General features: G+C 35.7%; 1 protein-coding gene across 3 annotated transcripts; it reads left to right on the plus strand.

Moving 5' to 3' along the window:
- The first annotated feature begins 5,292 nt into the window (after positions 1-5,292).
- LOC123548656 (serine/threonine-protein phosphatase 4 regulatory subunit 1-like) lies at positions 5,293-55,112 on the plus strand. 3 transcript variants are annotated; one of them, XM_045336126.2, is made up of 21 exons: positions 5,293-5,315; positions 5,396-5,440; positions 19,787-19,898; positions 22,022-22,128; positions 22,435-22,577; positions 23,101-23,161; positions 23,575-23,660; positions 25,735-25,839; positions 27,710-27,775; positions 29,982-30,140; positions 30,496-30,620; positions 31,264-32,201; positions 34,857-35,026; positions 36,775-36,960; positions 39,187-39,348; positions 42,599-42,699; positions 44,493-44,613; positions 45,468-45,583; positions 46,823-46,983; positions 48,401-48,567; positions 49,972-55,112. In XM_045336126.2, the coding sequence occupies exons 1-21, from the start codon at positions 5,309-5,311 to the stop codon at positions 49,978-49,980; spliced, it is 3,147 nt and encodes a 1,048-aa protein (XP_045192061.2). In that variant the 5' UTR covers positions 5,293-5,308; the 3' UTR covers positions 49,981-55,112. The 3 variants fall into 3 exon arrangements, with proteins under 3 accessions (XP_045192061.2, XP_045192062.2, XP_053402246.1); XM_045336127.2 differs by having other exon boundaries at positions 34,914-35,026; XM_053546271.1 differs by lacking the exons at positions 5,293-5,315; positions 5,396-5,440 and adding an exon at positions 10,810-10,879.
- Positions 55,113-72,089: the final 16,977 nt, after the last annotated feature.

Raw genomic sequence — 72,089 nt, forward strand, 5'->3', positions numbered from 1 at the left:
TTATATGAAATTATGTTCAGATGCGTACGCGGAGCCATCTTTTTAGCTATCGCGAGCTGCTTACTATCTGACGCTGGCAAAAAAAAAAAAGGGGACAGAAACATAGGCAGATGAAGCTTGGGTAATTTTTTTCCTGTATGTTCTATACTGATTGGACTTGCTGTATGAGGTACATCTGTCTATGGGTAAAAAATCTGGAGTTTTTAGCACATGGGCTTTTTTTACAACTTGCTTTTTTTCGCTAGAATCCACTCTTTCAATTTTTAATAAACAACCAATATTATTTTCTTAGACAAATGGTAAAGAAAACAACTTTGAATCTGTGTTTGATCATACTATGCCTATAAGAAACAATGAAAATTATTTCATCTAAATTTCCTTTATGATTTTAATTTAACATCTTTGAGACATAGGTCTACGTAAAAGTTGCTTTCAAATGGCATCATGCGTGCGCATGTTTTTGTTAATGTCTGCATAAAGCTGGAGATGTTTGTGGGTGCCGAAACTTAAAGTCTTGCATTTTTTAAAAAAGAAACTAAAGCTAAGGTTTTTATACATCTACATGCGATGTTTGTAACGTTGAAGAATATTTCATGACCGGCTTGTGGTAAGGCCTATGTAACAAAATATTGCATATTTTTCAATATACTATTATACAGAAAACATTTTTGAATACTGAATATCGAAATGTCACAAAATTGGAATGAACTCCAAATTTGACGTTACATCCTTGCATGCATTTTTTTTTTCAATCGCCGCGATCCTCACCCCCACCCCCACATCACCACCTCCATGCTCCATTTCCATAGCGCTGACACACATTTGACAGTCCTGAGCGGAACTTTTAACTAACCTACACTCATGTACACTGGTTACATATATATATTTTACACGTCGCTGTGAGTAGCTCGCCTCGATCAACCCTCACCACCACAAAAAATACACATTTGAAAGTGGTACGTGGGGCACCACTGAAGTATCAAAAACAAGTACGTATTAGGCTAGATTCGTAGCCTATATTTATAAACCGCTAGACCCAGACGTCATTAAAAAAATATTTTTTTGCTTTTCTATTTTTTGCTTTTTCCTACTATCATTTTCGCAACCGAAAACTTTTATATTGAACAGAACCGAAAATCACGTGCATCCTTGTGCACGCATATATATTTCTAGTATGTTTTTATGTGAATATGCCTACAATTTGTAACTTTTGACCAGGGGCGCTTCCAAGATTTCGATTTAGGGGTGGGTCGAGAAATTTCTTGGGAGTATGTTCCAGGGCTTGGGAAAATGTTGGCTAGTTTTACCTCAAATGGTGCCATATGACATCAGTGTGAACATGAATATCTGACACAATATACAGCAATTTGTACGACAGAATTAACATGTCGTCTTAGAAGATAACAAGTAGTGCTACGACAAATTTCAGTGGAGTATAAAATATATGTAACACCGCCTTGGATCCGCCTTTACTGTACGTTGAAAGATGACTATCAAAAACTGCCTTAGAATGTTCACTGTAGGCTAAATTCTGACGAGTCTCGAAAATAACTGAGACACGCGCAAGAGACAATCATGCTTTTTAGTGTTTCGTTTTAAATTAAAGTAGGCCTATACTTTTTCAAATAGCATAGACACAGATCTATTTATTTCGGGAGAGTACCACTCACCACTCGCTCCCTCACACTGGATACCCTAAACCCTTTCAACTGCAAGCTAAAGCCCTCCAAAAGACAATATAGAGCACCAGATCATACCAAAGTTGCCAAGATTATAGACAAATTTAATAGTAAAAAAGCTACTGGTGCTGATAAAATCTCTGTAAAGCTGTTAAAATTTGGCAAAGAAGCTCTTGTTGAGCCTATCACAAACTTGGTGAATTTTTCTATTTCCACTAGTTCCTTCCCAGACAAATTAAGACAGGCCCAGGTCACTCCTTTATTTAAGAAAAATGATGCTTTACTCAAAACTAACTATAGACCAGTAAGTATTTTACCCATTCCATCAAAGATATTTGAAAAAGTTTTATCTGAACAGCTCACTGTCTATTTTGATCATATTTTTGATAATTTCCTTTGTGCTTTCAGAAAAGGATATGGTTGCCAAACAACTCTTTTAAGACTGTTGGAGGATTGGAGACAGGCTCTTGATAATAACGAATACGTTGCAGCAATTTTAATGGATCTTTCAAAAGCTGTCGACTGTTTGCCCCATTATATTTTATTGTCAAAATTAACTGAATATGGATTATCAGAGCCGGCTTCAAACCTTCTTCAGTCTTACCTGTCAAATCGTAAACAGCAAATTAAAATTGGTAATATTGTTAGTTCTTTGGCAAGTATAAGCAAAGGGGTACCGCAAGGCTTCATCCTTGGTCCGCTTCTATTTAATGTTTTTATAAATGACATCTTTTATTTTATCCATAACAGCACTCTTTATAATTATGCTGATGACAATACTCTGTCGTTAAATTCTCCAAATTTCAGTGAAGTTATTCAGGTCCTTCAAAATGAAAGTAATGTCCTTATTGACTGGTTTAGAGTGAACAAAATGCAAGCAAATCCAGACAAATTCCAAGCTATAGCAGTTGGCAAGAAATCCTTTCTTAAAAATCCTGTTTTCCAAATTGGCAATAGCAGCATAACCTGTGAAGATACCGTAAAACTCCTAGGTATAGATATCGACTATAAACTAAATTTTGAGATACACATTGGTAACATTTGCAAGAAAGCTGGTAAACAATTGAATATCCTTAAAAGAATAGGCAAAAATTTAAACAAGCTCAACAAATTGACCATTTTCCACACTTTTATCTTATCAAATTTTAATTTTTGTCCAATGGCTTGGCATTTTTGTTCTGAAAACAGTACCAAGAAAATGGAAAAACTGCAAGAAAGGGCACTGAGATTTGTTTACGATGACTTTTCATCATCCTACTCTGATCTATTACATAAAGTTAAAATGCCTTCCTTACATATAAGAAGAATGCGTACAATGGCCATTGAAACATTCAAAATCCTAAATGGTCTTGCCCCTGTGGTTCTCTCTGATTTAGTTGTAAAAAGAAATTCTTCCATTAACTTTAGATATTCTAATATTTTACAGGTACCTAGAGTTAACTCTACAACTTATGGTAAGCACTCCTACAGATATGCTGCTCCTGTGTTGTGGAACTCTCTCCCAGATGATTTTAGATCTTGTTCTAATTTTAGCCAATTTAAAACCCTTATTCAGTCTTGGAATGGCACAGTATGTAAATGTACCTCCTGCTCTAGTGGGGTTTCATAACACAGACCAAAGAAGTATAAAATACACAGAATGGCAACTGGCTGTAATCTCGCGTGAGCTCGTGTCAGAGCGTGATTCGGCGTTATCTTACTAAAAACAATCATCGGCGAGCATGGAGTTACAATTTGTACCTTTAAAACTACATTTAGAATACATGTTTGCTTCTAAAAAAAAATTAGTTTAATGAGAAATGGTCTTAAGACACGAAGTACAGGGGGTTTTTTGCCATCGAAAGAAGCGTGGTCATACGGTGATAATTATTTTACCGATGAATAATTGCTTTCGCATACAAAATGGCGCGTGGAGAAAGCGCCACTTCCGGTAACGAGATCTCGTTTTTTTTTTGTCACGGGAGGTTGGCGAGATTTGCTCTATATGCCTTTCAAGTTGCCAATCTATTTATTTTTATAGCTCTTTGCACAGACTCAGCATAAAGTTAAGTGCATGCTTGGCTAAATGTATTGCTTTTGTTCCTTTTATTTTTGCCTTTTCGTTTTGCCGCTTTATATATATTTTTGTTCAAGCTTTGAGTTTCATTTTTGCCTTTGTAGTCTGCTTACTGCTATTGTGTCTACTGTAGATATGTGTAGTGTGATTTTTGTCTTCCTGAATTGTGCTGTAGCTAAATGTTTGTTTTGTATGTAATTGAGACCTGCTTGTGTTTGTTTCTCAAATGTTGTATTTCTGCTTTAGTTCATGTTATATTCATTTTGTGTTTATTGTAATTACATCACTTTGATAGAACTAAAATAACATGTCTGTGTACCTATTAACTGTGAAGTACCTTGTTGCTTGCAACCCTGCCTGTCTATTGGAAAACCTAATGATAGAGTTTATATGTCATGTCTGTATGCAAATTCTTAATTAAACAAAGTAAATTTTTTAACCATAATACAATCTATATTCCTATGTTATTTAATCATGTTCATTTTAATGATTATTGATTTACCCGATGAAAAAGATGCTAATCAGGTCACTTTTAAATCTGATTTGAGTGATATTCTGATTTTTTAAGATATTTCTTAACTATGGCACCTTTGCCCCATATTTTTGGTCAACTTGTAACTAATTTCATCTTTTTAAGCATTTTTAAACCAAATTTGGTAAGATTAGCATGTTTCTCATAGATTTTATGTTGTAAATTATCCTTCTTACTTGTAGCTTATTTACTTTTGTTAACATACACTTGTTATATAGTCGGTTAAAAAAGCTGTTCAGATCTTATGTTATTTGTAAATGTCTTGCCGACTCAAAATAAATCTTATCTTACCAGAAAACGTGTTTCTTTAAATAGTGTATCAGATGATTTTAGTCTATAACCGCAAATGTTAGTAATTAGTAAGTAAAGTTTGGGGAGCGTGGTCTCGTATCCACAATCCTACACAGTTTTTTTTTTTTTTTTTTGCTAGATATCTAATATTTATTTACACCCTCTGTGCATTTGCTACGCCCCTGAATCCATACCGTTGACTCGAACTTACGACATCAAGTATGTTAGCTGGACTGCATTATTTAAAGTTTACTATGTACTCGTTGTTTTGAGCCCAACATTATCATATTATATAGATTCACAATTTATCTTAATCAAGTCATTTTTATTTATCGATTGGTTTATTTCTTGCGGGTAAGAATATCAATTTCGACCTAGTTACCGCCAGAAAGGCACGCTATGACAAATACGTCTCACAGTCCAGTAAACCGCGTTGATTTCAACAATATACGTACAGTCCCCATTGTAGTCTTATCCAGAAAATGCACGTAAAGGTATTTTAAACAAATACAGCATGAAGCTGTAAACATTTAACAAGGAAGTTTTATGCCATCCTCGTTAAATTATAAAACTAGGTCAATTTATTGCGGAATAATCTGTGAAAGGCGTGAATAATTGAATTATCGGCAAACTCCGTAACATTCCGTCTTTTACCGAGAGGAAAAAACGCGGTCGTCCAATCAAATCAAAGCAATTTATCGATGTCGACCAATGAAATTCTTCTTTTTATACCACGAGGCCTTTTCCAATATGGCGGGTGAGTCCACCTCACATTATTTATTTTCGTCGATTTTTGTCGTATTTAGTGCCGAAACTGATATTTAATTTCCATTTCAGATATTGACCTATATCAAGACGATGGCGATGAAAATGCAGACGATGGTAAGTTCGCTTAAATTCATATAATTTGACCCTGTGTCACCCTCGAAGATGCTGCGAAGTAAAAACTGTGTCACCGTTCGGAACAGTAATCTTTATCGCCCTTTCTACGCCAAATTTATGCATGAATTAGTATCACTTTGTGTCCAAATGCTTTAAATTGATATTTAGCTACTTTTAGCGTATTTTTTTGAACATGATTCTGTAGTATCTCTTGTAAACCACGTGTAGTTAAACGTAATTTCAAACATGACGCCAAGGTTGAGCCAAAAAGTCGATAACCATGATATGCGAAAATGATCACGTGATCAATGGGGTTTCTCTCACGACTGAATAAAGTAGGGACTCCCGCTTTGTACATTAGGGGTTTTGGCGCCTTTGCTGAATACTTACTTGTTATTTGTGTTATTACTCAACATTAATTCTCATTGATCTAGATGATTAATTAATTGAGTCACTTCTGAGTAACATAAGTCATCAACAAAGCAAATTGGGTTACGTCTTGGAAAGTAGGTCATGTTGTTGTTAATTTTTTTGTTGTGCTGTTGCACTCGGTGGATGGTTCACATTTTTCTGTGGTTTATGTTTTCATTTGTTTATTTTTAGAAGTATTATTGTTAAACATTGGTAAAATTTCTATTTGCATTTGTTAAGTAATTGGAAAAAATGTAGTTTACTTGGGAACAGACAAAGGCTTTTGTCTAATGGCTGTGTATTTTTGTTTGTTTGTTTCTGTCTTGCAACACACTTGCCAACTGGCTTTATTGTTGTATTTAACATAATGCAGTGTATTTTTACATGAGTTGGGGTTTGTTTAAAGGTGACAGGACACGCCTGTGCTTATTATAGTTTGAAGATGGTTTAACATGGAAATGAAAGCGGTTAACATATGCACACAGTTCTTAGGTAATTGGTGCGGGGTAAAGTGATGGGAGTACTAGTAACAGGGGTGATAAAATACAGATGGGGAAGTACCATTAAGATAAATCATAGAATCCTCTGCTTGAACAGAATGTCAATTTTCTTCGATCCTTTAGTTATATTTTTCATATAAGACTTCGTGTTTTGCGACATTTTGAAGCCATCAGCGGGCAGTGTGCGAAATTACCGGTAGCCCGATCGCCAATGGCTACGAAAAATCGGCTCGGGCAACAGAAAATCTGCTGACCGTAGCCTGTCGGGCTATGAAAAATTCTGAGGAATAAATTTATCTAAAAGATCATTGCAAACTTGGGAGCGAAATAGTTGCTTTGAAGCTTCAAATTTAATCAATTTGCACCATGTCATAAGCAGGGATATAAATTAAGACACGCCCAGTGCGACCAGATTTGAAGCTGGTCGAGTCAATTTTCGAAAATAGTCTCCCAGCTGGCGAATGGCTTTGGATTCTCCTATTAATGTCAGTATTTTGGGTTTTTCCGAGACTGTCGTATTAATATGCACTACGTCACTTAAATTGACCAATCAAAATTACCTATATATACTACGACCAATCGGAATACGCGGATCATTTACTCTGTCACTAACAATGGCTGCGCCCATAGAAATACAGCACTAGAAAGTAGAGGTTTATTGAAGGTTGTTAAAGAGCTTAGAACGGCCGGTCGCGGCGACAAAAGGAAATATTATCAGGATTATTTAAAGACCTAAAGGCCAATGAGGACTTTTAATGAAAAATGGGCTGTTAACAGACCGCGGCTGCATAGAACACCGACCGCAACATGGTTTGTACTTTTTGTACAGGTAATAATTTCGTAATTGCGAGTGACCTGTAACTCGACAATGTAACAAAATACTAGAATTCAGATGTCCATAAGCGTGCAGCCTCTATCAAAATGCCCATAAACAACCCAAATCCTCTAGTGCTGCAAAAATCATTCAAACTTTAAAGGTGCAAAATAAAGACAAATGAATAGACATAAATCTTAAAAAAAGACTACACATTTTGAAATATAGTACTAAACATTACGATAGCCGCGCAATATTCCCTTGAAATCAACACATGTACAGAGAAACAAATGATTGTTTCTATATTTTCTTAGACTGACATGGGGGGTCATTTTGTCCTACTTCCCTGTTTATCGCTTTTACGTAATCGGTCGGAAATTCTTCGGGATCACGTGATTTTAAAATTGTTTGAAACGAATATCCATTTAAGACGCGCAACAAAATAACTGTATTTCCATGATGGTAATTATGCACGACTTGCACGAAAATTATGAGTTGTACAAAATTTAAATTTGAAATTGACAGTGACATATATTAGGCCAAGACAATGTGATTAATGTCTAAAATCCTATTAAATTAATGTAGCCATGTGTACATAAATAAGTGTATTTAGGTAAATTTCAATCATACTTTGTTTCTGCAGTGTAAGACAGTTACTCATTTATATTCTTAAAATTATACTGAAAAGAGATTAACTGGAAAAGTTTACAACAAACGAAGTTGTAAAAACACTTTTATTCGGGAAGGGCCTGAATTGTCCTTATATAAATGAAAACTTGTAGTATAGCTGTATATTACCTGTATTATAAGAATGATTTTCATGAAGTTTTTGTGAGTTACAAAATTGTTGAATTCCATGTGCTAAGTTTGTAAAAATCACGTTATCGTTTGGGCATATGATATATTTTGCATCTATTTATAAAAACAGCCTGGTTTCGGAGGATTCTTCCAAAAAAGTCCGAAAATGCTCGACGGGTTTGTAAGCAGTCGGAAAGCATACTTTTGGTTTGACATAGGCAACAGTTTTTGTTTATTTGTTAGTTATTCTTTAACATATTCATGACTATTTGGTCAGAACCGAAGCAGTGGGCCATATTTTCAGTAAATAGGAAGTCTCAGCTATAAACTCTGGTTTTCATATAATACTCGTTCGGGTTTTAGTAATGGACCTTTAACTGTTAAATGTTTTCGCAGCTTAAAAAAACTTTTACAGTGATTTTTTTTGGAAAAAATAAAGGTGCCTGTGCCTGCTGAATTGGGAAAATAAGCGCGATAATTCCCCAAATTGGGAAAAATAGAAATATGTTTAATTTCCATACTAAGTGATATAAATCTGTACATTTCCTTACTGAATGTTGTTTGAAGAGTTTATATTTTTTCAAAACCACTTTTGGATTTAAAATCGTGAAATTTTTGATTGATAAAATAAATTAAGACACCAATACAACTTGTAATAATTTTATTTATCAATTTTCACTTCATGCCCTTGAAATTTGATAACGTCCGAAATTTTGACTATCCGGAAATCGGTACAATCGCAATTTTGATCTCCAATTTTTCAAAAACTAGGAGAGATATTGTCACTTTTCATTACCATAAATGATTAAATGACATAATGGAACATATTTAAACCGACTAAAGTGAATATTTCTCTTGAAAATCGGCAATATTTTGTTTGTCACGTGTTTTCGCGACGGTAACCTTGATGCAATTTTGATCTTAAAAAGGACGTTTTTGATGCCATTTCTGCCAATTTCATGTTAGATATCACTGATGTCACGCCCGAATATAAACTGTTACATTTTGGAAATAAAATCTTATAGTTTGAGGGGGAAAACATCTCTTTTTTAGGGGAAAAATTGACGATTTTTTGGGGAAAAATGGCCTATTTTGGCGAGGGGAAAGTGCCGATATTCGGCAGTAAAAATACGCAAAAAAAATCACTGTTTTAATATGACTCTTCCAGTTTGTAACAAAGTCCGAGTCTTCCGAAGTGACCGAACAGTGTTTAACCAATTACAAGCATTACAATTGGTCAAATAAGAGAAGAGCAGTCGGTTTTCAGGGTTCAAGCTAGCCCACAAAAATTGTGAGAAGTGACTTCTCCCTCCAGTGAAAATAGGGAGAGGTGAGGCTGCGGGTCAAAGTAGTTATACACCCTTAATATATTACCGTTTTGATGGTACATTACAAAGGATTAACATTCCAAAACAGCACATATTTTATTTATAAGTACAAAATGCATTAAAACTGTATCAAATTTTGCCAGTCTACATACAACACAGTGCCATTTTACCAGACTCATCTTTCTATTAACTATTTTGGTTCACTTCTTTTGAAAACTTTTTCTTTGGCGTACCAGACTCAGCAGCATTATACGCTTTGTGTTTATAGTCGGGCTTAGGGCCAGTATTGCTTAGCCAGGAATCTAACAACATGATCTCTATTAATGCTTAAAGCAGAATGACTGAATTTCTCCTTGAGAAAAGCAAGACAGTTATCACCTTTATGCGATCATCGGGGTTCCCACCAGATTTTTATCGTGTTTTTTTATATATACCTCCTGGGTCATCAAACTGGGGTGGAACTTCAATAGTAGGGGATTTGACATTTCAAACTTAATTTTTACTTGCTTTGATAATATCAGCTATACGGGGACGAACTGTGAAAATGAGAATGAGTTGACTGGGGACTAATGAATAATTTTTTTTAGACCTTCATCATGTTCGTCTGCTTAAAAGGCACTGACCTCCAGATTTGGCCATATTATGAACATTAAAATACTTTGAAGTTTGGTCATATTATGTAGGGATAATACACGTTTTTTTTTTTTTGTGTATTAACGTCTGCAGAAGCCCGCAGGAAGGTCTCGGTCACAAACCTATCCCAAGGGCTTCTGCAGATGTTAATACACAAAACACACATGTACTGTCACTATTCTTGAATAAAAAACATTACCCGACGACTAAATGACAATAAAGACATTTTCCTGTCGTCGTAACCAATATCAACTATTTGGGGACAAACTCAAAATGAGAACGAGATGACTGGGGACAAATCAATAATTTTTTTAGACCTTCATCCACTTAAAGAGGCACTGACCTCCAGATTTGGCCATATTATGAACATTAGAATACATTGAAGTTTGGTCATTATATGAACATTAGAATATGAGGCCATATCAAATTGATTAATAGTTCTTCGGAAAATTTTCAAAAAAAATGGGAGCGAGCGAGCGAAATATTTTTTTTTCTCAATTTTGATTTTTTCAGAGGCGGGTAGCTTTTACATGGAGCGAGCGGGTATTTTTTTTTTTTTTTTTTTTTTTTTTGCAGTAACTATGATTATACATGAAGTTAACATTCCTTTAAGAAGAACACAGAACTTAAACATTTACAGTGTGACTAAGACAGTAGATAGCTTTTCTGTATGTTTTAAAGACTACATGAATGGTTTTGCAAATAAATTCTTGCCAAAAATCACTGAATCACTTTGTTTTTATTTTGTATTTATAATTACTGAGGGATGAGTGTCTTATTTTTAATTTTGATTGTTCTACATTAATCTGAAGGCGTGCCCATTTAACGGCAGAGGATGAGGAATATTTAAGACAAAACAGGCACCCAAGTGGAATAACATATCTTCTGAAACCCAGTGAGATGGCTTCGACACATAAGCAACTTTGTGCCCCTAGTGAAACTCCAAACGGTAGAGGTGAGGGGAAAGTAATAAATCACTTGACCAATGAGACCAAACGGAGTTGGGCATACAAATGCTTCGACATTGCTCGAATCCATTGGAATAATTTCTTAACAGATAAGCTTAGCTTAAGTTTTTGTGGTAGAGGTTCATTCCAGTCAAAAATGATAACAGACGAACAAAAAATGATCCCAATATGGCCACTCTTTAAAAGTGTTATTTGTTGTGCTTTGATTGACCAAGAAATTTTGAGTTGGGAAGGTCTGCTTTTTTCAGATTCTTTCTTGCAATCAATTCACAGCCAATTAATATACAAACAGGGAAAATTGGGGTTACAATACGACAGAAATTATTTTTTATATCTACACAACTTATTTGAAAAGCTATACATTTTTTAAAAATGAATATATGCATTTTGATAGAATATCTGACTGCCGTACTAAAGAAGTTACGTTCAAAATGATTTGGGCCCGAGACAATTAATGTGATGGATCAGTCAGGATCTGTGAACAAACTTTTTTTTCAAGAAAGCACCGTCTTTGGCTCTAGATCTAAAATATTTAACTAAACACACTGATAATAAATGGTTTGAAAACTTTATCTGAACAATATTTCTATGTTTAATCCAAATATTTTCAATCTGAATCCCCGTGGCTGTGCACGTCTTACAAGTCAGGCTTTGTTCTTTTCACTGTATAATTTGAACAATCGTAGAACATGCTTACTTCATCACCTACCGGCACATCGAAGGCCATGTGTGGCACTAGCACAGACACTCCAGATTTAAAACAAATGATGAACAACACCATAATTCCTGACTTTTTGAGTTTGTGTCATCAGCTACATGTATTACGAACGCATGGATTCCGATCAATATCACTTTGACGCATTAAAACAGCGATAAAACCTGTTTACCGTTATCATTCCGGACCGCGTAATCAGAAAAAAAAAATTCGGCGATTTTTATGTACTTGCGGGCGGGTGAATTTTTTTTCTTTTTCTCAAGGATGAAATCATTGATGCGGTAGTTCTGACGAACGACAAATCAATTTGGTATGGCCTGAGTATTTGTTTCTAAATTATTTTGAAAATTCCAAATCAAGAAAAAAAAGATGACCACGTCTGGAATCGAACCCCAGACCGCCGCAACAATAAAGACATTTTCCTGTTGTCATAACCAATAGCGCTCTAGCGGAATTAGTGAAATATGATTTCAGAATATAGATATATATAATTGAGACAGTTTACCTCGAGTAAAGCGTTACAAACGAACGCTTTTCGATTTTCATACTAAGTAAAAAGTAGTAAAAAGACTCTTGTGTTTCTATAACATACAGTTTGTCAGTAATTAAGTTTTAAGGCCTTCTTAAGTAATATAGCATTTATTTCAAGATACCTAAAAAAAATTGTTGTAGTAGAACAAACTGGAGGCCAGTCCCTTTAACATTTAAAAACAATGAAGAACAGTATAAAAACTATTCATAATTTTAACATGTCCAAACATTGAGGAATGATACTAATTTCACTTGGGTAATGATTACATTTTACTTAGACTTTATCATAGACTCCCTGTGTAAAGTCTCAAACTTTAAACTAAAATAAAGGTATTAATTCCATATAATATTTCAGTGAAACTTCAAAGTTTTGTTGTTTGTAGCATCATCTGAGCATGTGCAATGAAAAATCTTACTAAAATAGTGATGTATTTATTTCTAAAGTCACTATATGTTCATTGAGAATATACTTCGTTATACCCAAGATGAAGTGGATACCGGCAGGTACTGGAAAATGCAGCTCTCTGATTGGTCAGTTAGAACCCCTAATTGTCATGATAAAGTTATGAACAGGGCTCTGCAAATCTGCCAGTTTGTCTGTTTTGGACCGATTTTTTACTTTTCAGACCGATTCGTGAAGTGGAAAAACGGGGAAAAAATTGGTTTTGTAAAAATGGAGAAAAGTATAAATTTCAGTCTGAAATCTCAATACACAGCCATCTGCCAAGCAGGAAATTGTTGGTCGCACCCTCAGATTAACAATAAACGTGTCAAACGGTCTGATTGTCACCTTGGTAATAGGTCCGTGATTTGCATGTGACACAACAGTGCTCGCATGGCACATCCTTTAATGTTTGCAGGCAGCTGACTGCAATGTATTAAACATTTTTGACTGGTTTCTAAATGATTCTGACTAGATCCAGATGTTTTTGACAGGAACCCACTTCTTTCATTAAGAATCCTATGGATTGTTTTGTTTCAAAAGGCTATGTTTGAAGACTGGTAAAAGAAACAAATGCATTTAATGAGACCGATATAAATAATTTTTATAATTACTCGATTTCTAATAATTACATTAATCATTTGGGACTCCGGTTGAAACAAGTACAGAAAATCACCTTTGCAACCCAGCAAAAAAAAAAAATGGACTGGCAAACCTGAATGATAAAGAAAACCAGAGTGGTGCTATTATTAATTCAGTCTTTAAAAAAGGTCTCAAAATGAAATTTTGTGTACATCAGAAGAGAAGATATAACTTTATAAAATGTAGTTGCTTATTGAAGTACAATGCCAGTGAAATGAAATATCTGCTGCCAACCCACATTACATGCTACTAGACACACGGGAAATTCGATCTCAGCGTTCACATAACGTACGCATTTGGTCCATGGCAGAGTATTCTAAAAATACTAAGGATGTTTGGCAGAGACTGTTAGTCGAGTAAATCACTTTGACGCATTGTATTTTATAAAATTCTGTCAAATAATGAGGAAACATTACAAAGTTTCTACCGTGTATATGGTACTGAAGTCACATGCGTTGACTTTTAGACTAGTTTATAGGTACACGGTGTCAAGAAAACAATGCCTCAGCAATTTTATCCTTGCAAGTATTTTCTCAGAAAAACATGGAAATTTAAACAAAGTAACGAACACATATAACTCTGAAAAACTGTTTTCATTGTATGGTAACTCGCGGTGACCGGTAAATCATTGTTAATGCATGATATACTTATTTCTTCACTCTATCACGTTTTAAAAAATATAGTATATTGGTAATACGTACGGTTTGACACCAGTTCTCAGTATCGGTACAATACAGAATAATCTCTTCGAAAAGTACCAGTATATACAGTTACGTAAAAGAACTGGTTCCGATTTCGGTATTATCAGGAAAGTAAAAACAAAATTCTTATCAAATCTGCGTCAAAATAAAGCAGAAATTAAAGCAAATAACGCGATCGACTGTTTACTGTGACATCGCTCCACGTAACCTCCCTTGAATTAACATGGAGAGCTAACCTTACGAATAGTTTCGTATGATAAAATATTACTTAAAAAACTTCTTTTCCCGTCATTTTAAATATGTAAACCAATACTGAATTCCAGAATATACGACACTATTTTTCTTTGTCATATTCTATTAAAACAAATGAAAAAAAATGATTTAAATAAAATGTTACGAGACTTAAGCTGTAACCTACATAAACAAGTAATCGGTTTTCGCGAACCATTAGAGATTTGTTATTGGAATGTTGTTTTGAAGGTTATTGTTCGTAGTCAACTCGGTCAGGGGTGTGGAAATCCTAATATTTTTCACTTGTCCACGGACAGATGAGACTTAAAAATCTACTTGTCCGCAGTCAAAACTTACTTGCCCGGATTTTCAAAATTTTAGCATGCAAATAATTCTTTATTTTGGACAATAATCTACAAGTAGTAACAAAAGCGAACATAACAAAGTGTAATACTGTAGCTGTTTCAAAAAATATGCTTTTGACACTTTAGCTTGTGTTCGTCCGCGAGGCCGTCGAACATTCAATAATACCTAAAGACTGCTTATCATGCCAAGTGAACCCATGTGAGAAAGCGTGGCACTCTCTGACTGTTAGAAAAACAAACATGAAACTTCCTGACTCGTACTACTTTAGTGAGCTCTTTGTGCTTTGACTAATTACTTCAATTTTTGTTGGCAGACGAAGTTTTTACCGTTGGACAAATTTGTCCAAACGTGATAATTGTTTACGTTTCCGGTTTCTATTCGACAACTTACTGTGCAAAAATCACGCGAGATCATGATAGGGAACCAATCAGAACGCAGAGAAAGAGCTGCTAAATTTAGACACAGTATGGTTTTCCCAAAACTGGAGAAATCGAGAGGCCCTTGGCGGGTGAAACATTCGTTTCGTACATCAAATTATTTTATAAACTCAATAAAGTTGAAGTACTGTTCAGCGTTCCTAAATTATTCTTTCCTTTTTTCATTTCAAACCAGAAAATTTCTGCTTGTCCGTGGACAAACGGAATGCGAAAACTCACTTGTCCGCAGTCAAAAAGTCCAGAGTCGGACAAGTCGGACATAGAAATTCCACACCCCTGCCGGTCGAAGATTATCATGAGTGACAATGAGTCTGAATTGTTAGGGGGTAATTTGAAACTCTAGTTTGTAAGATATGTTTATTTTATTTTTTTACACTTTCATACCATAGATACTCATGTATAATGCGCAGTTTTTTGACCCCGGGACCACCCCCGAACCATGGGTGCACATAATACACAGGTATAGACAATTTTCCAACTACAAAACAAGTTTGTTACCGATGTTTGCCATTTTGGTAAAGGGAAACTACTCCCCGCATTAACTGTCACCGGGGGCCTCCGTGGCCGAGTGGTTAGAGTCGTTGACTTCAAACCATTTGCCCCTCATCGATGTGGGTTCGAAACCTCATTTGGGGCGTAGAATTCTTCACGTGAGGAAGCCATCCAGCTGGCTTACGGAAGGTCGGTGGTTCTACCCAGGTGCCCGCTCGTGATGAAATAGTGCACGGAGGGGCACCTTGGGTCTTCCTCCACCATTAAAGCTGGAAAGTCGCCATATGACCTAAAATTGTGTCGGTGCGACGTTAAACCCAACAAAATAAATAAATAAATTAACTGTCACCACTAAAATCTAAGATTGCCGTTACGTTCCATAAAAGATCGAACGGTTCATTTTTCTTTCAAACAAAATTAATTTCATATAAATTTTAAAGTATTTTGATGAAAGAAATGTTAATAAATCACAAAAATTATGATACTAATTAAAGATCGAGAATAATCTTTAACCGAGATCAAACTGTGAACAACATAATTGACACGAGGTGACACGTTAATTGCAAGTAATTACTGGCTATTTGATTGTGACAAAAAGACTAACCCGCCTTTTGTTATTGGTTTGAATTGAGAAGCTCATATCATTTTGAAAGATACCATTTCGAAATATTGAATCAGCTGCTGTTTATTTATTCAAAATAGTTAATTAAAAAGGTAAAACAACAAAACAATATTTTACTGGTTTTATTTTCGAGAAAACAAAAATCGATAGTACCGCGAGACCGATGCTGCTCTCCGCTGTGGAAATAAAATCAATTACCGGTGTCGATGTAAACTCTACTTTCTTTTCCATCCACCTCAAAATTGACCAAAAATGTTTTTTTTCCCAGGATTTTGGGCCAAAATTCGGTGGGGGGGGGGTAGGGGCGCACTATACATGGGTATCTACGGTAATCTAATACAACATTCCATTAACAGACTTAAAATGTTTAATTATCACAGCAAATTTTCCTGTATAATATTTAATACTAACCAAATCATTGCTTATGTGATGTACTACAAAGCATGGTATTGGTATCGTTAAAAGTACCGTATCGTTTCGTCAGTATCGGTATCGAACCGCTTCATCCTTAAGGATATCCAACCCTAGTAATACGGTGGGTGGGGTAGCGTCATTGTCGTGTTTTCATTTCGGACTGATTGAGTTCTCAAAATTTCCGGAGCCCTGTTTATGAATACCATTTAAATGATTTAAATGAAACAGCATTTGTAACTGTCTGTACTTCTTTAAAAACAAACCCTAGATTTTGCGAGAAAATGCAAACTCTCTGTTGCCTATCACACAGCCGCCACCGTGTTTGTTTGCCAATATCCCCTCAACCAATCAGGCTACACTGGTGGTTACCTTTTGTACTTTTTCGAAGTTCGCAGGGAACCAGTCAGTTAATGCCCGACACAACTGAAAACAGACACTTTGGAATTCTTCAACAGTTATTTTGGGATTGATTGCATTGTATGTTCGCAGTTATTTTGATTTAGAACAATTTAGCAACTTCCTGGTCAGCAATTAGGTTGCGTGAAAATACGTTCAGGAGCAATTTTCTGTACATTTCAGATCGAAATTTATACGTGGAAAACATAAACTTACATGAATGGGGACCCTGTGACCATTTCAAAAAGTCAAGAGCAGCAGCCGCAATTAAAATCATACATTACGAACAACTGGTTAAATTTAGAACCATAATTATTCAGAGCTTTCGTTTGTCATTCACATCAAACGGCTTAGTTTGCGAGGGCTATCCTTACTTACCCAGGGCTTGAGCTAGGGGGAGAATTGAGCGAAATAGTCAATTTGGAGCTCCCACTTTGTTCTAATCTAACATCAAAGCCAAATTTAAGTCGCCTCTATCGGCCTGTTGACACTATTCGAATACACAATGGCATAATTTTAGTTCTGCCTACTTCAGATACCGAGAAGTGCGAATTGTAAACTGATTGTTGATTTAAACTAAGCAGTACAGATTTAAATTGCATTAAAAATTAGCTTATAAATACATTCTGTTTTGACCTTTTATAGTATCTTACCTTGAGTAATTTCCTTAAATCTACTTAATTTTACTCGTATTTTTCAAAGCCCAGACGAGACATATTGTTCATTGGTCTAGCTAGCAGGGTTTCCACTGGCCCAAAATTTTTCCTGTCACAAAATGTCGAAGTCAGTAACGCATTGGGGTTGGGGGTGTATTCTCCAAACACTGTGCATGTTACAACAATTTGTCATTTTTATAGTTTATTTCATTATTTAAAGGTCCAATACTAAGGAAAGTGAACATTTTAATTTCTTTTAAAAAGCACAGAAACTATTTTATTTTATTGGAAAATGAAAGTTGGTATGTAGAAATTCGAAATAAATTGCATTATATGTACAATTATTTTTCTATGAAGTATGAAGAAAGTTTAAAAGACCTGGGGGGTCATTCTGTCGATTCATTGAAATTTCAACATAATACTCATACATTTGTTTGAGTTCCAAAGACCTTCTGTAAATTTTGACCTGCCAATCTTCATTATTTAGTGTCTTGCTGAAGTCTATGCACTGGCTATGAAAAAAATTGCCAACTCAATTTCCCTTAGTAATGGACCTTTAATTGTTAAAACTGTTATTGGGGGATCAGGGGGCTCTCCCCCTGCAATGTTTTGAAATACAGGCATGAAATGGCGGCCTCTGGTGCATTTTTAGGCCTAAAATTTTGAGGTAATGGAGGGGTTAGTACCTTCTTTATGGGGGGTAGGGTCAGGAGCCTTTCCCCCTGGAAAATTATGAAATACAGGTACGGAATATTGGCCTCTGGTGTGTTTCTTGGTCTAAGTTTTGAGAAAATATTATTATTATTCCTTTGCCAAAATAGTAGTGTATTTCTCAGCAAACTTCAGGGTGGGGGAGTGGGGTTGGGGGGGGGGGGGCTGGAGCCCCTGAAGCAGGGCCTGGAATTATATTTCAAATAAAAGGGCTTTTTAAATCGAACAAACAGTCTGATGCAAGATTAGAATCTAATAGAGATATACATGTTGTTGTATTTTGCATCTGACAATTTGATTTTAAATTGAAATTACATTTGCGTTGGTAGGTCTTCTCTGAATTGGGGTCGCAAAAATGTGTGACAAACGAAAAAAAGGCAATCAAGACCAGCATTATTTATAAAATTAAAATTTATAAAGTATTTTCTATGACCAGAGTTAATTTTTACCATTAAAACCCTGCTGCTGTATTAATTTAGCTTTTATGTGAGGAAACAGATACATTAATTTCTTTTAGCTCATCTGATTTTCTGAGACAAAAAAAGATGAGTTATTGTCATCACTTGATGGGCATCGCATTGGCATTGCCTGGTTAAGTTTTATGTTTAGGTCAGCTTTTCTCCTAAACTAACAAAGCTGTTGCTTTGGAACTTGCAACACTTGTTCACCATCAGTCGTTGACCCTGTACAGCAAGAAAGATGACTCTATCCTGCTTTTTGCAAGAATTATGGCCCTGAAAATCAGATTTCTTGGTTAACTTTTGCACTTAGGTTAACTTTTGTCCTTAACGGTCAAAGCTATTATTTTAAAACGCAGAGCAGTTATTCGCCATCAAAAGCTGACTCTGCACAACAAATAGCGTAACTCTGCATTGCTTTTGCAAGAATTATGGCCCTTTTGGACTTGGAAAATCATGGGTAGGACAATATTTCTATTATACAGAGACAAAATAATCAGTTGTGTCTGCACCCGCAAGGTGGTGCTCTTGTTTAAACATGTATTTGGTATTTATGTTCATAGCAAAAAAAGTGACAGCCGTGGTACAGACAAAGGCATATTTAATAAATGAACCTTAAACTTTCAGAGCAGTCTACTTTTTTTGCATAGTATAGCCCGGTTAACTATATACACGGTCCCTGAAGTGTATCAAGTAAGAATTTGGTAGCAGCTGGTTTGGTTGTACTGACGCAAGAACAAGTGCTTGCTTAACTAGACTGGATATGATATGATACTTATGATCTTACCAAATTTCTGGTGACTTACATTCATATCACCAGAAATTTGGTAATAAGTTCATAAAATTTCTGTCACAATGAAGCATTAAGGGTTATTTTCAGGGTTTATTTAAAGGGAATGAATTGTTAAAATGAAAAGAAAAAATTGTGCATAAAGGAGAGTCCTGTGACACTGATTGCTGAACTGTTAATTATATACCTTAGTAATTCCTTGTGTTAAGAAAATGGTGCTCAGCCAAATATTTTGTTATGATTGATTTTATTTTGAAATAAACTGTTATAATATGAAAATATGTTTTCAGGGTACGGTTTGGATGACGGCCTTGACTGTGATGAACCATTTGGTGCTGATGATAATTTGTCGCCATTGCAGAAACTAGAAAAATACATTGAAAGTGATAATGTTTATACAAGGTAAGCGATTTGTTCGTTCCATGTAAATTGTTTACTTAATAATAAACAGTTATAAATGTTTCTTGGTTATTTATCTTTTTTAATTGAATGATGTACAAGGTGAAGCTGCTACATAATTCATTTCTTTTGTCACCTACAAGAATTCAGTATCCCCATGGTTCGCACAGGTCCTTGAAAGTCCTTGAATTTGATCCTAAGTCCTTGAAAAGTCCTTGATTTTTTTCTTCCAAAAATCCCCTGAAAAAGTACTTGAATTTTGAAAAAAAGGTAGAAAAGTCCTTAAATTCTGCTAAAAACGGGTGCAATCGTATGGTAGGGGAAAAATACAAAAAATAAATAAATAAGTCAAAACGAGCGAAAAAACGGTGTAAAATAAAAATACATGCACACCCACGGAGGGAACGCTAGTTGAACACCGTTTCGGTACGGAAGTTAGATACGGAATAGCGATTTTCACAACGTTAAAATATTAGAGTCAGTGTACCCGGTTTCGCACTGTACGCGGTTTCGCACACCCAGTAAATTCATGTACTTTGTGAGAATAAAGCAGAAAATTCAACAATTCTTTGTTATTATTTCAAGAAAGTGGGTTATTCCCTACATAATTTGACACAAGGGGTCCTTCCCCACTGGAGCCTCGTTCTGGTAAGTGCAGACGAAAACAATAACAATATCAATGGAGACCAGTAGGTCAGCTGAAAAATATTAAGTTTCATGAAAATAATGACTATGCAAACAACAACAAGGTGCAAAATAAATTGAAAAATCACTATTCCATCATACAGGTAAGTATTTACCTACTACTTTACCTAAATGAAAACTATTTCAACAGTTATTGAAGTTCTCCCAACCTGCAAAATGCCTTCAACTTGATTGTTTGCTTTACGTTTTTATTAAAACAGAGAACTTAATCGAATAATTAGACTTGTGGGGGTCTTTTGTGATTCAACAGCTTCTATTGTTTTATTTTTGTTTCATGTATTCAGTTGTTTTAGCCTTTTCTGCTTTTAGAAGTAAAAATATGGTTTGGTACATAGCTTTCACTTTCATAACTGCTTTTAAATTTCAGTTTCTGATGTTTTATTGGAAAATACATGTTTAAATTGAATTATATAAATGGTTAAAAAGTTAATTAATATTTTTCTTTTGAGTAACTGCATTGTTATCACTGAGTTCTATAAATATCAGGGTGTGCGAAACCGTGTACACTTAAATGCAACAACTGGTCAAAATATGTTATCCGAATCAAGTACACTAAGAGGTATGACGTCATTGTAGTGGGAAGTGAAAGTAGCGCGTTTCAAACCGAAATAAGTAATTTTATTAAAACATATAGAGGTAAATTCAAATTTAATCATTTTAGCTAGATAGGAAGGTATTCTTAGGAAATGTGTGCGAAACCGGGTACACTGACTCTATGCGCAAGGTCATTGTAGCGTGACTTATCAACAACAACAATGAGTGGCCCAAAAAATAAATGTAGTTTCGCCTATAAATGGCTTACACAGGATGATTATTCATCGTGGTTAAAGGAGTTTAAGTCAGACAAGCATAAGTGTATGTGATAAACTCATTGATGTCGGAACTATGGGAGAAAGTGCGTTGAAAATCACACGCGAAAACAAGAAGTGAAGTCCCTTGAGGACAAATTGAAAACTAGTCTTGAGAGCTTGAAAGACTTATAAGAAACATGTACTAAGTATGTATACAGGCAAATACAGCTCATAAAAGGTAATCCCATTGAAGATCTCATATAGGTTAAGATATGCTGTTGTAGCTTATGGAAAATAAAACTGTTCTGTAACTTTTTTTCTGTCATAATGCCTTATGAAGAGCCTAAATGGTTTTGTAATTTAAGATTTAAAGCGATTAAAATAGTCCCTGAAAATCCATAAAAAGTCCTTGAAAAGTCCTTGAATTTTTTTTGCCAAGTCCTGTATGAACCATGATCCCTGTAAAGACAAAAAGACAGGAGCATTTTCTAGTATAACGAATTCTGCTTTACCATAATTTGCTGTTAAAATTGTTTAATGACCTATTTTTAAAGTCTATGAAAGCAAGTGAGATGTTGATAAATTTTTTATTGAAGCAAAACTTACAAAAATTTTCTTTTATGTCCATAGACAAATGGTTGCAAGAGGATTACTTGACACATTGCGAGCTGTTGGTGATTCTGAGGAGCAGACAACAGCAGTACTCACTGCTATGGTCAAGTTGTCTGAGGATTCAGGTAAATGTCCACTTTGTTAACAAGGAAAATCTTTGTGTACTAAATCTTCCGTTCAGTGTATAAAGAAATAAGATTTGTTTATTTGATGTGTCAGATTTCTTTGTTACTTGTTTGACTTATTTCTTCTTATGTCCAAACAAAAGCAGTTGTCACTGAACGAATGGGTTTGCTGCCAGTCATGCCAGCTGTGATTCGCAGACATTTACTGATGAAGAAAAGAAATTAATGAATTCATGGGAAATACTTAAATATAGTAGATATGTCCTGAAATTAATGGTCAAATGAACGTTTTTCTTTCTTTTGTAGATCCGATTGTTAGGTCTGAGTTAATGGAACAGATTCCACACATTGCTATATACTGCCATGATAATGCAGACATCTTTCACAATGCCATTCCTATGTACATACTACCAATGGTAGTCAGATACCTTGATGATGCCAATAATCAGGTAATTTCTGTAATTATACTTCAAATAATTGCTATAGATCTAGTATAAAAATGTTTTATTCAGCCAGATCTTTTATGGCAAGTACTGTTACACTATTGAATGTGTGTTAGGATGCAGTGATCTTTTAGTGTCAGAATGCAACCTTTTCATTTGACAGTTACTAGATAGTACTTAAAAACAGTCAATTTGTCAAAGGTCTCAAACCTTTCTTTTGACTTATTTTCAAGAATTTTTAAAGCAAGCTTCATAGATGCATGTTTCATCCAAAATGCTAGCCTTCTTTCTTTGATTCGTCGTTGTGGTGTTCTTTCCACAGTTCGATTTGATTTCATTTAGTGTTATTTCTGTGATTGGATCTAGTGTTCTTTCTATGGTTTCTATTTGTTGTAGTGCTCTTTCTATGATTTGCAGTGATTCAATGTAGCATTCTTTGTATAATTCAATATAATAGCATTCTTTGTGTAATTCAGTGTAGTGTTTTTAAATTGTGTATCAGATTATTTAATTCATTGCTAACTTGCAGGTGAGAAAGACTAGTCAGGCAGCACTACTGGTAATACTCGAACAAGAACTGGTCAACAGAGGTTTGTGTACTTTATAGTTCATACAGTTCATTATATTTATCAGATGAATTTAAACATATAAGGTATATACTTCATATCAGAATTTATTAATAAACTGAGTTGAACAGATTTTCAAATTTTTATCTTGTCCATTGTCCTGTCGAAAACCTCACTTGGGATGTAGAATTCCTTCATGTTATAAAAGAAGCTGGGTAGTTCTACCAGTATGCCTTGCACTCAGTCACTCATTCCGGAAATTGTCTTAGTGCACCTGTAATAGTATTAAAACAAACTGGAAAATTGATGTGTAGGGCTTGTTTGAATTGATCTTCACCATTAAATCTAATCACAGTTTATGATGTGAACTACTTTGTGTCATTACTGGATATTTGAAGCAGTGTTAAATATGAGTCTTTGACATTTCTCATTACCAGAACAAATAGAAGATCAGGTTGTAAATGTTATACTGGAGTTGTCATCACCAGAATGTCTAGACGAATACAGAACAGAAGCTGTTGCCGTAAGTCTAACAAGAATTCTAAATTTTTAAATGAAAGAAATACATGGTATTCCAGTTACAAACCTTATATAGTAGCCTGGTCAGAACACTGGTTCTTTCTTTGTATGTGCACAGTGGACTTTTTCTTTTTGGACGAATTTTGAAATATGCAGGCACTGTTCATGGAGAAGCAGCAGTATAAAGAAATCAGCTTAGCTTCTTGTCTTCCAAAATAACTGGAGTAACCATCAGCTTTTGCATGAGATCCTTACGTATGCTGTGAAAGACATGGGTAGTGAGATGTATTTCCAGCTTCACCTTGCTACTCTGTCTTTTGCAGTATTGTAGGGACAGCATCTGTCAGCTTGAATATTGCGTTGGCAAAACAGTTCAGCCAATTTGAATCTACAGCAGAAATGAAAAAAATTCGGATTCTATTAGCAACACAGGTGGAGAGTGGATTAGGATTGATTTGGAATTGGTTTACAACACTGGTGAAAGGTGGAATAAAAGGAACTTTGGACAAGTGCAGAGGAATAAGAATGTTTTTATGGCTAACATTATTGGTTGTATCTGATTGGGATGCAAAGAAATTTTACGAAGATGTGAAAAAATCTCACTGACATGATGAGACATAGCTGGAACTAAAGTTTCTGGAGATCTATATGAAGAAAATAGAGATATGAATGAAGAAGCATACTGGAGACAAATATTGGAAAAATGTTGAAAGTGACAAGGATTTTAGTAACATACAAAAAGTTCTTGCTACTGGCCAAGTGGTTGTTATATACTGAAACATGTCTATATCACAGCCTGCTTGGATCAGTACTAGGAATGTACTTTCCGTCAAGATAGTTCCAACAAATTGCCCAAAGACAGCTTGGCTTACTACTGGAGGTTCAACTCTGTTCTCAAACCTGTTGAAAACATGGATTAATGGATAGCTGCTTCCAGATCAGGCTTAACTCTAAATCATGGGAAAAAGATGCTTAGTGGATAGACTATTGAAGCCATCAATGTGACTGTGATGTGTTGAAATTATGTCATATCACAGCCAGCTTTGATGAGCTTTTGTAGTCTCCATACACAACTTTACTTGGAGAAAATGATATAAATTCACACCATACCACTGGAAATTTACCGACCTTCGTGGGAAAGAAGAAGAAAATTCCAGATTTTGAAATACTGATTCAGAAGATTTGAGAGAAGCATGGAATCTGGACTCCCAGAGTGGCTGTGACATGATGATTTGAGTACATATCACAGCCAGCTTTGATGAGCCCGGAACCATGTACTGTCACTGTAAATCTGCTCTTCAGTTTCACACAAAAAGGGAAGGATATTCTTTATGAACTAAGGAAAGTTAGTGACTTCTAATAAAGGACATTGTATCCAAGGCATCTAAGTGGCTTTGATGTGTCGTGATAGTCTCGTATCACAGCCAGCTTTGATGAGCTTGGGGCAATCTGTGAGACCGCACATACATCTGGTTGGAGTCATTGATGTATATCTGATTGGAATCATTGACATATGGATTTGACTTCAAGGAATAGAGATTAAACAAGAATTGGATTGTTTCATTCATTGAGATTTAAAATATTGGAGCAAAATATCTTGAAAGTGAAAATCCACTGTGTAAGCAGAACAGGTTAATGTTATCTCAACTTAGATTTTTTGTTCGATACAAAAATCAGAAATGTGCAGGAATATGGAAAACCTACCTATGTAACTCTGACAGTTATGAACAATGCCATTGTCAATGTTGAAAGGTTACAGTGGTGGGGACACAGAGGCAGGTGCTGGCGTCAAAGTGGTTGTGAAATGTTTGATTTTATCATATCACAGCCAGCTTTGATGACAACACTGTTCTTGACTTCTACATGAGGATCAGTCTTCCATAAGAATTCATCTGGGCATCTGCTGCAGAATAAATGTATGATTATGATTAATGATGGTGCTCTTAAAAGCAAATATTTCAAAAATGATTCGTGGTTTACACAGAACATGTATAAAATTTATTAATCAATGATTGTGATGATTTATAACTACAGAAAAAAGGGCAAAATATTAATCTGAATGATATTTTGTGATTCAGCTGATGAGCAAGATGGCACCATTACTGGGGAAGGAGATGACAGACCGAGTGTTTCTAAACCGGTTTTGTGAAATGTGTACAGATCCTTTGTTTCATGTTAGAAAGGTAAGGCTGCAATCTTTTTAGCTCACCAGAACACAAAGTGCTCAAGGTGAGCTATTGTGACCAGTCATTGTCCAGCGTCAGTCGTGCGTCAACATTTGCCTTGTGAAGACTAGAGGCCACATTTGTGACCCAATCTTTATGAAACTTGGTCAGAATGTTAGTCTTGATGATCTCTAGGTCAAGTTTGAAACTGGGTCATGTGGGGTCAAAAACTAGGCCAGTAAGTCAGATCAAAGGAACAGCTTCTGAACACTCTAGAGACCACATTTGTGCCCCAATCTTTATGAAACTTGATCAGAATGTTAGTATTGATGCTTTCTAGTTCAAGTTTGAATTTGGGTCATGTTGGGTCAAAAACTAGGTCAGTAGGTCATATTAATAGAAAAGCTTGTGAACACTCTAGAGACCATATTTGTGACCCAATCTTTATGAAACTTTGTCAGAATGTTAGTCTTGATGATCTCTAGGCCAAGTTCGAAACTGGGTCATGTTGGATTAAAAACTAGGTCACCTGGTCAAATCAAAGGAAAAGCTTGTGAACACTCTAGAGGCCACAGTTCTGACCCAATATTTATGAAACTTAGAAAGTTTGGCTTGATGACTTCTAGGTCAAATTTGAATCTGGGTCAGGTGGGGTCTAAAACTAGGTCACCTGGTCAAATCAAAGGAAAAACTTGTGAACACTTTAGAGGCCACATTTGTGACTCAATCTTTATGAAACTGGGTCAGAATGTCTTAATCATTTCTAGGTGAAGTTTGAATCCGGTCATGTGGGGTCAAAAACTAGGTCACTAGGCCAGATCAAAAGAAAATCTTTTCAACACTAGAGACCATAATTTAAGTTTGAAACTTGTGAGAATTAGTCAGAATGTTTGTTTTGATAATCTATAGGTCAAGTTCGAATCTGGGTCATGTGGGGTCAAAAACTAGGCCACAGTTGTAACCAAATCTTTATGAAATTTAGTCAGAATGTTTGTCTTGATGATCTTTAGGTCATGTTCAACTCTTGGTCATGTGGGGTCAAAAATTAGGTCAGTAGGCCAGATCAACCCTGGTGAGCGATATATAGGGCCATCATGGCCCTCTTGTTTCATTCCAAATGTTGCAGATAATATAGAAATCTGAGAAAGCAGCCCTGTTGGCCTGCTGAAGGCTGGTGTTTCTACCTGTTCTAGGTGCCTGCTGAAGGCTTAGATTATGCCAGTTTTTGGCAAAATTTTATTGGTCTTCCTCCACCATTAAAGAATTAGAGTTGGAAAGTAGTTGTTTGACTGACTTGAACCCCAGCAGAAACCATTCCACATCTTGACACATTCTGCAGTCTTGACATGTTCTTCATGGGAAACGAGATACACAGAGTTTGACTGATGTTAAAAGTTAATGAAAATGACAACCTGAAAAAGTACATGCATTTTGAAGAAGCTGCTTGAAATTTACCCTTTTTGAAGGGGAGGAAACACTTTCAGCAACCAAAAAGAAAAATTTAAAGCAGAAAAAAAAATTTAAAGAAGTAATACGTTGTCACAAGTGAGTCCAGTATGCATCAGTTACAACCACTAGTGACAGTCTAGACAACAATGTAAAATTTCCGCTATAACACCGGTTTTGCAAATAGATGACAAAAGTTGTTCGGAAAAGGAGTTTATATCAGCAAAAAGTCAAAAAGGAAGGAAAGTAATTTAGATAGTAGTTGAATTTTTCCCTTGCATGTTATGTAAGAACTAAGGATGTAGATTAAGTAGCAAATAGTGGGACAAATTGAAATTACCATTGAGCATTACATTTTTGGAAAAACAGATGTTACTGGTTTTATTCTCCATATTTTTTTACCTACTATTTCTCTAGTGAATAATACTGTAATTTTTTTCAGGTGTGTGCTGCAAACTTTGGTGATTTTTGTGCAGTTGTCAGTCAGACCAGTGCAGAACAAAAACTGGTAAAATACCACTTTGTCTTAAAAATATATATTTAGGAAAATGGGTGTGCTGGATAACTAAAGGAATGCCTCTGCTACAATGTGTCAGAACAGCTACACGATTCCTGAATGCTGTGCTTACATAAGATTTAGAAGCATTATTGAATAAAATACAATAAATATGTAAAGGTAGCATATGCTTCTGTGACAATTCAATTTAAATTAATAAGAGGTTAAGATTTGAATAAATGGGTACACTTACATTTAGTTACAATAATGAGCATCTGCCAAAAAAAAAAAAGTTTCAGGGCCTGAAACTTCTGGAATTTTCAGGTCTTGCAAATACTTCCTGAACAATAGATTCATGTAAAATACCACACTCTACTGAATTTAGATATCACAGTTCTACTCATAAAAAAAAGTGAAGTTATGTACATAAATAAACTAAGAAATTTGAATAGTATGAGAATCTTTTCTTTAAGGCGCTATTTTGTTACAGTAGCGTATGAATTTACGCATTCATTCATAAATTGTAGGATGTGTAAGATGAATTTTTCTAGCACCGGAAGAGCATGGGAAAATCCTGTCAGGCATGCAAAAATAAGTTGTTTTTCAGACTCGTACTTTGTAATCTATGATTCCCAGAGAAATGCTGCGAGTCCAAACTCAATGAAGAAAATTCCTCACATAAAAACACTACAACACTGAACAGTGCATAAAGCTTGGAAGATATTGAAACAACAGGGCAGTTGCTTTGTTAAAACACATACATTCTATGGTGTAGTTTTCACAGCTTCTGATATGTTGAAATTTGCAAATTATGTCTGATGCTGTTTTTAAATCAGCTGCCTCTGCTTGTAGTGTGCTGTTTTCAGACAGCCAGAATTTCATTTTAAGTTGGAAAATCTCTTACAAGCAGCTGTATGAATACATGTAGCTATTTTGGTACAGATTTTTAGGTGAACATTGTAGATGGCATTTGCAGTCGGCAAAATAGAAAACAATACACTTGAAGCTGAGCCCTAATCAGAACAACAGTGGCAATTTCTTTTGCTTAAGTAATAGCTTTGATGAACTGAATGCATCAAGGGGGGTATTTCGTGTTTGACGAGCTCTTGACTTAGAAATTTTGACAACCAGCGCGCTTCATTTTTAGCTCATCCGATTTTTTGAGAGGAAAAAGATGAGTTATTGTCATCACTTGATTAGCTTTGGCATTGCCTGGTTAAGTTTTATGTTTAGGTCAGCTTTTCTCCTAAACTATCAAAGCTATTGCTTTGAAACTTGCAACACTTGCTCACCATCAGTCGTTGACCCTGTACAGCAAGAAACATAACTCCATCCTGCTTTTTGCAAGAGTTATGGCCCCTTTTATACTTAGAAAATATCAGATTTCTTGTTTAAGTTTTATGTTTACCTGAACTTTTCTCCTAAACTATCAGAGCTATTGCTTTGAAACTTGCAACACTTGTTAACCATTGTAAACTGACCCTGTACAGAAAAAAGCATAACTCCATCTTGCTTTTTGCAAGAATTGTGGCCCCTTTTGGACTTAAAAAATATCAGATTTCTTGGTTAAGTTTTATGTTTTGGTAAACTTTTCTCCTAAACTGTCAAAGCTATTGCTTTGAAACTTGCAACACTTGTTCACCATCATAAGCTGACTCTGTACAGCAAGAAACCTAACTCCATCCTGCTTCTTGCAAGAATTATGGCCCCTTTTGAACTTAGAAAATCAGATTTCTTGGTTAAGTTTTGCATTTAGGTCAACTTTTCTCCTTAACAGTTAAAGCTATTGTTTTAAAACTCAAAGCAGTTATTTGCCATTAAAAGCTGACTCTGCACAACAAGTACCATAACTCTGCATTGCTTTTTGAAAGAATTATGGCCCTTTTTGGACTTAGAAAATCATGGGTAGGATAATATTTCTACTATACAAAGACAAAAGACCCTGATGAGCATCTGCACCCACAAGGGGGTGCTCTTGTTATCGATTTATAATGCTCAATTTTATCTATGAATTTTATCTACGATGATGTGTTCTCTTGGACACTCCTTGTTTAAGTGTCTCGGAGGTGTTGCGTGTGGAAAAGGTGCATGATGCAGTACTAAATAACTGCATATAAGTTCACCTTGTCAAGTATGGATGCTAACTTATTCAAGTATGGTTATCTAACTATTATACTTGTTATAGTAAATCATATATTCAAAATATAAATGTTTGTAGTTGCCAAAGTTCTACTTCCTGTGTGAGGATGGTGTATGGGGTGTACGGAAAGCGTGTGCAGAGTGTTTCATGGCCGTTTCCTGTACATGTTCACCTGAAGTTCGGAAGGCAGAATTGGCGGCACTGTTTGTTAATCTTCTCTGTGATCAGTCAAGATGGGTAAGTAAGAAATGCCTCTACAAAGTGTTTTGATAATTCTGATAATAATAATGAAGAACTGATGCACTCTCAAAACAGCAGTGTTACAGTGGCTTCTGATTTATGTACATAGCGAAGTTGCCACAAAAACACTGAAATATCTGATGTTCAGCATTTATAGTTTGACCAATCGATTGTAAAGTTATGATCATTTGAGATAATTTAAAATATAAAAATAATTTCTTTTAAAGTTATTTCAGCTTTTAAGTTATTTAGTTGGGTTTGTGAAACTTTGAAAGGAATTTGCTAAAACTGATCAAATATTTCTGTATTAAACCAGTGAATATTTCTGAAGAATGGTTTAAATGTTATATAGGTACGTATGGCAGCTTTCCAGCAGCTTGGCCCATTTATATCAACGTTTGCTGACGCCGACTGTACTGGCATGTATGTAGATCAAGATGGAATGTTAGTTTTTAAACCGGAAGAGTTTAAAGAAAGGTATGTGTATGGAAAAGTATTTTTGCTAGGGTCTTGGTGACTTGTTTTAAAATTTAGTATTAAATTTGCCATAATGATGTGGGTAGACTGCCATATCATGGGGAAAAAATGCGTGTTTATGCTGCTTGCTTTTAGATTTGTGACATACATATTCTTTACTGAAAACTTGAAAGTATGATGGATCTAGATACCAGTCTGAATATCTAGCGATGTACATGCCGGTAAAATCCTGTATTGAGTATTATATCTTTGAATAAAGTACCTTCAGATAATTTAAGAATTTAGGAGACTTGCAGTTTCTTTTTGTGATTGGTAGTAGCTAAAGTAGGCAGCAGGCTTGAAGACATGGGTGAGAAATTTCAGTAAGGGAGACAATTTTAGAGGTGATTTGTTTGATTCCTGTTAGGAACTGAGAAAAATTCATCTTGATTGATCATTCTTATGGTGGACAAGTTAGTACTGGTAAAATATTTAGGAATACTTTCAGGGTCAAGATTAAATGTCCATCAGTGCAAGTTAATACTACTGATATCAGATCTAGGACTCTGGCTAAATGGAAGCTTAAATGGTTGCTGTTACATAACTGCACTGTTTAAATGTAATTTTAAACCGCTTATTTGAAACGTACAATTACAATTATTAGGCAGCGTAAGAAGGAACAAGAGGAAGGTGATACTGTGGTTTCTGAGATCATTGACTGTGATAATAAGACATTGCCAGATGTTATACCTGCAAATGTTTCAAACATCTCGTCTCAACCCAACCAGAACTGTGATATAACCGCCAATCTTCTACCTGTCGATATGGACACAACTGAAGATAGCGAAAAGAGAGTTTCCCAAAATACTGACAACATGGAAATGGCAGAAGATAGTGGTACAGGTCCAGCAGAAAACTCTGATGATCAAATGGTTCATAAAGATTTGAGCAAATCTGTTGAAGAAAAACGGGCAGAATTTTACTCTGAAGTAGGCATTGAAAGCACTTTAGAGTCCGACAACGAAAAGCAAAATGAAAGTGATAGGACAACGAGAGACAATAAGTCGCAAGAGAATGTTAATCATAATAATGCTACTGAAAGTAATCATAATATAAGTGAGGGTAAAGATGAAAGTAGTGTAGAAAAACCAAAAGTAGATGAAATTAGAATTCCATGTGAAAGTAGTGAAGATACAGATAATGATATTGTAATAAGTTCAGTTGAGTCTGAATCAGGCGGCACCACTACAGAGCATGTTCATATACATTTAGATAGTTCTAGTGACTTTGATTCTTTTCAATATTGGCGAACTCCTCTACCTCATGTTGAAGTAGATTTAGTTGAGTTAGCAGAGCCTAAACAAGTCGGTGCAGATTCAAAATTAGACAGCTGTGTAACAGCTGACACAGTGAGCTCAAGCGATAGTACGAGTGGTTTGACATTAGGTTTGTCCGATAGTCTGAATGATTTAACTGTCTGTGATAATCAGTCCGCACCTGTGACGTTGGGAACTTCAGTAGCTGTGGAGCATGACTCTCAGGGTGCAGGTCAGGGAATGTCTGGGGAAACAACTATGACTGTGATAGATGGAGTTGTACAAGGTATGAAACCATGAGTTATTAGTAAAATCTGTTTTGATATTTTCATTTTACATACTACTAAAAAAAAATATTATTATTTGTAAGTTTTTAATTTGTACATTTATAAAGTACATAGACATACCAGATACCTAAAATGGTACCTTATGACTGAAATGATATTTACTTTACAAACTATTGTGATGAAATACTTTGTTCTGTAAATGTTTTAATTTCATTCCTTGCAGCTGTGTTTATGCTGATCATAAAGGAAACGAAAGTTTAGTGCCAGTTTCCTCAAGAGCTGCTCTTGAAGTAAAACCTTCAAAAGAAATTTAGAATTTTTTTTTTTTATTTTTTTGTTGCAACAGAAATGTTGACATTAATGTGCTGTTATTAGTAATACGTTTGGCATAAGTGTGTACACTATATACAAGTGTAGAAGCATTTTGATGTATATATCTTTGTACATTTTCATAGTTGTTGAATTTTATGTAAATGAAAGTTAGAATTTTTTTTTTTACTCTGTAATGATAATATTTCTACAGGGCTTTCGTTTGCTTTTTGGGACTGGGGCCAGGGTCCATGCAAGGGGGGAATTTCACATGATTTTTCAAAAAATTTCGTTTGAGGGGAATATCAAACGCGAAAAGAAATGCAAACAAATATAAACGTTCTTTTCAATGTAACTGACCCAAACTGGAATTCTGTTAATTATAAACTCTGCTGTATGAATTTTGCCAATTATAAACAACCTTATTCAAGCATCACACTTTGTATTTCTTTCTCTGAGACACTGAATTTTCGGAAACAATAAAATTTTAAGGTCAACAAGTCAACTGCAAAGTGCTTAGCACTAATGTTCTTGGACTCAAGGGGGGAACTTTTTTGAAATGGGTGGGGGGGTGAGGGAAACTATTTTGAGGGGGGAATGGGGCCGATATTCGGCCCCAAATTTTGCCAAACGAGGGCCCTGTTCTATGTATCTACATCATGGAACTAAAAGAAAAAAATATCAGATGTGTGAATACTAACATGTAGCCAGAACTCCTGTGACAAAACAGAGACACTTGATTCAGTTAGAAAATGGGTAATTATGTATACATGATTGAAGACTTAGTTCTAAGCTATGTTGTATATATAATATACTGTATAGTTAAATATAATAAAATCTGTCTGTAAAAACATTTTTTAGGAAAAAGTGATCTATGTTGACATGTGGTCTTACAGTGGGATAAATAGGTAGTATAATTGTGGCCTCTTTTTCAGAATTTCACAAACTGAAAACTGAAAGGTTTAAAACGTCAGATTTAGGAAAGTAGTGACTCTGTTGTGTCTCTTGTTTCTGGTTTATTTTGTGTTCTTGGTGTTGTGAAGGTTTCAAGATCTCAGCTGAACTCTTGGGGGCAAATTTTACCTTCCAAAGTGTCTGCTGGGAACTTGAGATGTGTGAAATAAGTCTTGCACTATATAGCGATTTCAACATTTTGGCTGTGGTTTACAGCACCAGTGACAGAAAACTTGGAACATTAAAAAGATTCTAGAGAAAGGTCCTAAATTGAATTTTGAAAAGTAAAACTATGTGAAGAATAATGACTTGAGGAAATAGAAAGTGGTAAAGTACCTTTTTGGGAAGGAAGGTTCAGGGATTGTGTCAACCAAGCCATGTTTAAAAAAGAAAAGAGACATCATTAACATTATACATAAGTTTTCCATCATATGTTTTTAGTGAACTTATGTATAGCCATATGTTTTCTAAAATAACAAATATTATTATTAATAATTGTTGGATGTATTAAATTAAATGTTCCTCTATGAGGTTCATCATTGCACAGTATTTTTAACATCCTCAGTGCAGTGTATAATATATTGTAGATGCTAACAATGTAGATTTATGATACTTACCGTGCAATATTTACATCTACTTAAGCTTGCCATTTAAATTATTCTTACATCTTCCTCCTTACCTCATATAGCCAGACCTTGTCTTTCTTGGGTAATAATCACAGGAATGCTTTAGTTTGTCTTCGGTACCAGTACATGAAATAGCTATGTAAAGGAAATGGTTGAAATCGCTACTCTCCTGCTCTTCTAATACTGCACTTTTGGTGTGAAACAGAGATGTTAGTTCATAAAACAATAAAAGTATTTCAATTTTCACAAAATACTTCCTCTAGAGGCAAATGTTTAAGTTTTTGTCAGTTGAATGTTTTCAGAACTTTTCATTTTCAAAATTGTAGCATATTTTTCAACAAGGGTGCTTCTTTTATACTTTGCATGATAATTATAATTGATTTGTACAAATTGAATCGGAATTGCTGTAGCGGAAAGACCTAGTATGGAAAGAATGCCTGTGGAAAATTACCCCACCTAGGCTAGAGTAAACTTAAGATGGTAACATTTAAAAGTACAGAAAACTGAAGTACCAGTTACCAACATTTAAGTAGGAATGAGATTAAATTGCAAAGACAGTCATCAAGAACATAAATGTCTATTGATACAAGTAAAGAGTCAAACATTCCTGTATTTTTAAGCTTTCTTGAAGACGTGTCTTCAAAAGAAAAGAGTCTCAAGCATGCAAGTGGTTGTGATTTTCTTCTACAACTAACATCTCTGGTTTAGTCTTCACACCTGAGTGGTGTACATACTAACCATTCGTCCCTGGTTTGTTCATTGCAGATTTTAACCTAGGCCAAATAGACAGTAATCTTCTGCTGTCGTTATTGCCTCTTGCAGATCTAAGCGGGGCTGGCCCCATTTCCTACATGGACAGTGATTTCTCATCCATGTCCCCAACAGGTTTCAGGGACTCACTGATGCTTGATGATGCAACACTCGCTCAACAGCAGGTTTGTATTGAAGCATGTTTTACAAATAGGCTTTAAAAAAGTTGTTTGTTTAGGGTAACTCAAAACAACCTACCTAAAAGCCCTACCTTAGCAGACTTCCGGAAAGTCTTCAGTCCGACGGACATGAACGCATAATTTTGAAGCAGTCCACCGTTCTTTAACCCAGATGCGGTCCGACTGACCGGCATTTATCGTATCCCTAGAACCGCAACTTCTCGGACAAAATGGCGTCAGTAGAGAAATAACAGTGCAGAATCCAGAAAATAATGAAAATACACGAACGTACAGAAAGCTAAAATAAGTACGAAATGAAGAGGTTCTATCTTATATATCTATCTTAATATAAATGATAAATGGTGAAAATTTGTGTATAGCTTGTAAAACGGTGTGTTAAACTAGTAGTTTACAGAGGCTTTTTAGGTTTGCAAAATTTTACAAGTTCATTTTTGTTCCGGTGGATTGTTTTTTGGTCCGGCAGATTTTTAGACATTGCCAGACTGAATGTCCGGCCATTTTTCCCAACTCTTCGGAAGTCTGCCCTTGGGGGTTTTTTTTTTACGGTTTTGTAGCATGTTTTTCAAAAGTTAGCTAAAATTAAGTTTTAGATGGGAATAAGTGCAGAGGATACTTGAACGGTCAATACAATCTCAGTTTTCTATTTGCTAAATATACCACAATGATAGTGTCTGGCCTAGTAAGAAATAGACCTACCAACCTACCAGCAAAATTTTAGAGACATGATTCTTAACAACAAATCTTTAGGCCATTTTGCTATTGCAAGATTTAAGACTGACTGCAGTTGAACCTGCTTTAGTAGTCACTGGTATTAAGCAGCCAGTAACAACACTTGCCAACTAAACGTTTTCAACTTTCTATTGTCTTGAGCAGTCAGTTGTGTTGGTCCCTTCGCTGGTTGCTTAATACAGTTTTGACTGTACATACAGATTAAGGAATGCATAATGGTGTAGATGTTAACATAGTTTTCTTTTCAGCTATATTCGTTATGGATATGTGTAAGTGTGGTTTTCATGAGTTGTTTAAAACACAGTGAATGTACCGTACCTGGTTTAAAAAACATATATAAACTGCAGATCATTTCTGGTTTTGACAATTCCTTGGAAGTTTTGATTTTGTCTTTTGCGTCCCTGAAACAATAAATCTGTATAAAGGAGGATTGTTTTCACAGTTGGCAGAACATTAACTTTTCACTTGAACATACATTTCCTTCAAAATTCAATGCAGTTGCCTTTAGTGAAGTTGATACGTGAATTGTGACAGGTCAAGTGCTTTGACCATTGCCTTTGAGGGCGTTTTAGTGAAGTAGAATTTGAATTACACTTAAGTGTTTCACCGTCACCTCAGATTCCCATTCTTTTAATATCTTCCTACCTAGCTGATTTTGGACCATGTATTACAAGGTGACTCCAGAACTTGTCAGAAAAGGTTCTCTTAATTAATGCAGAAACATACATTTATATTTGGAATATTGCTTTTAGAGTATTCAGTAAGACTGCTGAAGTTCAGAAAGAAAATGGTATAAATAATTAGTTGACAGACAGAAATTCAACTACTATAGGTGTGCTGCTATAATCTCTCTTATAAAAAGTAACACATACGTCAAGTGTTTCTGAATTATGATGTAGTTTTAAAATAAAAGATTTCAGTCGTCTAAAATATTCTCATTAAGTTGTATGGAATAGAGACACCTTGAAATTTGATTTATTACAGTTTGTTTGAAAAAATTACAGGACATTGTGCCTCAAAGTTTGTTAGAGAATTACCTCGGCATGATTGACCCGTCCCGGGCACAGACTGTGGATACTGAGATTACCAAATACTGCGCCTACAACCTTCCTGCTGTGGCATACACGCTGGGCAGAGAAAACTGGCAATGTATCAAGAACCTGTATGAAACATTAGCTGCAGATATGCAGGTACATTCTTACGTTACATATATATATATATATATTTTTTTTTTTTTTTTTTTTTTTTTTTTTTTCCCTCGAAGGAATAGAATGTCTGTCAAGTTTGAAATTAACTTTGGAGTATGTAGTATTTTTTCCTGCTTAATTTGAGAAAATAATGCATTTACGATTATCGGCCCCCATTATAGAAAGAAAGAAGTCATGACTTAAGATAATTGGAGGTCATTTAATGTTATCATTCAGGGCCTCCGCTGCCGATCGCCAATGTCGCCATTTGCGATAATTTTAAGAATTTGGCGCTAAATTTTGCGAACTGGCGAAAATAAGTGGCGCATAGTTTTTTTCCTCGGCATTTGTTTTTTCCGTAGTGATATAAGCGGCCCAAGAATTGGTTCCCGATACACGTGTTTACCTAGACGCTGGTAGTGAATAAAATCGATAACCAGTCTCGGCGGTGTATTTGACAATTCGACTATTGAACTTGGTTGACACTTTGAGAAAATAATTGCGTAATAATGTGTGAATTGAAGATTAATCAGTAATCAAAACATCTGCCAGCTTGTATGTTTGACCTCTGCCGAGAATTCACCAAAATTAACGCCGATTATGGTGTACTTTATGTGTTGCGATTTTTTACAAAAAAAGATTGTCATGTTTGTGGCATGCAGTTGTATGACTGACGAATTTTAAATAAGTACGAAAGATACATTTAATTTGTTACTTTTTTGCAAGATAATTTTTGATTCCTCAGTTTTCATAAAAGATTTTAACGATGGATCCGAAAATTAAAACACATCGGCCTCAATTTGCATCCTGGACCTGGTTAATTTCTTTGAAATTGAAATGTTCAGAAACTGGAAGATATCACTTGCTACCATGGCTTCTTAAAAATCATTAGAAGAGTGTTCAACTCGACCTTTTAGAATAGAAAAAAATCCGAATTTTCCTTTCCGAAAATAAATGAGTCCTGAAATATTGGTAATTCTGACATGGATAGATATGATTCTTAAATTAGAGAATGATTTGTGTCATTTTTTATCCAACTACAAATTGAATTTACTTCTACAATAAACTAATACACTTTCAAAAGTTGTTATTATTCCTAATGAAATTATTTACAATATTCTATTTCTCTATGCACACTATGACAGCCAACTAAAAGAAATAAAAGTGGCTCAGAACTTTGGCTCAAAAATGGCTCTAAAGTGGCTCCAACTTTTTCAAATTGGCGAAAAGGTTGGCGACAAGTATGAAAAACCCAGAGGAGGCCCTGTCATTTCATGTTTGAAAGATTGTGGTGTAAACATTTACAAATTTCTGTTAATGTGGGAACCTTACCAAAAACAAATGTGGCATTTTGATTCAGCAGGTATCTAGGGAAATATTTGTTGTTGTTGCTATTCTAATAATTAGAATTTGTTAAGACACACTGAATTATTTTCAAGACCATACTCCTCACGATTGAAAAAAGCAGCTTTAGAATGTAAAACATTGGTTGATAGCATCAGCATGGATCCAAAACCAAAGAAAACTTCCATGTGGAATGATTTTAATGTAAAATGTGTAAAAATTACTTTTTCAAAAGTCAGTATCACACATTTTACTTCACAATTCTGAGGAAGAAAAGGCTAAAATTTCATTAAGTTATAGAATTGCTCTTGTTTTTTGCAAAACAAAAAGGCTAGATCCTGTTTACAATTGTGGGTCTGTATATTTAAATGTAAGTCTTCTTCTTGGCATTCACAACCATAAGTCTTGATTTTCTGTTTTCAGTCTTCTGGTTCTACTATGACTATGGAAAACATATAGATGTAAAAACAATTTTTAGTTCTCAGTTGTTTAAATGCTTCAAATTCTCAGTGACAATTTGTTTTACTATAATTAAAACATTTTTCCCCTAAATAGAAACTGTGGACAAGTAGTTAAAAGTTGAAGGCCTCCTCTCGCTTCCCCGCCTGACTCATTGCTTTGGGTTGAGCACTGCTAGTAGGATGTAGAAAGTAGTGAAGCTATTCACCTTGCTTGTTCAAGGTTGGTGGTTCTACTCCATTGACTCAAATAATGCCTGGAGAGCCACCTTGGGCCTTAGCCATTCTACCCAACAAAATTAGAGCATTAAAAATTGAATGAAAAGGAGAAAGTTTAATTGTTGATTGCTGTCTTCGCACTAAAGATAACAGTTTTGGGTTTTTTCTGGACATCAAAATACATTGTGGTATATGTTTCTGTTTACAGTGGAAAGTACGACGGACTTTAGCCTTTTCTATACATGAACTAGCTGTGATACTGGGTGAAGAAATAACACACAGGGATTTAGTACCAGTGTTTGATGGATTTCTTAAAGATCTGGATGAAGTGCGGATAGGAATTCTTCGCCATCTAGCAGACTTTTTACGGGTATTTAACTTTGACGTTTCAGTCCTCGTTCATAATTGTCTTTATCTGTGTGGTAACTGCTCCTTACTGGTTAGGCGAAACTATGGCCATCACATGTAACATAGGTATATTTTTAGCTGTTTCTGGAACTAGGATTGTGCTTTCCCATCTGTTGGTCCTTCCACATTTCTGTGTCTACTCAATTATTTTCCAATATTCCTTAACAAATATTCACCTAAACCCAACAACCTGTTGTGCCGAACACACAGACCCCAATCTCAGAAGTCAAGGTCACACTATAGGTCAGTAGTCAACATTGTATTTTTTCTTCCGGTTTCACTATTCCACCATCCAAGGATTTGAATTTTCCTTGAAATAATAATAATTGTCAATTTTGTTTCTGCTTCATAAGTCGGCCCTCCAACAAAGAATTTTAATGCTGCCCATAAACAGACATGTCTTGAAATACAAGTCTTCTTAATCAAAGGTCAGGTTCACCCTTGAGGTCAAAGATTTGAGCCAATTTTTTCTTGTCATTGAATTTACGATGTTTTTCCCCCTATTTTAAAGGAACTGCTCTAAGAAAAAAACCTGCATGGCCTCCACAGCCAAAAATAATTGTGTCTACAAACAAGGTATTCTTCTAAATGGATGATTCCATTTGTAACAAATTACAGAATTTTTTCTTTATCTAAACCCTTCTCCAAAACTGTTTAGATTCTTTTGATTTTTAGCTCATCTGATTTTTTGACAAAAAATGATGAGTTATTGTCATCACTTGAGCGGTTGTCGGCGTCGGCGTTGCCTGGTTAAGTTTTATGTTTAGGTCAGCTTTTCTCCTAAACTATCAAAGCTATTGCTTTGAAACTTGGAAGACTTGTTCACCATCATAAGCTGACCCTGTATAGCAAGAAACATAACTCCATCTTGCTTTTTGCAAGATTTATGGCCCCTTTTGTACTTAAAAAATATCAGATTTTTTGGTTAAGTTTTATGTTTAGGTCAACTTTTCTCCTAAACTATCAAAGCTATTGCTTTGAAACTTGGAATACTTGTTCACCATCATAAGCAGACCCTGTACATCAAGAAACATAACTCCATCTTGCTTTTTGCAAGAATTATTGCCCCTTTTGGACTTAGAAAATCAGTTTTCTTGGTTAAGTTTTATGTTTAGGTCAGCTTTTATCCTAAACTATCAAAGCTATTGCTTTAAAACTTGCAACTTTTGTTCACCATCATAAGCTGACCCTGTACAGCAAGAAACATAACTCCATCCTGCTTTTTGCAAGATTTATGGCCCCTTTTGGACTTAGAAAATATCAGATTTCTTGGTTAAGTTTTATGTTTAGGTCAGCTTTTTCTCTTAAACTATCAAAGCTATTGCTTTGAAACTTGCAACACTTGTTCACCATCATAAGCTGACCCTGTACAGCAAGCAACATAACTCCATCCTGCTTTTTGCAATAATTATTGCCCCTTTTGGACTTAGAAAATCATTTTCTTGGTTGAGTATTATGTTTAAGGCAACTTTTCTCATAAACTATCAAAGCTGTTGCTTTAAAACTTGCAACAGTTTTTCACAATCATAAGTGGACACTGTACATCAAGAAACATAACTCTATCCTGCTTTTTGCAAGAATGATGGCCCTTTTTAGACTAAGAAAATCATGGGTAGGACAATATTTCTATTATACAAAAAAAAAATCAGATGAGCGTCAGCACCCGCAAGGCGGTGCTCTTGTTTAGCTCACCTGTCACAAAGTGACAAGGTGAGTTTTTGTGATCGCACAGCGTCCGTGCGTGCGTGCGTAAACTTTTGCTTGTGACCACTCTAGAGGTCACATTTTTCATGGGATCTTTATGAAAGTTGGTCAGAATGTTCACCTTGATGATATCTAGGTCAAGTTCGAAACTGGGTCACGTGCGTAAAAACTAGGTCAGTAGGTCTAAAAATAGAAAAACCTTGTGACCTCTCTAGAGGCCATATTTTTCACAAGGTCTTCATGGAAATTGGTCAGAATGTTTACCTTGATGATATCTAGGTCAAGTTCGAAACTGGGTCACGTACGGTCAAAAACTAGGTCAGTAGGTCTAAAAATAGAAAAACCTTGTGACCTCTCTAGAGGCCATATATTTCACAAGATCTTCATGAAAATTGGTCAGAATGTTCACCTTGATGATATCTAGGTCAAGTTCGAAACTGGGTCACGTGCCATCAAAAACTAGGTCAATAGATCAAATAACAGAAAAACCTTGTGACCTCTCTAAAGGCCATGTTTTTCATGGGATCTGTATGAAAGTTGGTCTGAATGTTCATCTTGTTGATATCTAGGTCAAGTTCAAAACTGGGTCATGTGCGGTCAAAAACTAGGTCAGAAGGTCTTAAAATAGAAAAACCATATGACCTCTCTAGAGGCCATACTAAGCCTTAAATGGATCTTCATGAAAATTGATCAGAATGTTCACCTTGATGATATCTAGGTCAAGTTTGAAACTGGGCCACATGCCATCAAAAACTAGGTCAGTAGGTCAAATAATAAAAAAACCTTTTGACCTCTAAAGAGGCCATACTTTTCATGGGATCTGTATCAAAGTTGTTCTGAATGTTCATCTTGATGATATCTAGGTCAAGTTCGAAACTGGGTCAACTGCGGTCAAAAACTAGGTCAGTAGGCCTAAAATTAGAAAAATCTTTTGACCTCTCTAGAGGCCATATTTTTCGATGGATCTTCATGAAAATTGGTCTGAATGTTCACCTTGATGATATCTAGGTCAAGTTTCGAAACCTGGTCATGTGCGGTCAAAAACTAGGCCAGTAGGTATTAAAAATAGAAAAACCTTGTGACCATATTTTTCATGAGATCTTCATGAGAATTAGTGTGAATGTTCACCTTGATATCTAGATCAAATTCAAAACAGGGTCACGTACCTTCGAAAACTAGGTCAATAGGTCAAATAATAGAAAAACCTTGTGACCTCTCTCGAGGCCATATTTTTCAATGGATCTTCATGAAAATTGGTCAGAATTTTTATCTTGATGATATCTAGGTCAAGTTCAAAACTGGGTCACATGAGCTCAAAAACTAGGTCACTATGTCAAATAATAGAAAAAACTATGTCATACTCAAAACTGGGTCATGTGGGAACAGGTGAGCCATTCAGGACCATCATGGTCCTCTTGTTTTAAAAAAAAACATTGACCCTTTACAGTGCATTTAAACAAAAATTATGTGAAGTGTTAATAAAAAGTGGTTACAAATTTGTTTAACAGTTGCTACATCCAGATGTTAGACGACAGTATTTGATCAAGGTACAGGACTTCATGAATGTGGACAACAACAGAAATTGGAGGTTCCGGCTAGAGCTAGCAGAGTAAGTACTTGCTGAATTTGGTTATAGATCTAGAGAGCTGTAATTGCACTGCCCATTTGTTGGCATTCATTTGGATATCCCCAATTTTGTTATGGTTTTATATACAAGATGGTATTGCGATAACTGCTAGTGGGAGTTGAGTAAAACTTTACACTCCTGTTCAGAGGTGATCTGAGAGAGAGAGATCATTAATGCTGTTTTTTTGTGGACTTAGAAATTTTTTTGGGAATTTCTTCCCTTTGTTGGTCCTGTCCTTTTGGCTTCAGTAGTCATGTTCTTTAAATTTTGCTCCCATCCTCTGATGTAACCCTTTGGGTGTATATTGCCCCACTTGGCGGAGCTTGTTCAACATGGTATTCGTTCATCATTTTTCTTCATATACAAGGATTTTTGTACATTAAAGTGTTGCTGTCTTCCAACAGCTTTTGTAAAGTCATATCGAGGTATAAACTGGCTGGTAAAAGAATATGGCTGTTCTGCCTGTTGTCATTTAAATGTAGAACAATAATCAGTAAATGGAAAAAAAAAAATATCATGTTGGCACATTATCATTTTGTATGTATCAAAGCTAGATTAATGTGCTGTTTAACAGAAAAGTTCTGTCTAAATCCTCATAGTCATTTTGAAAAAGTGGCATTGTTTCAGTAAGATACCTCTCTTATCTTTTTATGCCCCAGAAGGGAGGCATATAGTTTTTGAACTGTCAGTCTGTCCGCAATTTTCGTGTCCGGTCCATATCTTTGTCATCGATGGATGGATTTTCAAATAACTTGGCATGAATGTGAACCACAGTAAGACGACGTGTCGCGCGCAAGACCCAAGTCCGTAGCTCAAAGGTCAAGGTCACACTTGGACATTAAAGGATAGTGCATTGATGGGTGTGTCCGGTCCATATCTTTGTCATCGATGGATGGATTTTCAAATAACTTGGCATGAATATGAACCACAGTAAGACGATGTGTCACGCGCAAGACCCAGGTCCGTAGCTCAAAGGTCAAGGTCACACTTAGACATTAAAGGATAGTGCATTGATGGGCGTGTCCGGTCCATATCTTTGTCATCGATGGATGGATTTTCAAATAACTTCGCATAAATGTGTACCACAGTAAGAGGACGTGTCGCGTGCAAGACCCAGGTCCGCAGCTCAAAGGTCAAGGTCACACTTAAACGTTAAAGGATAGTGCATTGATGGGCGTGTCCGGCCCATATCTGTCATCGATGGATGGATTTTCAAATAACTTTGCATGAATGTGTACCACAGTAAGACGACGTGTCGTGCGCAAGACCCAGGTTCGTAGCTCAAAGGTCAAGGTCACACTTTAACGTTAAAGGATTGGGCATTGATGGGCGTGTCCGGTCCATATCTTTGTCATCGATGGATGGATTTTCAAATAACTTGGCATGAATGTGTACCACAGTAAGACGACGTGTCACACGCAAGACCCAGGTCTATAGCTCAAAGGTCAAGGTCACACTTAGACATTAAAGTTCATTTTTCATGATATTGCATTGATGGGCATGTCCGGTCCATATCTTTGTCATTCATGCATGGATTTTAAAATAACTATGCATGAATGTGTGACACAGTAAGACGACATGTCGCGCGCAAGACCCAGCTCCGTAGGTCAAAGGTCCTAAACTCTAACATCGGCCATAACTATTCATTCAAAGTGCCATCGGGGGCATGTGTCATCCTATGGAGACAGCTCTTGTTAATCTTGATATACTAACTGTTGAATTAATCCATTTACAGTTTCTACTAGTTGCTTATGCTTAATGTGTCTCCTTTGTAGGCAGCTTGTGTTGATATCGGAGCTGTATTCGGCCCAGGAGATCAGTGAATATTTGTTACCTATGGCGTTAGCACTGGCAGAAGACAAGGTGTCAGAGGTCAGGGCTGATGCATATCATTTAGTAAGTATAAGACATTTATATAGAGTGTTTTAAAGTTTCAGAAACACTGAGGTGGCTGAGAGGTTATGGTTGTGGCTTCAAATCGCACGCCCCTCCTGTCTTGCTTGTGTCACAATGTGAGGAAGTTATTCATCTGACTTGTATCTACGTATTCAGTTTCAATATAGAATTAGGAGGGGTGGAGGTTAGGTGTTGGTTTTTGCCTGAGTAATGAAGGGTCTGTCTGCACCATTAAACCTGTGAAGTCGTCATATGACCTGAGCAGCGCTGGTTTGGCTAGCAGAAGCTTCAAAATGCATAAGTTGCCGCCATTTTTGTGTGGTGAAGGTCCCTGACTTAGAATTACTGTTCACTACAGTCTGACATAGAATTACTGCTCACTACAGTCTGACATAGAATTACTGCTCACTGCTCACTACAGTCTGACATAGAATTACTGCTCACTACAGTCTAACATAGAATTACTGCTCACTACAGTACTGTGGGTTGGAAACTTTGCTTGAAGTGTAGAATAATGAATTAGTCACTCAGCTGGCATATAGAACTATATAGGTTGTATCAAGGTGCCAGCCCATGCCTGATATAATTACAAAGGGGCACCTTGGGTTTTCCACCGTCATTAAAAGCTTGAAAGTTGTGGTATGTGTCTGAGTTACCCGAAACCCAACAAAAATAGAACAAAATACAGCATAAGGTTCAGTTTTGTTGTTGATTTTTTTTTCCATTCATGAAGAAAATACATGTTTAAAAGAAGAACAGTAAGAAAAACTAACTCCTGTAAATTGAAATTTTTGTTGGACCAAAATTGATTGAAGAAGAATTTTATTCACTCAGGTATTTTAATGTGATTGCAGGTCAGTGTTATGTTGAAGAGAATAGTAGAATGTGGAGATGAGAAACTAGTCCAGTATCTGGTCAATCAACTTTTAGCTAGGTTTGCCCGTGACCAAAAATGGGCACGTAGACAAATGTAAGTACGTCCGTGTTCTCTGTACTGCTTTTAGAATTGTCTGGTTAACTGCCTTCAGTTATTTGAATTACTCTGAAGTCAACTGCATGAAATTAACCAGTACTTATACCATAAGTGGAGGTGGTTAGTTTATACATAATTTATTTTAGGTCGATAACGGACATTAAATTTCATGGGAAAATTGCCAGTGATCAGCAGATGACACTCTTTGTGTTAGAGGTCAGTACACAAGTGTCAGATTTACTGTGACTTGAAATTGAAAACGATTTATGGTCAGTTACTGCAGAACATATATGCATATGGCCTTTTAGGCTTTAAAAGAGTGCTTACAGCAGGGATATAGACTAGTTTTTTCAGCTCATCTGATTTTTTGAAAAGAAAATATTGTCATCACTTGATAGGCGTCGGTGTTGCCTGGTTAAGTTTTATGTTTTTCTCCTAAACTATCAAAGGTATTGCTTTGAAACTTGCAACACTTGTTCACCATCATAAGCGGACACTGTACATCAAGAAACATAACTCCATCTTGCTTTTTGCAAGAATTATGGCCCGTTTTTGGACTTAGAAAATCAGTTTTCTTGGTTAAGTTTTATGTTGAGTCAGCTTTTCTCCTAAACTATCAAAGCTATTGCTTTAAAACTTGCAACACTTGTTCACCATCATAAGCTGACCCTGTACAACAGAAACATAACATCCTGCTTTTTGCAATAGTTATTGCCCCTTTTGGACTTAGAAAATCAGTTTTCTTGGTTGAGTATTATGTTTAAGTCAGCTTTTCTCATAAACTATCAAAGCTATTGCTTTAAAATTTGCAACAGTTTTTCACCATCATAAGCAGACACTGTACATCAAGAAACATAACTCTATCCTGCTTTTTGCAAGAATGATGGCCCTTTTTAGACTTACAAAATCATGGGTAGGACAATATTTCTATTATACAGAAAAAATCAGATGAGCGTCAGCACCCGCAAGGCGATGCTCTTGCTTGTTTTTATTTTGGGGCCCAGACTGTCAAAAATATAAGTTTAACATTAGGTATATGGGTATTTTCTCCAGCAATTAAGGGGCCAAGGACTACTGGGCCCCAGATAATTTATATCCCTGTACAGTCAGTGAATGGCCCCTGTTGCTTTTTAGTTCAAAGGTAAAGGTCACAGTTAAGAAATTATAGACACGGTTGTACATGACGGAACGTCTAGGAGCATGGTTTTAAAACACAGATTTTGATTTTTATTCTAGATTTACTCAACTGTGTCAAGCAATAGTCAGAGAACAAGCAGTAGATGCAGTCCAGTTTGCCAAAGATTTTCTTCCTAGTCTACTAACCATGGTTGATGATACAGTACCTAATGTACGCATCACTCTTGCCAAGTCTTTGACATGCTACATGATGAACGAAGGTATGTACTTCTTCCCATTTCTTACTGTATTATAAAGATAAGACCGATTCAGATAGTACTTACTTGAGCCTGATTGTGAGGAAAGGTTGTGGGTATGTGTTGATCACTCGAGTGTGGCCTGTGTAGATTTCATGAGATACTTGGGCTTGATTTAGGTAGGGTCATAACAGAGCTCCAGATAAGCTTTTGGTGCTGTTGGGTATTTACCCATCATTTTTTGTCTGAATTTGGTATTGGAAATTTGAATTGGGTAAAATTACCAAGGCTTTTCAAAAGTAATTGGGTATTTGCTAAAACTAGTTGGGTATTTCACCAATCTCGCACAAACATTTTTTCCCCTGCACACACTACTTTTTCTTTTGGCTGAATTACACAGGATGAAGCATGCTTACTGTTACAATTATATAGCATTAACCAGGTTTGACTATTTGCTACATATACATGCCTGTAAGCAAGTTAAAGGTGTGTATTTTAATTTATAGTTCTAATTATGTGTAACTTTAACCAAGGATATTTTTTCTCCTATTGCTTAATGTTTTCTAGGATACTTTCATTCCATTGTATTTTTTGCATTTTAAATGCAGTCGGAGATCAATTCATACACAATATCCCGAACGATGTTTTCGCTGCAATATGTGCTCTCCCGTAAGATGTCGGCCAGTATTGGTGGCACTATATTTATCACAAAGTTGAACAACAAGATGTCCTTCTATTTTGTTTTTTGTGCTGGAACAATGTTTTGCTGTGATCTTAGTACTAGAAGTGGTCACTTTATCGGCATAGTGTTATGTTTACAACACCGGTTAGACAGAATGGTCCTGTGCTTTTTCCGGTAAATAGTTATCTGTTCCGACGTAACGTATAACCAGTGTTTTCTAGCCTTAAAGTCTCGTATCCATTCTATTATACGGAAAATGCGATATGCAAGCAATTTTTAATGAATTTGGTATTGGGAATGTTAATTGTGTTTCATTGTATGAATTAATTTGGGTTTTCTGCAACTTGCAACTTTAATTGTGTAAATACGCAAATACGCAGCTTACTTGGAGCTCTGGAGTCATAACCCTATATGCTTCTTTATTCACTAAACTTGTGATTTGTTGTCCCAGTATCTGAGGTAAATATAAAAAAATTCGGCGAGATTCCTATAACCAGTCTCTTCACATCATTGTTTAATGAATTTTAAGGTTCAAGGGTTATGCTAAGATACCAACCAGTACCAGACACTGTGTATGGAGGGGCACCTGGGGGTATTCTGCATCAGCACAAGCATAAAAGTCTTGACTTGAACATTGAGTCCAGCAAAACAAAGAAATGTAATTTCAATAGCATCGTATTGTAATCATCCAGATATCTTCTCAGATATATTATACAGATCTTGAAATGGACTTGCTTTAATTATTACTTTGATTTTCAGACTACAGTCACTGCAGCGGTCACCCGTGCCCTGAGGAACTTGAGAAAGCATTTAAGAAGCTACAGACTGACTCGGACAGGGATGTTCGGTATTTTTGTTCAATAGAGGCCTACCGAGAAACTATGGCCGAGAGTGTTGAAGATGACGGAAGTCTTGATGAATATCCTGTAAGAAAAAATTGCCTTGTATTTTGTTTTGTAGGAAGCTGTAGGATTGTTATTAATCATAGTATTTAAAGCTTTCCATCAGCAGTTCAAGCAATTTACTGATGCAGAGTAAAATGAAAAATGGAGGATAAACATTATTACTCCGGGGAAATAAGCAAATATTATTACTTGTTGAATAAAATATTTGTCTACTGTTGGCATTAATGTCTCTGCAGATCATTATGTCTCCCACAACACAGTGGTGTGGGAGACATATTGATTTACTCCAGTCTGTGTGTCTGTCTGTCACAAAGCTTGTCCGCACTCTAAGTCGAACATTTCTCATCTGATCTTCACCAAACTTGAACAAAATATGTTTGACCATGAGACCTCGGCCAAGTTCGATAACTAGCCAAATCCGCCCAGGCACTTTTGAATTATGGCCCTTGAATTACTGATTGGATCCATTCATCACAGCTATCGAGAGAAACTAGACATTTTTCAATGGGGTCCATTCATCAAAGCCATCGAGAGAAACTAGACATTTTTCAGTGTTGCAGTTGTGGGAGACATGCGCTTTTCTCAAAAGCATCTCTAGTTCACAGTGATTTTATCATTAAATGAAGTCATTGACATGAGTTCAGATTTGTAGGAATTACATTGCAAGGGTGCAGCCTTAGTGATATGATGCATATGTGAACAATAGCTCTGGTTCAAAGTAAAGTCAATTGAGATAATATTTTGTCACTTGTTGGGGGGGGGGGGGAATTGTCTGTTATTTGTTACGTTCATTTTTGGGTATGTTGCTATGTGGTAGTCAGAATTTGTTTGTTTTGGGTTTAACGCCGTTTTTCAACAGTATTTCAGTCATGTAACGGCGGGCAGTTAACCTAACCAATGTTACAGGATTCTGTACTAGTACAAACCTGTTCTCCGTAAGTAACTGCCAATTTCCCCACACGAGGTGGACGACTAATGATTTCAGACACAATGTCGTTTATCAAATAGTCACGGAGAACACACGCCCCGCCCGAGGATCGAACTCACGACCCTGCGATCCGTAGACCAACGCTCTTATCTACTGAGCTAAGCGCGCGGGTGCCAGTCACAATTTGTAGGGGGTGGGAGGGCTTGGTATTTGTGCGAACAATTTTGATGTTAAATTTATATTAGAGGGAAAATTGCCGGATTTGAAAGAAAATTACTGCCTAATAGGAAAAGGCCAGTAAACATTGTTGTAGATGGAGAAAAGACTCGAGTTCTATGATTAAATAATAACATTAAAAATTCAGCCAGCCTTGTTTTATGAGTTAACTGACCTGTGTGGGAGCGATCAAAAGTTTCACATATAACCATTAATAAACTGTCATGACCTGCCCTGTCAGTTGTTAGGATGTAATTAAAGAACTTGTGCTTGTATTGCAGGGAGTTTAAAAAAAAAGAACTGTTACTAAAGGAAGATGTTGAACGAAGGAGATAATCAGACACAATCAAAATGAACACAAGATTGGACACAGAAATTTTTTCGTTGATTAAAAAAAAAAAATCAGATTCCAGGGAAATGAGGAAAGGAATTGAATTAATCGCATGTGTGTGAACTTGAGCCAAAATGTTATAGGAAGTGAACGTCTTTCTGAACTCTTTGTCTTTCTTAGATAGCAATTAGTATTTGATTATTCTTTTAAAAATATTGTGGCTGTGCCATTAAAAATAATCACAGTATGTACTAAATATATTTGTTATTAGAGGGAAAAAATGGTCAGTTGGAGTTTAGAATGTATGTTCTGTACTGGAAGTATACTAATTCTGTGTATTTATGCAAATATTATGCAAATCATATTTATTATGTGCCTATGTGATATAGAAACAAAATAGAAGACTGATATTCAAATTCTGTAGAATATTCTTTTTGAGGTATTTAATATTTTATATCACTAAATTATATTGCAATAACTTGTGAATAAGCTTTGAGGTATCACATCACATGATATCATAATATAAAGAGAACTCACTGGAACTGTCTCTTGAATTAAACTTGTGTATATAGGATGTTTAAAGAAATCCTGTTTCTTTTTATGAAAATACTCAAAAATTATGTGCTCTTACTTCCAATGACATATTTTCTGTAGCAAATACCTCTGTTAAATTTTATTCTGTAATTGAATCAGAGCATTGATTTTGAAGATTTTGATGTTAAGTTTTCAGAAAGGAAAATAGAAAGGCAGTTCTTGATTTAAGTTTATAGGTAGTATTAATTCGGCAGTGCTAGACATAGAAAGGTAGGATCTCGTATGAAGTTGCCTCTCCTTACAGTTAAGATGTTTTAATTCATTGCTGTGTACATGTAAGGGAGATGATTACTATGGAAGATTGAAGGCAGTCATTATTTTGACGTTACAGTGAAAGGTGCCTATAAATAACTACTGTCATTGTATGAAATCTCTTTTTGATCTGATATATAATTATGTAGGTCTATTTTTGATCTTTTAATTTATGTAAATCATCTGAAAATAATGTTTTATGTAATAATGTAATAATTATTCAGTGTTCTTCTGTGATATTCTACCATAATATATATATGAAATGAATGGAAGTTTTCATATACAGGCATCTTGGTGCTTCTATTTGTATTACTGTATATATATGATCACCTTGTATATGATTACAACTGTGGAAAAAAGTTTAACAAGTGGAGCAGTTGCACCAAGGCAAAATAAACTTCCTGTTGTCATTTTGGAAAGAAAGAGGAAAAACTGTTGGATGATAATTTTTTTAGGGAGTTTTGTAGTCGAATATAAGAAGAACTTCTTGTAGGATTTTATCGGAATTGGTCTGATTTTAGGTGAAGTTGCCAACAGTAAGCTGTGAAACAATATTTCAAGCTTAGATATTGGTAATTTCAGCATACTGAATTTTCTATAAAAAATCCCAGACTAATTACATTTTGATTTGAACCTGTTTCGATTCTTTCTCTGAAATTACAATGTTTTTTTATGCAGTTGGATTGAATTTTTTTTTGGTAAATATTAAATACTCCTGTTATGAAAAAGCATGAAATTTATTTTAAAAGAGAAATATTTATATATTCATTGGTTATTATTTCTTGGTTAGTGGGGTTCAACACTTAAAATGAACAAATTAAATCATACTTAAATGACGTTTTGTATTTTTTAAAGATTTGTTAGAAAATTTGTACCTCAGTTTAAAGACAAAAATTTTGTAGTCTTTAATTCTTTATACATATAATCTCTCACTTTACTAAGTCAAATATTGGATTGGAAATGCAGCTTTAGAGACGTAAGGGATTGTTGTACGGTTACCCGAGTGAGGTGATGGCATTCCCATCTACCAGCAACATAGCTCACCTTAAAAGTAAACTATTTGATAAAAAACTTTGTTGTTAGAATTGATATTTTACTTAGTATTTTAAACTAAATTCTTCTAAGGCTAAACATGCAGAATTCATCGAATTTGCAATAATAATAATAAAAAAAACGCTTGTTAATAATGTGTGTAAGTGTTACAATGAAGGGCAAAATTTAATGCAATTGATAGACATGTTTTGATAGGGGTGTGAACATGTATCATTGATGAAAAGACAAATAATTTTGTGTGTGAATATACATATTAAGAAACATTAGAAGATTCTCTGGTTGAGCTATTGTGATTGCTCACTGTCTGATGTCTGTCCATCCATTCTCTCTTCAGATGACATATCTTAAAGTATTGGCCAGAATTGCAGCAAACTTGGTCAGTAGCATTCTGGCACGATTCTCTAAAAGATTGTTCGATTATTCTAGCTTGTACTCCATTTAGGGGCTGCAGTAACAAAACCAGAAAAATTGACTTCCTCTCAAGGAGGGTGTGATTTTCATCAAACTTCATATGTAACATCATAATGAAGTCCTCTGCCAATTATATTCAAATGGGGTTGCTTGGCCCCTAAGGCCCCATGAGCTGAAAATAGAAATACCTGTAAGCAGCATCTGATGAATTGCTTGATGGATATTCTTTAAAGCCCTGCTCCACGGCTATTCAAATTCTGCTGTGTGTTTGCAACCCATGATTACAATAGGTAACAGTGAACGGCCACGCGCCACACTTTAGCATGCAAAACCACAGGTATTTTAATATAAAAAGACTATTTTGAAAGGCGTCACTGTTCATAGTCAGGATTTTCATGCTTTTTTAGTGACAATTTAAGGTTAAACGGTAGGACTGGAGCAGATCTTTAAACTTGACTTGCGCATCATTGTTTTGCCTAATCCAAAATTTGTTCAAATGTAGGAATGTCGGCATTTTGGGGTCGCTTGAGCTTAAACACTTTGATGGATTGTTTAAGCTCTGAAACTCCAGTGAGCAGTGTAGGGTTGTCTGGCCCTCTTGTTCCAGTTTGATGCAATATTTCACAGTCCGAAGTATTTTTAATTGGGTGTCAAAACAGTTTGCTTCAGACTTCTGTTGAGCTAGGGTATTTCGTGTCTAGAGGTTTGTGTAAAGATTTTTTGTATACATTTAGAAAAATGCTCAAAACGTTGTATAAGAAGGGACCATAGAGTCGGCTTGGTAGGTATGGCACTATATATATATAGCTGCCTTTTTGTATCTACACAAACTGGTTACCTCAGTATGATTTTTAGCACAATTGTTCCTGATCTAGACTGATACTTAGCATTAAATTTACATTAAGATGGATTTGAGAAGGGGATAACACCAAAAATGTTTACTGTTTTGTTAAGTTGCAAATCAGGTCATGTAGCTTTCTTACTTTGTTTGCCTATCTATTCAGTAAGCATACCTGTACATGTGAAGCAGAATTCTGCATTATTTTGTGATACTTGTTAAATTTTATTTTTATGCCCCCGAAGGGAGGCATATTAGTTTTTAACTGTCCGTTCATTCGTTTGTTAGTCACGTTAACTTTTTGCATGAAGGCACTTTACTCGCAAACAACTGCACCCAGGACCTTCACATGCTGATAGTACTCATTGAGTACACGACCCTTACTGACTTTGGGGTCACCTGGTCAAAGTTCAAGGTCACAGGGGTCAGCACTTTACTCGCGAACCACTGCACCCAGGACCTTCAAACTTCACATCCTGATAGTACTTATTGAGTACACAACCCCTACTGACTTTGGGGTCACCAGGTTTAAGGTCAAGGTCACAGGGGCCAATGTTAACTTTTTGCATGAAGGCGCTTTACTCGCGACCACTGCACCCAGGACCTTCAAACTTCACGTGCTGATAGTACTCATTGAGTACACGACCCCTACTGACTGGGGTCACAAGGTCAAGGTCACAGGGGCCAGCGTTAACTTTTTGCATGAAGGCACTTTACTCGCGAACCACTGCATCCAGGACCTTCAAACTTCACTTGCTGATAGTACTCACTGAGTACACAGCCCCTACTAACTTTGGGGTCAAAGGACAAGGTCACAGGGGCCAGTGTTAACTTTTGCATGAAGGCACTTTAATTGTGAACCACTGCACCCAGGACCTTCAAACTTCATATGCTAATAGTACTTATTGAGTACACGACCCCTATTGACTTTAGGGTCGCCATGTCAAAGGTCAAGGCGCTGCGGGGGGCATTTGTTACCATTAGTGACAGCTCTTGTTTTTTTTCTTCTTTTGACAGCTCTGCTGTTTTTATAGCCTAAAAAGCCTTTTCACAGAAGAGAAAACTGTCAGATTGTATTTATTTAGTTTGCATACTAAATGTTTATGAGCCTTTTAAATAATAAACAAGTGTTCTCTAGGGGATAAAAATAAAGCACACTGGTTGTCCACTTGAAGTAAAGTTGTTAGTAAGTCAGTTCTTAGGAATTTGTGAATGACTGACTTGAATCTTTAAGAGTGGTCCAGGATGTTGATAGACAGAATTTCATGAAGAAGCGGTTATTGAAAAACATATTTCTGGTATTGGAAAGAGTTTCAGGCGTTCAATTTTCAACTGAATCCAGGACCTCGAGTTTTGGGTGTTGCTTGGAATTAAGAGCCTATAGTTTCAGGAGTTGCTAGGAATTGCTGGCCTAGAGTTTTAACGGTTCCTTGGAATCCTGTGAATGAATTTTTTGTGGTTACTGAATATCCTGGGCATAGAATTTTAGGGGTTACTGGACTCGTGAGAATACTGAATGGTTTAATTGTGCGGAAGTGTGAATAATATGGTTTTATAGAGTTCCTTACAGTTAAGCATTCAAAGTACGATTATTTATAAGATTTTTGTTTCACTTCCTTGCATTACTCTAAATTAACCCTTTTAGAAGCTTTCTTCATTCTGTAATTTAAAGGTGCATTTTTTATCAGCTTTATTTTCCACATTTTTCTGTGCTTTCAAACTTGTTTTGCGTGCCACTGTATGTGTTTATTCAGATTTTATTGTTGGGAAATTTTATTTTTAGAATGGAGATTGATCCAGATATTTATATTTTATTTAATTGTTTGACTTGACTTCTGTATAACCATTGTAATAATGAGAAAATATTCTAAACCGATTAATTATTTTATCAAAAGACCAGTGAGTGATTGGTCAGTCAGTATGAAATAAAGTAAGAATGAAAATTCTGTGTTTGGTTTTCTTTTCAAATCTGAGTTAACACAGAAACTGAAATGGCTGTAAATACTTGTATGTAGTTTATCTGGTTTGCACGGTATCAGTAGTCAAATATTCTACAGATTTGAGAGCATTATAGTTGTCAAAGTTCCTTGTTCAACAAGAATCTATACAGACCGCCAAGGGTCTTGAAAACCTTTATAAACCTTTTTATCGAGCTCGCTTGAGGAAGCGAAGATGTTGTCCAAATGGCAGTTCGGTGTATGTGCATTTGTCCGGACCATAACTTGACATGCATGGGGTAATCTTGAATTGATGTAGTGACCTACTTTCATATTCTCAAGCTACAGCTTTTAAATCAGACTACATGCAGTTTTATGTACCAAAATGAACTTTGACCTTGAGCTAGTCTTGAAATTAGGAACATTCAAATATCATGGCTCAATGGTGGGCGCCAAGATCACTGATCTCTTTTTACTTAGAATTTCATGTTAGTTTTGGTGCACTTGCACTCGCTCAGTTATTACTATATGGATTTGATTCAAATTTAAAATAGTTGTTCCACATCATTACCCTCATATGACACAAGGGTCATAACTCTGGTATCAATTTTTAGCTCACCTGAGCACAAAGTGCTCAAAGGTGAGCTTTAGTGATCACCCTGTGTCCGGCGTCGTCCGTCTGTCCGTCCGTCCGTCGTCAACAATTTGACTGTTAACACTCTAGAGGTCACATTTTTGGCCCAATCTTAATGAAACTTTGTCAGAATGTTACCCTCGATAAAATCTTGGACGAGTTCGATATTGGGTCATCTGGGGTCAAAAACTAGGTCACCAGGTCAAATCAAAGGAAAAGCTTGTTACCACTCTAGAGGTCACATTTTTGGCCCAATCTTAATGAAACTTGGTCAGAATGTTACCCTCAATAAAATCTTGGACGAGTTTGATATTGGGTCATCTGGGATCAAAAACTAGGTCATCAGGTCAAATCAAAGGAAAAGCTTGTTAACACTCTAGAGGTCAAATTTTTGGCCCAATCTTAATGAAACTTGGTCAGAATGTTACCCTCAATAAAATCTTGGACGAGTTTGATATTGGGTCATCTGGGATCAAAAACTAGGTCATCAGATCAAATCAAAGGAAAAGCTTGTTAACACTCTAGAGGTCACATTTTTGGCCCAATCTTAACGAAACTTGGTCAGAATGTTACCCTCAATAAAATCTTGGACGAGTTCGATATTTGGTCATCTGGGGTCAAAAACTAGGTCACCAGGTCAAATCAAAAGAAAAGCTTGTTAACACTCTAGAGGTCACAATTTTAGCTCAATCTTAATGAAACTTGACCAGAATGTTAATCTTGATGATCTTAAGATCCAGTTTGAATCTGGGTCATGTAGGATCAAAAACTAGGTCACCAGGTCAAATCAAAGGAAAAGCTAGTTTACACTGTAGAGGCCACATTTATGACCATATCATAATGAAACTTGGTCAGAATGTTAATCTTGATGATCTTAATGTCAAGTGTAAATCTGGGTCAGGTGGGGTCAAAAACTAGGTCACTAGGTCAGATCAAAGGAAAAGCTTGTTAACACTGTAGAGGCCATATTTATGATGTATCTTCATGAAACTTAGTCAGAATGTTAAACTTGATGATCTTTAGGGCAGGTTTGAATCTGGGTCATGTCGGCTCAAAAACTAGGTCACCGGGTCAAATCAAAGGAAAAGCTAGTTAACACTTTAGAGGCCACATTTATGACCGTATCTTAATGAAACTTTGTCAGAATGTCAATCTTGATGATCTTTAGGTCAAGTTTAAATCTGGGTCAGTTGGGGTCAAAAACTAGGTCACTAGGTCATATCAAAGGAAAACCTTGTTAACACTCTAGAGGCCACATTTATGACTGTATATTCATGAAACTTAGTCAAAATGTTACACTTGATGATCTTTAGGTCAAATTCGAATCTGGGTCATGTCGGGTCAAAAACTAGGTCACGGGGTCAAATCAAAGGAATGGCTAGTTAACACTTAAGAGGCCACATTTATGACCATATCTTAATGAAACTTGGTCAGAATGTTAATCTTAATGATCTTTAGGTCTGTAGGTCAGGTGAGCGATACAGGGCCTTCATGGCCTTCTTGTTCATGAATTATGCCCCCTTTTTACATAAAGTTTTTATGCACATCCACTCTATCTGTTGTTACCAAAAGGATATGATTACAAATTAAAATAATTGTAGCACATCATCACCCGCATCATATGACAAAGGGGCCATAACTCTGGCACTAATTTTCATGAAATATGCCCTCTTTTTACTTAGAATTTCTGGTCAATGTTGGTGCACCTGCACTTTATCTGTGTTATTACTTAATACATCTGATTCAAACTTAAAAATAGTTCTTCCACATTGTCACCCTCATCATATGACACAATGTCCATAGTTCTTGCACAAATATTTAATGACTTTTGTCCCTTTTAAGCTCAAGGTGAGCTTTTGTGATCGCCCTGTGTCCATCGTCTGTTGTCAACAATTTGACTGTTAACACTCTAGAGGTCACAATTTTGGCACAGTCTTAATGAAACATGGTCACAATGTTACCCTCAATAAAATCTTGGACGAATTTGATAGCGGGTCATCTGGGGTCAGAAACTAGGTCACCAGGTCAAATCAAAAGAAAAGCTTGTTAACACTAGAGGCCACATTTATGACAATATTTCTATGAAACTTGGTCAGAATGTTAATCTTGGTGATCTTTAGGCCAAGTTGAAATCTGGGTTATGTGAGTCAAAAACTAGGTCACCAGGGCAAAGAAATCAAATGAAAAGCTTGTTAACACTCTAGAGGACACATTTATGACTGTATCTTCATGAAACATGGACAGAATGTTAATATAGATGATCTTTAAGTCAAGTTCAAATCTGGGTCAGGTGGGTCAAAAACTAGGTCACCAGGTCAAATCATAAGAAAAGCTAGTTAATACTTTAGAGGCCACATTTATGATCATATCTTAATGCAACTTTGTCAGAATGTTAATCTTGATGATCTTTAGGTCAAGATCAAATCTGGGTCAGATAGGATCAAAAACTAGGTCAAATCAAAGGAAAAGCTAGTTACCACTAGAGGCCACATTTATGACTGTATCTTAATGAAACTTGGACAGAATGTTAATCTTGATTGTTTTAGGTCAAGTTCAAATCTGGGTCAGATGGGTTCAAAAACTAGGTCACCAGGTCAAATTAAAGGAAAAGCTTGTTAACATTCTAGAGGCCACATTTATGACAATATCTCTATGAAACTTGGTCAGAATGTTAATCTTGATGATCTTTAGGCCAAGTTGAAACTGAACATTCTAGAAGCCACATTTATGAGCATATCTTAATGAAACTTTGTCAGAATGTTACTCTTGATGCTCTTTAGGTCAAGATCAGATCTGGGTCAGATGGGGCAAAAACTAGGTTACCAGGTCAAATCAAAGGAAAAGTTTGTTTACACTGTAGAGGCCACATTTATGACAATATCTCTGAAACTTCTTCAAAGTGTAAATCTTGATGATCTTTAGGTCGAGTTTAAATCTGGATTAGATGGGGTCAGAAACTAGGTCAACACTCACTCTAAAACCGCATTTAAGACCATATCTTAATGAAACTTGGTCAGAATATTAATCTTGATGATCTTGAGGACAAGATTAAATCTCGGTCAAGTGGGTTCAAAAACTAGGTCACCAGGTCAAATCAAAGAAAAAGTTTGTTAACATTCTAGAGGCCACATTTACGGCCATATCTAAATGAAACTTTGTCAGAATGTTAATCTTGATGATCTTTAGGTCAAGTTCAAATCTGGATCAGGTGGGGTCAAAAATGAACCTTAAAATAGCATCAGTTTGACATTTGAAACATGTAGTTCATATTACTCAGGTGAGCGATCCAGGGTCATCATGACCCTTTTGTTTACTTTGAATTTCAGTTGATACTTTTTCACTATATTTCTGTTGTTACTAAGTGGAATTTATTCAAACTTAAAACGGTGGTTCCACATGGTCACCAACATCATATAACACAATGTTCATGATGCTGGTCCCAAGTGCTGTGAGTTATACCACCTTTTTACTAGAATTTCAGGTTCAAGTTGTGATGCACTTCTGCTCTATATCACTTATTTGATTAAAACTTCAAATTGTTGCTCCACATTATTAGCCACATGATATTACACAATGTCTTGTGCATAACTTTTGCAGAAATTTCCATGAATTATGCCCCTTTCATACTTATACTTTATGTTTTGATACATTAATTTCTCTACCCCTGTTAGACACAGACTGTTACATTTGAGACAGACGTAAGCTTTTGTCCACTATCTTCATCAACATTGGACTAATTAAACACCAGTGACAGCTCCAGCTTCCTCACATGTGCCCAGTTTTACTACTATCCAGCATCAAAGTAGTCGGGTGCACTGTCTCCTGTGACAGCTCTTGTTGTGTTATGACGCAGGTTTCCGTCTGTTCGTCCGTTAGCAATTCCGTGTCCCGCTCTGTAACTCTTGAACCCCTTGAAGGATTTCGAAGAAACTTGACACAAATGTTTACCACATCAAGGCGACGTGCAGAGCGCATGTTTTGAATGACTCGCTACAAGGTCAAGGTCACACTTGGGGGTCAAAGGTCATATAACTTTGTTTTATGTCCGCTCTTGAACTGCTTGAAGAATTTTAAAGAAACTTGGCAGAAATGCTGAACGCATCGAGAGGACATGCAGAGCGCATGCTTCGGATGGCTCGCTTCATGGTCAAGGTCACACTTGCACACTTAGGGGTAAAATGTCATATCAGGAAAAGATCTATATAAGCCTTAGGCTTTCGATCTTATCCTAAGCGTTTTTAGCTCACCTGTCACAAAGTGACAAGGTGAGCTTTTGTGATCGCGCGGTGTCCGTCGTCCGTCGTCCATCCGTGCGTGCGTGCGTGCGTGCGTGCGTCAGTCCGTAAACTTTTGCTTGTGACCGCTCTAGAGGTCACATTTTTCATGGGATCTTTATGAAAGTTGGTCAGAATGTTCACCTTGATGATATCTAGGTCAAGTTCGAAACTGGGTCACGTGCCGTCAAAAACTAGGTCAGTAGGTCTAAAAATAGAAAAACCTTGTGACCTCTCTAGAGGCCATATATTTCACAAGATCTTCATGAAAATTGGTCAGAACGTTCACCTTGATGATATCTAGGTCTAGTTCGAAACTGGGTCACGTGCCATCAAAAACTAGGTCAGTAGGTCAAATAATAGAAAAACCTTGTGACCTCTCTAAAGGCCATATTTTTCATGGGATCTGTATGAAAGTTGGTCTGAATGTTCATCTTGATGATATCTAGGTCAAGTTCGAAACTGGGTCACGTGCGGTCAAAAACTAGGTCAGTAGGTCTAAAAATAGAAAAACCTTGTGACCTCTCTAGAGGCCATATATTTCATGAGATCTTCATGAAAATTGGTCAGAATGTTCACCTTGATGATATCTAGGTCAAGTTCGAAAGTGGGTCACGTGCCTTCAAAAACTAGGTCAGTAGGTCAAATAATAGAAAAACCTTGTGACCTCTCTAGAGGCCATATTTTTCATGGGATCTGTATGAATATTGGTCTGAATGTTCATCTTGATGATATCTAGGTCAAGTTCGAAAGTGGGTCACGTGCCGTCAAAAACTAGGTCAGTAGGTCAAATAATAGAAAAACCTTGTGACCTCTCTAAAGGCCATATTTTTCATGGGATCTGTATGAAAGTTGGTCTGAGTGTTCATCTTGATGATATCTAGGTCAAGTTCGAAACTGGGTCACGTGCGGTCAAAAACTAGGTCAGTAGGTCTAAAAATAGAAAAACCTTGTGACCTCTCTAGAGGCCATATATTTCATGAGATCTTCATGAAAATTGGTGAGAATGTTCACCTTGATGATATCTAGGTCAAATTCGAAAGTGGGTCACGTGCCATCAAAAAGTAGGTCAGTAGGTCAAATAATAGAAAAACCTTGTGACCTCTCTAAAGGCCATATTTTTCATGGGATCTGTATGAAAGTTTGTCTGAATGTTCATCTTGATGATATCTAGGTCAAGTTCGAAAGTGGGTCACGTGCCGTCAAAAACTAGGTCAGTAGGTCAAATAATAGAAAAACCTTGTGACCTCTCTTGGTCTGAATGTTCATCTTGATGATATCTAGGTCAAGTTCGAAACAGGGTCATGTGCGGTCAAAAACTAGGTCAGTAGGTCTAAAAATAGAAAAACCTTGTGACCTCTCTAGAGGCCATACTTGTGAATGGATCTCCATAAAAATTGGTCAGAATGTTCATCTTGATGATAACTAGGTCAAGTTCATAAGTGGGTCACGTGCCGTCAAAAAGTAGGTCAGTAGGTCAAATAATGAAAAAACGTTGTGACCTCTCTAGAGGCCATATTTTTCATGGGATCTGTATGAAAGTTGGTCTGAATGTTTATCTTGATGATATATAGGTCAAGTTTGAAACTGGGTCAACTGCGATCAAAAACTAGGTCAGTAGGTCTTGAAATAGAAAAACCTTGTGACCTCTCTAGAGGCCATACCCTTGAATGGATCTTCATGAAAATTGGTCAGAATGTTAACCTTGATGATATCTAGGTCAAGTTTGAAACTGGGTCACATGCCATAAAAAACTAGGTCAGTAGGTCAAATAATAAAAAAACCTTTTGACCTCTCTAGAGGCCATACTTTTCATGGGATCTGTATGAAAGTTGGTCTGAATGTTCATCTTGAAGATATCTAGGTCAGGTTTGAAACTGGGTCAACTGCGGTCAAAAACTAGGTCAGTAGGTCTAAAATTAGAAAAATCTTTTGACCTCTCTAGAGGCCATATTTTTCAATGGATCTTCATGAAAATTGATCTGAATGTTCACCTTGATGATATCTAGGTCAAGTTTCGAAACTGGGTCACGTGCGGTCAAAAACTAGGCCAGTAGGTATAAAAATAGAAAAACCTTGTGACCTCTCTAGAGGCCATATTTTTCATGAGATCTTCATGAAAATTAGTGAGAATGTTCACCTTGATATCTAGGTAAAGTTCAAAACAGCGTCACGTACCTTTGAAAACTAGGTCAATAGGTCAAATAATAGAAAAACCTTGTGACCTCTCTAGAGACCATATTTTTCAATGGATCTTCATGAAAATTGGTCAGAATGTTTATCTTGATAATATCTAGGTCAGGTTCAAAACTGGGTCACATGAGCTCAAAAACTAGGTCACTATGTCAAATAATAGAAAAAACGACGTCATACTCAAAACTGGGTCATGTGGGAAGAGGTGAGCGATTCAGGACCATCATGGTCCTCTTGTTGTGAATTTAGTTGATTGTATATGTATTTTGTAAACTATCTCGCTAATAAAATATGTTTAAACCAAATGTCATATCTTCGCATTGTGCCCTTGTTTCAGGATGCTGTAGTCTTTCCTATACTATTGTGTAGTGTGTATGCTGCAAGCAGTAGATTTGTCAGACAGCCAGTAGGGATCAACAACGGTCTGGGAGAGATGCAACATTTTAGCTCACTTGAGCCAAAGGCTCAGGGTGAGCTATTGTGATCGCTCACCGTCTGGCGTCCGTCTGTCCACACTTTCCTTTAAACAACATCTCCTCCTAAACCACGAAGCCAATTTTGATGAAACTTCGCAGGGGTGATCCTTGGATGGTCTTCTTTGAAAATTGTTCACTTGATATATGAGTTATATAGGAAAAACACTTAAAAATATCAGATCGTATTTCCTAGACTGTTTAATTATATTTACCGGATGACCCCAAGTAATAAGGGGTCACCGAACTGTTGACCTTGACCTACTGACCTACTGTCTTATTTATTAAGATAAGGATGACATGTACAGTTTTGCACACCAATCTTAAAACTGACTTTCAGTGACCATGAATATGAGCTACTGACCTACGTTCTTGTTTTTAGCTCACATGAGCAATGCTAAGGTGAGTTTTTCTGATCGCTCGATGTCCAGCGTCCGTCGTCTGTCGTCTGTCGTCTGTCTGTCAACATTTAGCTTGTGTATGCGATAGAGGCTGTACTTTTCAACTGATCTTCATGAAATTTGGTCAGAATGATAACCTTGATAAAATCTAGGCCGAGTTCGAAAATGGGTCATCTGGGGTCAAAAACTAGGTCACTAGGTCAAATCAAAGAAAAACCTTGTGTATGCGATAGAGGCTGTATTTTTCAATTAATCTTCATGAATATTGGTCAGAATGATAACCTTGATGAAATCTAGGCCGAGTTCGAAAATGGGTCATCTCTGATCAAAAACTAGGTCACTAGGTCAAATCAGAGAAAAACCTTGTGTATGCGATAGAGGCTGTATTTTTCAATTGATCTTCATGAATATTGGTCAGAATGATAACCTTGATAAAATCTAGGCCGAGTTCGAAAATGGATCATCGCGGGTCAAAAACTAGGTCACTAGGTCAAATCAAAGAAAAACCTTGTGTATGCGATAGAGGCTGTATTTTTCAATTGATCTTCATGACATTTGGTCAGAACGATTGTATTGATATAATATAGGTCAAGTTTGAATATGGGTCATCTCGAGTTAAAAACTAGGTCACTAGGTCAAATCAAAGAAAAAACTTGTGTATGCGATAGAGGCTGTATTTTTCAATTGATCTTCATGACATTTGGTCAGAACGATTGTATTGATGAAATATAGGCCAAGTTTGAATATGGGTCATCTCGGGTCAAAAACTAGGTCACTAGGTCAAATAAAAAAAAAACTTGTGTATGCGATAGAGGCTATATTTTTCAGTTGATCTTCCTGAAATTAAGTCAGAATGATTGCCTTGATGAAATCTAGGTCGAGTTTGAATATGGGTCATCTGAGGTCAAAAACTAGGACACTAGGTCAAACTAAAGAAAAATCTTATGTATGCGATAGAGGCTGTATTTTTCAATTGATATTCATGAAATTTCCTCAGAATGATTGCCTTGATAAAATCTACGTTGAGTTTGATTATGGGTCATTGGACTCAAAAAGTAGGTCACTAGGTCAAATCAAAGAAAACCCTTCTGTATGCGATAGAGGCTGTATTTTTCAATTAATCTTCATGCACTTTGGTCAGAATGATTGCCTTGATGTAATCTAGGTCAAGTTCAATTACGGATCATCTGGGTCAAAAGTAGGTCACTAGGTTAAATCAAAGAAAAATCTTGTGTATGCGATAGAGGCTGTATTTTTCAACTGATCTTCATGAAATTTTGTCAGAATGATAGCCTTGATGAAATCTAGGTCAAGTTCGAATATGGGTCATCTGGGTTTACAAACTAGGTCACTAAGTCAAATCAAGGAAAAACCGTGTGTATGCAGTAGGGACTGCATTTTACACTGGATTTCATAAAATTTGGTCAGAATGGTTGGCTTGATGAAATCTAGGTCAAGTTCGAATATGGGTAGTCTGGGGTCAAAAACTAGGTCACTAGGTCAAATCAAAGAAAATACTTATTTATACTCAAGATTTTTTGCTCCAATTTTAATAATTGGTCAGAATATTTTTTTCCATGAAATCATTAGGTCAAACATGTTTACACTGTTATGGTGTGTTTCTCAGGTGAGCGACCTAGGGCCATCTTGGCCCTCTTGTTTAAGCTTTAGCAAAGAAATTTGATCAAGCAAGCAACTTAACTCAGGTGAGTGATATATGGCCATCATGGCCCTCTTGTTAGATAATGTGAGTACTATTTAGGCATTTGAACAAAAATGTAAACTAGTAGGCACTACATATTAAATATCTACATATTTTAGATGCATATATAGGTAGTTCACTGCATCAGAAATCTGGAAAAATAATGACTGCCTCATTTTCTGAAAGAGTTCTCTGAGCTGAAAAAAATGATCTCGTGTAAAATAATTCAGTAAAAATAGAGACAACTCTGCTGTAATTTTATTATATGCTTGGGCGACTATGTACTCTTCAGCTCCTTCACTATGCAAGTTTTAGCTCACCTGAGTCTGTCACTCAACTGTCCATCTGTCGTCTGCATTTTTCTTCAAACAAAATCTCCTCTGAAACCATTTGGTGAAAGTTGATTAAACTTTGCCTGAACGTTCCAAGCTTGGTCCTCATCAATTGTTGTTTGAAGAATTACAGCTCGTGCAGAAATCTGGTTACCATGGCAACCAAAAGGAAAAACAAAAAAACCTAAAACTCTCAAAATGTTTTCTCAGAAACCGTTTGCCCAGTTTTGAACTAGTTTCACGCAAATGTTCATTGGATGATTCTCTACCAAATTGTTTTAATTCTTCCGATATGGTATAAAAATGTAGCTGTCAGGTGGCCTGGTCACTTTTCATGTAAATAGTGGAAACTTTAAACATCTTGTCAGTAACTGCTGGCCAGATTTCAAATATTTTCACAAAAAATTAATGTTCCTTGGGTGAACCTCTACCAAAGTTATTCAAATTTGCCAAATACATGGCTGTCATGGGATGTAGTCACTTTCCTCTTTATTTACCTTCAAAAACTGCAAGCCTGATTTCAAGATAATTTCATATGCCAGTTTTCACAGTATATTGGCAGAAATTTTCTTTGCTGAATCCTTACCAAAATTGTTAACTGATTGATTAGTGAAACTCGGACAAGTAATGGGCCATTATGGAAAAACATGCATAAATACTGCAGACAGATTTGACTATAGCTTTAATTGGTCAATGATCAGCAATTTGAATAGAAAAATATGTAATGGACAAATCTTTCGTAAAATTTGTCAACAAACAGCATTTTTTAAAAAGAGTTAAATGAAATTATATGTTAATAAAGCTACTACATGTAATTGGAAAAGAAAAGTATCTTCTGCCTAAATATTTATATGCGTCAAAGTATTGGATAGATGTCTAGAAATATGGAAAAAATCATACAAGACAATTTGAGGACTGTTAGATTGATTCATGACTTTGATAATTCTTTTTTTTTCAGGTAGCATAAATAGATTACCTTTCCATTGCATGAAATGACTTGTATAGGTTTAAAGATGATTCACACATTTACTTTCTATAATGAAATAATATCCCTTGAGTGAAGAAGATAAATACTATTTGGCTTTTTCAGAAAATGCAAGTATTATTGTAGCAGGGAACTGGAATAAGATCATAGATCTAACCTTTAGTTTTACCCAAAAGTGCCTGTGATAACCTTTACTTTTATAAAAACAACTTTTAGCAAAAAAAAACTTTATTTTCATCATGGCCTGATCTGTAAACTAAAAAAATATAGGGAAATTTACTTTAGGATATTCTACGAAAACAAACCATGTCACATTCGGAATACATACCATGGCTTACCGGTAACGACAGTGTTACAACGCACCTGGGGGGTTTCGTCATTGAGTAGCACTAGAATGATGATATATATTGTTTATTTCAAATTCCAGAGAGAATGGTGTTGAAATTATCAGTCTAGTGCAATCCGAACTGCTCTTTAGAGAAACGACTGGCACCTATGGCTATTAGATTACCCTTGGATAATCTTTTACTATCATACTGGAGAATAAGTGTTAATCAGCTTACCATTAATTTGTTTACTTAACAGATTCTTAATGGTGACTGAAGAACCCTTCCATCTATGATAAACAATTTTGCCACAATGGAAATCTTGATAGGTTCTCCTACAAATACATCAATTTGCAATAACATGTTCATTTGATTTAAAGAATGTTCTTAATAAATACATTTCAGAAACTGAAGAATGGATTTAAAGATATCTTACAGAATGTCACATTCAGTTGCATATTCTATATAAGATATGTAGCTGTTAAGTATAATAAAGAAACTGCTGTGTATTATATGTGGCAAAAAGGAAGATTAAGATCTCTACCATCAAAGATAACAAACCTGAGGCTTGTTGTCCCATTGGAAAGTATTGAGAGGAATCAAACATTTAACCGATTATGTAGGAATTATAATAGATATTTATATACTGTGCAGTCAAAAATTCATGCTTAAGACAAAGCTGTAGCAAAATTGAAAGAGTCAGCAAAAATGACCTCTATTCGGTTATCTCCCAGCAACATACGATAGTTACTGCAGAAACAAACAAAGAGGTTTTATTTTTTTATAGCAAAGATTGATTAACAGAAAAACAATTAAAGGTCGATGCATAGTGAGGGCTGGCACCCTCTAATTGCCAGATACCTAATGCTGAATACCATATTCTTGCTCTTTATGTTATTATGCTAAAATTTCAATGTCTAATGTTTATTGCCAAATGGTAAATATTAATTGTCAATTACCAATTCGACAATTGAGATTTAGCATTTGGGAGCAGTTTTCATTTGTCATTTTGTTAAAATGAAAGCAGGTGTGCCATGTTAAGATCTAAAAAGTGTTTGTCTCCGGTATCCCGACCTACCCTAAATATTTGGCCAGACCCTAAATGTTTTTTATGGCCATGGAGATTTTTTTCAACTTTTTAACAAAATGTTGCAAAATTGCACTTTTTATGCTTTAAACATGGTCAGTGATGTTAGCAATCAACTTACTGATGCTCTAAAGGTATAATCACCTTATTTGTATTCATTGTTTTACACAAAAATAATTTTCGATAAGTCACACTTAATACAAGAAATAAAAAAAGAATTACCGACCTACCTACCCTAATTTTTTGAGCATGTTACCGGATACAAACAATTGGCCTAATTTCCAAATGCTAGAGATTGTATGTGAAAATTAAAATCCTTACAGTAATACTTTTATTTAAAGTATTCGGCATTTTTAAGTTAAAATCAAGTATCTTTTAATTTGTAATTTTTGTGGCATGGCGCACAGTTTAATAACATAGTAAAAGCGGAAACTCAAACAGGCCAAAATGAAAATGTATAATTCACCAGCCGGCTATTAATCATTAAATGCATGTCCCTTATGAGATACATAATATGAACGTTACTCTGTAAAAGTAACCTTGCAATACTTTAAATCTTTTCAAACCGAATATCTTATACATGCATTGTATTCTTCACATATCTATTAATTTTGATTTGGTCTGCTAATTCTATTATAATTAGTAATACTAGTATTCCCTTATGCACTCAATGACAACGAAAGGCACGCTATGTAAATCACAAGAATGATGGTGAAAACCTTCTGGTCCTTTTGGGTTATACAGTCCGTAGCAGAGTTCCGATTAGGCCGTTGCCAGGGGACGCTAAGGGTTTAATATTACCATTGCAGAGTTCCGATTAGGCCGTTGCCAGGGGACGCTTAGGGTTTAATATCTTGCTAGTTCCAATTAGGCCGTTGTCAGGGGACGCTAAGGGTTTAATATTACCATGATAGTCATTAGGCGTTGTAGGCGCTAGGTTATTTACCATTGAATTCAATTAGGCCGTTGTCAGGGGACGCAGGATTTAATACCTGCGGTTTCAATAGCGTTTCAGGACCAAGGTTATATTACATTGCAGAGTTCCAATTAGGCCGTTGTCAGGGGACGCTAAGGGTTTAATATTACCATTGCAGAGTTCCAATTAGGCCGTTGTCAGGGGACGCTAAGGGTTTAATATTACCATTGCAGAGTTCCAATTAGGCCGTTGCCAGGGGACGCTAGGGGTGTTGCACATTTCATAACATCTTAAGAATAGAAGTTGTTATTGTTTTGCTTGGTAACAAATGCTCTAAGCTTGATTCCAAAGCAAATTCTTAAAGATTTTATCAACGAAACATTTTCTCATGTACTCGATGTAGAGCGGACACATCTTAAACAACAAGGCCTTTCACTTCTGGTCTGTCCTCACATAGCAGTGAATGGAGAACTACGTACGGCACTTTCTCTGAAGGTCGTAACAAAAACACACGAACTTCTGTTTAGTGGAACAAAACAGAGTTTAGAGAGTTTATTCAAATATATTCCACTGGGCTATAAGCCCAGGGTGGCACAAATATACATAATATAAACGAACGGTGGTGATATACAATATATATGGGGAAAGTAAGACAAACATAATATCACAAATAGATAAAGACGTTCCAAAACAGAAAGTTGTATACCAAAAAACTATGACATCATATAGAGAAATGCATAGAACACTGGCCGTATTACATTTGATATCTCAAATTGATCAGCTAGATCTATTAATTAAATGAATTCCAAATACATAATTACTTACAACTCAATTATAATTAAAATTATTTACTACTTTTCACGAATATATCAAAATTTTATTACTACCATAATCTTACCGAAACGAAAAGTAAGATTGATGGACAAAATGGAATAGCAAAAATAATTCAGTTGATTTAACGATCTTCAACCGATTGATATCAACCTTACCGAAAACGATTTGTTAGATTGATCACGGTCTATGATGTTAAATATAATTCACATTCTACAACTAGAAAACATTATATCAAGTTTTGTATAAGTGACCTGATGATATTGTAGAATTATAAAGAAATGGGAAATCCTTTACTAAATATACACTCCTAGATAACTAAATGTTATTTGTACCATAAACTATTTCATTTCTTAAAGCAAAAGCATAGTACGTATATTTTTCAAGATTTCTAATCTTACTTACAATTTTACATTCAAATAAATGTACCTATTTAATCATGCTAGGATGTCTCCAATACTTTTTACTTTTGTACTTCTTTCTAATATCTCTTTACAATGAACATTCAAGAATAAAACGAAACTCATCTTCTAACACATTACATGATGAACATTTTCTATCATTTATAGGAGTACTTATTAGCTTTGTCCATCGACCAGATTCAATTTTTAATCTATGTGAAGAAACTCTCAATCTTGACAAAGCTTTTGAATATTTATCAATCTTAATGACATTTAAATAGTCCTGAAACTCAAATATACATATCGTTCTATAAAAAGTGCCCTTGATGAATCTTCTAATCGACTATGCCAATTTTGAATAAAATTATCTTTAAATCTTTGTTTTAGAACAAATAGAAAAACATTTACATCACCAACTTTTTGTTGCAACCATACGTCATAGACACCAAGTGAACATTGTAACACTTTAACAGAAGAACACCAATTTACTTTATTGTGTGCAATTTCAACATCCCTTTTTAACAGTTGATAAACTTTATAAACATATTTTCTATCATTACTATATAACAACTTTATCCAATACTTTAATACATTATACGATTGCAATATTTGATAGGTCATTCTTCCTAACTCTCCATATATAAAATCATTTTGTGCTATTTTCTTTACTCATAAAGAGCAAAACTGTAATTGTAAAAACAAACAATAACACCGTCAAGTTCTTTGGACAGGGAAACCATGTCTGGGTTAATCATGTCAGTTGATTACTCCCATAGCAAATGCCAAATCATCAGGATTAAAATACACTAGACTCGTAAATGACGCTGGCAATTTAGTCAACGCAACAGTTGATACTGTCCAAGATGCTATATCAGCTAACGGTTCATTTGACATCACACCAACCTTTCGCTTACCCTCTTGCATATTTTACATATTTCATTGTCTACAATAACAAACTGCGATGAAGCTATTTTGTTCAGTATGTGAACTGGTTCAGTCTATTTTACCGGAACGGCACAGGAATAAGCAGTCAATTTGATGCTCCAATAGATTGAAACAGAAAACGAAATCAAGGGGGCGGGGGTAAAATACTGGCAAACTCCTACATTCATAAGTTTGTGCCTTATTACTGTAGTGTCAACTGGTCTTGGTTTATTTAGGGAGACAGCAAATTCTATTTCATAGAGAGCTACGAAAGGTATATAAAATACTGATAGTTCAAAGAAATCACCAAGGACACTACGATAGAAATTATTGTACACTGGTGTCATTCATTTAATTCTTCTGTGGGAATTGATGTCCTATTACAGACGGCATTATGTTCACAGATGATAACTTGGCAGATCAAAGAGGTGTTACAAAAGTATTTGAAGATCAACCGATAACTATGATCAAAATGGGCAGGCACATATCAGACTTCATCCTTTCGAAGAATCGAATGCTGATATGGATGAAGGATAACATCAAACATGCCAACATTATGCAGTTTCTTGGGGTTACAAAACTTAATGGCAGCATGTGTATCTGCATAGTGGTATCATCCTTGAATCTTTGAATGGTATACCAATAAGTAAAAAAATCGAAATTCACACTAAAAGTCTTGTTTTTCTCTCAAAGTCATTAATAAAAGGAGTGTCATACCTACACCTCAAAAAAGAATAGTACATGGTCACTTCAAAGTCTTGAAATTCAACCTGCTTGGATTGAAACAAAACAGAAATTTACACAAAAGATGATGTAAATCAAATGATTTTTACTCAAACTGAATCAATAGAAGACAAAAAATGCATTGCTCTGGATGGCACCAGAAATAATAAGATTTAAGAGAAAGCCAACTTAAGTATTTAAAATTGGTTTTCACGAAACATTTACAAGAAAAGAAACATACCATGAGCTTATAATGAGAAATATAAAAGTCATAAACGTAATTTTAACTTGTGGTATTCCACCGCAATTTGCAAGAAAAACAACAATGACATTTTATTATAAGGAATATTTCTATTATGGGACGGTCTTTGGATCCAGCCACAACACCGAAGGCAGAAGCAATTTAAAACGTAACAAAGGCTGTTTTTTTCCAGCAGAAATGTCCTTCAAAAACAAATTGGTTTTGATAGATAAAATTAATCTGACAACATTCTGAAATTCAAAAACGTATTTTGCATTTGATTACGAATACTTTTTGTTATGATTTCGAAATTTGGCACCCTTGAATAAATACATTATACTGTTATTGACCCTTGAGCCTTTGGATATGATGTGATATTCACCGGAAAAGGTCAATATTGCCCTCTTCCGGTGAATATCACATCATATTCAATGACTCAAGAGTCAATAACTGTTTTATTATATGGGTTCAGGTTTATGAATAAGTAACAAATATTTGTTGTTTGAAAGTAACAATAAATAACTTTCATTCTAATTTTAG

The sequence above is a fragment of the Mercenaria mercenaria genome, chromosome 6, assembly GCF_021730395.1.
Source record: "Mercenaria mercenaria strain notata chromosome 6, MADL_Memer_1, whole genome shotgun sequence".
In the NCBI taxonomy this organism is placed as follows: domain Eukaryota; kingdom Metazoa; phylum Mollusca; class Bivalvia; order Venerida; family Veneridae; genus Mercenaria; species Mercenaria mercenaria.

Excerpts from the sequence above, each read along its gene's own strand:
- LOC123548656 (XM_053546271.1), top strand. The coding sequence starts at position 10,825 with ATGGCTTCGACACATAAGCAACTTTGTGCCCCTAGTGAAACTCCAAAC. Across the intron at positions 30,141-30,495 it reads TCTGTGATCAGTCAAGATGG|GTACGTATGGCAGCTTTCCA; the intron begins GTAAGTAAGAAA and ends AATGTTATATAG. Across the intron at positions 32,202-34,856 it reads GATAGATGGAGTTGTACAAG|ATTTTAACCTAGGCCAAATA; the intron begins GTATGAAACCAT and ends TGTTCATTGCAG.